Here is a 72,089-nt window from a genome sequence, read left to right on the forward strand (position 1 = left end):
CTTATGAAGCACCTTGGAGGACCACCCTAAACCCTAAATGAAACTCTATGGAGGACTGGATGGGATTAGTTATTGTGAAAAACAATAATTAGTCGCCTAGTAAGTATAAGAGCCACCCTTGGCTAGATATTACAAGCTTCTATTTATTTTTTTTTTAACAAACAATATTATCTAAACTAAGGAGGAAGGTTGAGCTTAGCTTCACAATAGGCTAGCATCTCTTCACCTCATAATTATTAATATCTCATAAGAAAGAATACTTTTAAGTTACTCATATCTGAGGGGAAAAAAATAGACTTTTCAATATAATAGTTTTCAAGAGAAATTGACACTGAAGTGCTAGACAAAATTTATTAGTTCTAAGAAAAAAAAAAAACAAGGCCACCTATACGTACTCATAAAGTGCTTGACAAAACGTTTTATTTAAAAAACAGAATTTTTTTTTCCGTGTCATGCGTTATAACCTTCTACAAAATTCTTGAATCATATGTACTTAAGACCCCACAAAGTTGGAATCCTAAATAGCCACTGTCTGTGACCATACCTTTCAAGTAAAGGTTTTCTCTCGCTTTTAATTAGTTCTCTCTCCCCATCTCTCCCCTTCCTTCAGAATCTCAGATACTTCATGTACATGCAGTTCTAGGCTTTTACCGTCGACCTCTAATGCTTTTCTCATAATCTTAGATACATGATGCAGTTCTAGGCTTTCCTTTCCTCAGAATCTCAGATACTTTATGGATTTATTAATATATTTCTCCCCAAATCATCGATCCACTAGTAGAAAAAAGCTCATCTATCACGGTTGATGCCCGTGGTAGATTGCAATTCACCACGGACATTGTGCCCGTTAGTAATCTGAATGTGATAGAAAGTCACAGATTCTACCACGGGTTATGCCCGTTGTCAATTGTAATATAACCACAGATTGTGCCCGTTGTAGATTAAGATCTAAAACCACGTGCATTATAACCGTTGTGGATTACAAATTGGCCATGGCTAATGACCGTTATAAAAAAAATTCTAAAAACAAAAACAAATAATAAAATATTGTTTAATAAATGTATTATATAATATTTATAAACAAAATTATACATTTACTATAATATAACAATTAAATAAAAAATCATAGATTCAAACAGTACAGTTGTACACTAAACTAAAGCTAACAACAAAATGATGAGATATACAAAGAAATACCAAACTATCCAAAGACCTTCAACAAACAAGGACATTGTCACTTGAAGACTTCACATTTCTTTGAACACCTCCAAACAAAGGACCTTGAGAGTGAACTACTTCCCCTAATACTTGAGCCTCAACAATTGTTACCTCTCTCTATCTGGATGGACATAAGCATACAAAAGAACATAAAAACACAAATTTCCATCAACATATTCCTGATTGAATCAATTTTTCGTAATGAGTGAGAAATAACGATACAAAATGGGCACAACCTAAGAGGACAACTGTATAAAGAGATTAAGAGCTGCACAGACAGAACTACCAACACAACTCTAATGCAAAACTTTCATACTCAATCATAAAAAAATAAGAGGAACCCATTACAACAATTCACAAACACAAGTCAAAATTCGACAAAAAAAAGAATCACATAGCGAGAAAGGATTTGCCTTTCAAGATCCATCTTCAGTGGAAACCCACTTTCGTAAGTGTACCACCCAGACTTATCGCACCAAGCTTAGAAATCAAAACTCATCACTCGAAGACATCATATACAAAAAACCAACCAAACTTATCACACTAAAATCTTCAGAATCTCGAATGTCCTGTAATTGATATAAGAACCGGTCCTTCTCTAACAAGGATGCACATGATGCAGATATTTCAACAAACATAATTATCAACCCAACCATATAAACCTTCAAACTTTACAAAGATATTCAAGCATTAGAGCTAGAGGTATCAATAATTCAATCCTTAGCAGAGCATCCACTAGATTTATGCATGCCTAATGCATTTTCTCTAAACAATAACAAAAAGTTGAGAACCCAAGCATGAAAAGCAGTTTCGTTTTCCTGAATATTTTCATGGTGAGTAATGGCAAGCTTTTCGAGCAGAAGTTCTTACAGTTTACGTGTGATCCTTACCTCAAAACAATCAGTACAACAATCAAACCATCTTACCTCAAAAGGCTTTTCAAGTCCTCAAAAAGCTTCAGGCCTTACATCTAAACCAAACATGGGACTATCTCAAACAAAATCAGAACGCAAAGTACAATCAAAATCCTTAAAATTAGTTTGCCCAACCCTAAATCTAATAATTTTAAGAAATACTATAGCACCAATTGAGAGAGAAATTGCGATAATACCTAAAGATCAGAGAGAGAGATGAAAGTAAGAGTGTTTCCTCTGTTGGTGGTTCCGAAAGAGAATTACAGGAAAAATTGATGGATATATGCATCAGAAACATGAATTAAAGATGACAATTAGAAGGGAACGAAAAAAAAACCTGAGGGCTTTCATCTTGACCAAGGTATAAAATATCGATGATATTGGAAATATCGGTAGTCCAAAAACACGGAAATTTCGATGGAAATATCGGGATATTATCGATATCAATAAAAATTGAATAAAAACCACGAAAATTGTAAGAAAAACTTGGAAATTTTTATTGAAACTTTGCAGGATGTTTATTTAGTCAATTATCTATTAGTTTATCGCAAAATATTGGAAGGAAATGCATTGCATGATAGATATAACTGATTTAAGTTGATTATATAGCGAGCTGGCAAACATTGTGAGTGTAAAAAATATGTAGTAATTAATGAAAGAAGTTTAAACACACCATAATCATTTATATATAATGAATTAGTACAATATTTTACACCTTATACATTGCATGGTAAGATACATGAGTGACTTAGCAATGTCTAAAATATTGATAATATCGGAAATATCGGTAGTCTAAAAACACGGAAATTTCGATGGAAATATCAGGATATTATGGATATTTTAGACCATGATCTTGACAACGGTTTCGATTTTCATTAGAAGGTCTATCTATTTGCAGCGAGGGAGAGGGAGAGGAGTGGACGAAACCGCTTAATTTTAAATTTTTTACCAACTCCTCTCGTCTATTTTCTAGGAGTGTGAAATTTGAAAGATTTCAAATTTTGGGAAAATTTCGAAAAAATTTTAATCCCGCCTTCTGATTTTTTTTTAAATAGTGTGCATAATTGCATCACATTTAATGTCCGTGGTAGATAAACCAATGCGGTGTAATTACTAATAATATTGACCACGGTTAATATCTGTGGTGGTTTAATATTTTCATAACGTGCTAATTAAGACCGTGGTAGTAAATTATTTTATTATGACGGGCCATTACTTGCCTGTTGTAAAACACTATTATCTACAACATGCTGACTAAGTCCGTGGTAAATGGTCACTTTTTATAACGGGCACATAATGTCCGTGGTAAAATTAATGTGGTAAATGAGTTATTTTCTTGTAGTGATCATATATTCAAAAGCCAGCTTTTCTAATAATATTTTCTTTCAAGTATTTCAATTATTACTATTTTCCTGCATGTTCCATTTAATCGAATGGCTTATACTCTTGTTTTAGTTATGCAAGCAGTATGTTGCGAAAATTTGATAAACAAAATTAAACTCATTAAGTATAGAAAATTGTTGCGAAAATTAGATAACCAAAATTAAACTCATTAAGTCTTGAATTTTAGTGCTCGTAAGTATACAAATCGGATGATTGTATAGCATATAAGCATGGATATCGTCCCACAGAGATCAAATTGATTCTAAAAGTCTTACTAATTAAATTGAAACAAATTATAGTTGAGAAGCTTTAACAAAAAAAAAAGAAAGATATGATTCGATTAAATTGAAATGAAATACAACTTAAAAATAAAATGCGTAAAATAATAAGATTAAAATATAAGAAAAGAAAACTTAGGGCACCCGAATTCACCATAACCAATTCTACTCAATTCCTTTAATATGTTATGCTCAAGTAGTTCCTCAATATTGACAATCAATTTTCCCTAAATTATTCAACGGCCATCAAAAGTATCCTTACTTGTTAACCATCTATGGCATCTAGATGAATTTAAACAAGTAAGAACCCATTAAGCTCTACATAAATCGTTGGAAAATCAAAAAAACCCTAATTGTATGACATCTACAAATAGGTGTTTATGGTATCAGTTGCAAGAAGTTAAACCCAAGTTAAGTATGACATCTACTCTAACTTGCATGAAATCAACCTAATTTAAACCTAGATGGTGATCAAGCATCTAAAAAAAAATCAAGCGCATTACAATTAAAAAAGATACTCAATAAAGATGAAAAACTTGATAATAACAATGTCAGAAGACAATTAAGTATTCATGATCAGGCTACATCGTAGCCCTAGCAAAGAAAAACTCCAATGTACTTCCTCTTTTCCCTTCCTTGCAGCAGCCCCCTGTGTAGAATTGTGCTTTTTTTATATTTTATTTTATTTTTTCTCTCTAGTTGTTGGCTGACTCTCCACAAGGAGAATGGATTTGCTTAATATAAAACCCACGGTAAGAAGGTATTAAAGGCTACTTGAAATCGAATTAAAACCCCACCAAACTCCTAAACATAATGGACTTTAAAACTTTATTAAAAAAATGAAAAATAAACGGAAATAATAAAAACTAGAAATTAAGTTCTCTTCTAAAGTTCATTGAATAGCATTCCCATGTCTATTTGATTCCAAAACCGCTCGATTTCATCTTCTTGTTGTAATGCACATGTCTTTGCACATCTAGTTAGCCTCGTGCTCCACTGAAATTACTGTAAACACTCGAAACTCCATTTTCCACTTCTTTTATCACTTAACTCCCATATTAAATGCTAAAAAATAAAGCAATATATAAATTAGTGCATTTAACCCATTCATTTATACAAAATCCAAAGGAAATATATGATAAAAATATATGAAAATATGCACCCATCACAGTATCTATTTGATTGCTAGATTTTCTTTTCATCGTCCTATATAACATGTGGATTTCTTAATCTCCTAACTAACGTGGAACTCTATTCATTTTCCTGCCCAGCATCATAGCATATGCTGTTCTATTCATTTTCATTTCTTTTTTTTGGTCTGATATTCATATTCGTTTCTAAGAAAACTGAAATTCACTTTCTGCTATAAATCAAGGAAGCTGAATTGTACGCATCATTTTTCACCTCATGCACATTCCCTGAGCCGCGGGTGCTTGTGGTGGGCGGTTCCGATTATTGGCCGACCAAGTAAATCAACTTCAATTTCCTGGTCATGCTAACAAAAAAGCGGATCTTGTACAAAAAAATAAAAATAAAAAAGAAAGGCAAATATCTCACCTCACTTATGAAGAATTAGTTGGAGCTGAGCTCTGAACTATGCTTTTTTTGAATGCTAAGTTGAACAAAACAAAAAAAAAATAATCAAAAACCGAAATTAAAATAGGTATACAAAAAGTAAAAATAAGTGTGCAGAAAATCACTCCCTACTCTAATTATCAAAAACCTTTACCAATATCTTTACCTTTATTCAAAAACAAAGGTTTAGCACTAAAGAGACGAGTGGTAGATTGCTCTATTTAATAAGACATTCTATTTGATCCACTATGTTCTAATTTAAAAAAAAAAAAAAACATAATTTATCTTTCTTTTTTTTTTTTTTTAAATAATCCTTTTCATCCGGCTCATCAATTTGGGGGCAGAAACCGACTTTTTTTTTTTTTTTTTTGGCAAACGCAGAAACCTACTTTGACTTTCTTCTTAATTATTTTTTTCAATTATAAAAAAAGAAGAAGAGATTTTTAGGGTTTTTCTGCATATACAATTGCCACTAACTTCATCACACCCAATAGCGTTGGACTTAGGTTATGACGGGACCCACCACCCTCCACCATCTATCCCCCCACCGTTAAATACTCATTGCATTCGAATCAAATTCTTACTTCGCCAACACATTACCCTCCAATTTTTAAACTTTATCATTTATGCTTGCAGAGACCAAAAAGAAGGCTCCGATCATAGCCACCAACCAACCTCACGTTCATGGCGACCAAGTTCTTGGCCCTATGCATACGCAACGAGAGCTGGGGTGACCTCTCACCCCGGCCCCACTACCCCTCCATGCCAAAGTACCCCAAAGGTGTGGCGGCTGAAGAGACCAGCCTGGCAGCCGGAGCTGAGGATAAGGCTTTGTTCTCTGTCACGGGCATGACGTGCTCCGCCTGCGCCGGGTCAGTCGAGAAGGCCGTCAAGAGGCTCCCGGGGATTCGCGAGGCTATTGTCGACGTCTTGAACAACCGGGCGCAAGTTATGTTCTTTCCCAATTACGTTAACGTAAGTCGCTTTACCTATCACGAGGATCTTTCATTTGTTTTTTCTTTTGATTACTGATGGTGTCACATTGAATGTAAAATTTTAATTTTGTTTTGTGTTGATTGTGGCCGGGATCTAAATAATTATCTTCATGTTTATATGTGATGTGTCTTGGAATTGCTTCTGCACTTTTGCACACCAAGAAATTGTCCTATTAATTTTACAAATAAGTTAATGAAAATTGGGATTTTCTAAGCTTCGATTCCAGACATAATCAATTCTATACCAAAAGAAAACTTAGTTGTGGCATTTGGATTGAGTTTGCACACTAAACTATTATTTTTAGCTTTTGAATTGAGTGAACCAAAGAAGAATTAAAAATAAAAAATGAACAATAAGTTGTTGAATGAAAAAACGAGTTTGTGGAAATCATTTCTCTAACAAAATTTTCTTTCCACGGAAAAAAGATGTACTTGGAGACCTAATCCAATGTCAACAAAAGAGATGTTATAAGTTCATATTCTGTTTATATATTTTTCTAGGTTGTAGGTATTGAGCTTAATATAAAGGATAATGATAGGGAGATCAAATTTTTTAAACCAAATTGCAAATCAAATTATGAGTCACCAATAAGAAACAATCACGTTAATCGACACTTAATTAATCATCCAAACATCTATAATCACATCATTTGATTTGTGAATTTGGTTTAAAAAAATTTGGTCTTCTTAGCATTACCTTAATATAAAGCCAGGTGCCTTGTAATTTGGTCATGAATCAAGTATCAAGACAATATATATATATATATATATATAAGTAGAGCATCTTATTTTACTCATAAACCTCTTAAGTCACGGCCTTAATTAACTGACAAAGAGTCTTAATCATAGTTCTAATCTTCGACTTAGCTACATAGTTTGTAGAGATTCACAAACCTATTTTTCTTTAATAAGAAAAAAAAAAGACTTCTCTTCCGCACCAAGTACAACCCAAACTACTGTCTATTAAAATATAAGCAAGCTTTAGCCTCTAGAATATGTATGTAAAAACGAAACTAATACTATATGACGCCTAACACTTTCACCAACGAGCTCAACATTTGTTTGAGTAGACCACTAACTTTTGTCAATTGGTTTTTGTTTACTTTATTTAATCCAACGGCAAGAAAATAAAGATTGGTGTGTGAGGAGAGAAAATGAAAGTGTAAAAATTATTTTCCTAATTTAATCCTATATATAGCAGATTTGCACCTTAATTCAGAAACTGTTCTGGTATGTTAGCCTATGTATATGTCTTCTATTAACAACGAGAGTACCCAGTTGAAATAAACAAACGATGAACAGTTTGAGGAAGATGCCATGATTTGAAGAAAATGAATTTTTCTGAAGAAGCTCGCAGGGGGAGTTGGGAAGTTCGATTTTTGTCTTTTAATTTTTTGAAAAAAAATGAATTTTTCTGTATTGGCAGTTGGACTTTTTTTATAGCTGTTGTCTTATCTCTTATCATAGGCGGAGACTATTCGCGAGACGATTGAAGATGTTGGATTCCAAGCCACTTTGATTAATGATGAGGAGGGAAATGAGAAGTCCACATTGATATGCAGAATTCTGATAAAGGGAATGACTTGCACTTCTTGCTCGACCACTGTTGAATCAGCTTTACAGGCAGTTGATGGTGTACAAAAAGCCCAAGTTGCCTTAGCAACTGAAGAAGCAGATGTTCACTATGATCCAAAGATTGTGAGCTACAACCAGCTGTTGCAAACCATTGAAGACACTGGATTCGAAGGCAAACTCATTACTGCAGGGGAACACATGAGCCGGATAGAGCTTGAAGTTGATGGTGTAAGGACCGATCGTTCAATGAGGATACTTGAACAGTCTCTTCAAGCACTCCCTGGTGTGCAAGCTGTAGACTTCGATTCTGAAATCAAGAAAATCTCTCTTTATTACAAATCAGATATTACAGGGCCAAGAAGTTTCATTAATGTGATTGAAACAACCGGGTCCAGGCGTTTCAAGGCAAGGATTTTTCCAGGAGGTGAAGCAGGAAGAGATAGTCATAGAAAGGAGGAAATTAAGCAGTATTTTAGAGTCTTTCTGTGGAGTTTGGTTTTCACTATTCCGGTGTTTTTAACCTCCATGGTCTTCATGTATATTCCTGGAATTAAGCATGGCCTAGAAACTAAAATTGTGAATAATCTCATGATTGGGGAGCTCATGAGATGGATTCTGGCCACCCCGGTGCAATTCATTATAGGCCAGAGGTTCTATACTGGGGCATACAAATCACTGCGCCATGGTTCCGCCAATATGGATGTGCTAATCGCATTAGGAACAAATGCAGCCTATTTTTATTCGGTCTACTCGGTAGTGAGAGCTGCTACCTCTCCAGATTTTATGGGGACTGATTTCTTCGAGACTAGTGCCATGCTTATTTCATTCATTCTCCTTGGAAAGTACCTAGAGGTATTAACTAAGGGGAAGACATCTGATGCCATTGCCAAATTGATGGACTTGGCACCTGAAACAGCGGCATTGTTGGCACTAGATGAAGTAGGAAATGTGATAAATGAACAGGAAATTGATAGTAGGTTGATACAAAAGAATGACATACTTAAAATTATTCCAGGGGCGAAAGTAGCTTCAGATGGTTATGTTACATGGGGGCAAAGCCATGTTAATGAGAGTATGATAACAGGAGAAGCACGACCAGTCGCAAAAAGAAAGGGTGACTCGGTCATTGGAGGTACTTTGAATGAGAATGGTGTCCTACATATCAAGGCAACTAGAGTTGGTTCAGAAAGTTCCCTTTCCCAGATTGTACGGCTGGTTGAGTCAGCTCAGATGGCCAAAGCTCCTGTACAGAAGTTTGCTGACCGCATTTCCAAATACTTTGTGCCACTGGTTATAATTATAACATGATTAATCACTTAAGTTCTGTATGGATTTCTTTTGGTTTAATTGAAAGGATACCAGAGGCTTTTTCTTAAGACGTGGCTCTAATTTGCAGGTGATCCTACTTTCATTCTTGACCTGGCTTTCCTGGTTTTTGGCTGGAAAATACCACAGCTACCCTGAATCTTGGATACCATCTTCCATGGATAGCTTTGAGCTTTCTCTTCAGTTTGGAATTTCTGTCATGGTTATAGCATGCCCTTGTGCTTTAGGCCTAGCAACTCCCACAGCTGTCATGGTTGGAACTGGAGTAGGCGCATTTCAAGGTGTATTGATCAAAGGAGGCCAAGCATTAGAAAGTGCACATAAGGTTAGAAAGCAGCATCCTTCTTGTAGATTGATATGTTCTTATTTTTCTGCCTTGGGACAGTATAAAAACAATAAATTATGCAATTTCACCCGTTAAGCGAAGTCTACGAATAGTGTAGTTTCATTTTAAATTTTAAAAAATTTAGGTATGTTCTTATTTTGTTCACAAAGTTATGGACCAAAATATAATTTGATTTTCCTTTAGTCAGTTGATGTAGTCTAACTATATTCTTCCTTAGTCTTACCCTGAGGTGTCCATCAGAATTTTCATATTTTCTTCTTATATATCTGATTAATGATGTTTTAGGTGAACTGCATTGTGTTCGACAAGACGGGGACTCTAACAATTGGAAAGCCAGTGGTTGTCAACACGCGACTTTTGAAAAATATGGTGCTTCAAGAATTCTATGAACTTGTTGCTGCAGCTGAGGTAGGTTTAAAGATTTGAAACACATATCCTCAGTATTTTCATTATTAGCCCCATTGATTTAAAACATTATGATTATGTATATGATTTATACATATCAGGTGAATAGCGAACACCCGTTGGCTAAGGCCATTGTTGAGTATGCCAAAAAGTTCAGAGAAGACGAAGAGAATCCTGCTTGGCCAGAAGCAAAACACTTTGAATCCATTACTGGGCATGGGGTGAAGGCCATTGTTAGGAACAAGGAAATAATTGTTGGCAACAAGAGCTTGATAGTGGAGCACAGCATTGCGGTTCCAATTGATGCAGAAGAGATACTTGCAAAAGCGGAAGGACTCGCTCAAACTGTAATTTTAATAGCTATAGATGGAGAAGTGGCTGGAGTTCTGTCCATATCTGATCCACTGAAACCAAGTGCTCGAGAAGTAATTTCCATACTCAAGTCTATGAAAGTTACAAGTATAATGGTGACAGGTGACAACTGGGGAACTGCAAATTCTATCGCTAAGGAAGTTGGAATTGAGACCATTATAGCAGAAGCCAAACCCGATCAGAAAGCAGAGAAAGTGAAGGATTTGCAGGTACATATGATATAATTTCGTTAATATGTTACAAACTACAAGAGTAAGTTCTTCACTTCATGCGCACCGCATACACATTACTTAATTTCATTATTCACAGGCTTCAGGCTACACTGTGGCAATGGTGGGAGACGGAATCAATGACTCACCGGCACTTGTGGCAGCAGATGTAGGAATGGCAATTGGTGCAGGAACAGACATTGCCATTGAGGCAGCTGACATTGTTCTAGTGAAGAGCAACTTGGAAGATGTGATAACTGCGATTCACCTTTCTAGGAAAACCTTCACCCGTATCCGTTTGAACTACATCTGGGCTTTGGGATATAACGTTCTTGGCATTCCAATAGCTGCAGGAGCCCTATTCCCACCTACTGGATTTCGTTTACCACCATGGATTGCTGGAGCTGCAATGGCAGCTTCTTCTGTCAGTGTTGTTTGCTGCTCTCTGCTGTTGAAGAATTATAAGAAGCCAAAGGTTCTGGACAACTTGGAGGTACGCGGAATAAGTATTGAGTGATCAATAAGGAGCTTTTTAATTCTGTTGTGTGCGTGCGTGTAGGACTCGAGTTTTAGTAATTTGGGTAGTGGTTTGGCTGAAGAAGCAAATATGTATATATGCGTGTACAAATGCAATCTTCATTAGAACATCAGATATATATGAATTTGCAGTGTTGTTACCTTACGTAATTGATGGATACTTAACCATCATACATCTAACAAATTAAATCATCCATGAAAAAGGAAGATCACCCATTAATTCGATTGCCATCTGAAAGTGAATTACTGGTAGTCTTGGAAGCCCGAAGAGGCTCTACAACATTGAAAGCCCCTTCAACTTAACAAATAACTCAAAAACGCTTTACGTGAAAACCTTCACTCTATGTGAAACCCTTCTCACATCTCTGAGCAATACATTAACTATTACAACCCTCCTGTCAACATATCTTCGGCTTGGATAAGTAAGCAGCATTGTGTTGGCACCTGGCGACATCTTATAACTAAGAAGCACCAAAGTCGTAGAACCAGGTGAACCAATAACACCTTCAGTTTGGATAAGTAAACAACATTGTTTTTGCTCAGTTGGTTATTTATCCATGTCTCGACATGCAAAGAGTATCTAATTCTTTCGCCTATATAGGTCATCTCATTAGCTTCTCGACGAAGTGAGGTGGTCATCTCATTAGCCTTTCGACGAAGTGAGGTGTTACCAGGTTACCTCGTGTTCGGCACATTGAAAGTTGAACCAGTTATTCAACTTTGTAGTGATACAGTAACCTTATCTTTAGGTTTTAGAACCTAAGGCTGAGACTTGTTCCTTCCTCCGCCGTATTCACTCAACACCACCCCATCTATTCTACTCACTGACCGAGTTCAGTAACGAGTTAGCACGCTCATATTCACAAGAAGGACATAGTTAGCTCATAGTTGTTCAGTCTACGCACTAGGTAGGTATTGTAATTTTTAGGGTCAACAATAGTATAAACATTAGTTCTAGATCGACCATCTGTTTCGTCTGTAAGTCTTGCCTCTTTGAAAACTCTTCCTTCCACAGCCACCTTAATCATGGGATATGATGACCGTGGAATCAAATCACTTTGAAATGTTCATGCCTTTTCGGGTTGATTGACTTTAATTATTACCTATTTGAATCTCCCATGTGCCATTCTCCTTTGGCACCCATTTCATCGATTAGTTCTCTTATTTTGTCTACCAATATTCTCTCCTTACATGATTTTATCCTTATAATTTATTCATTACATCATTAATAATAACTTGAGTAAGATAAGTGGACACATGTGAAATGAAACTTGAAAAAGTAACCGTTTTGGCTACCTAGCTAGAAGCATTTCCTTGTAAGCCATCTCCAATAGAGAGGGCTAAAGGTCTAAAAGTGTCAAAAAAAAAAAGGCCTGATTTGCGTAAAAGTTCATCTCCAACCGATGGTTGGACTATAATTTTATGGAGCCCATTGGGGCTCAACTCCTCAGTTGCAATAATTAATTCAAATTCAACGGCTAGATTTGAAACATCTAACAGTAGTTTAATTAAATTAACCAATGAATTTAAAGTATAAACTTAAAACTAATAAATTATTGAGGAGATTAGATTAAGCCCGTTCAGCTGGAGATGTTAATGAGTATTATATGACACTGTCCCTGTAAATATAATTTTTGTATGACTATAATTTTAAACGAGAACTATATTTGACTCTTTCGATTGGAAATGACCTTAGAAACTAATGAGAAACACCAAACTGAGAAGACGAAGAAAGTAATACGGACAAAAGGAGTTGCGAACTGGAAGAGAAAGACAAGTACCAACACCCACATCTTTTTTCTCTCACTCACCACTCCTAGCTAAGCAAATCCCACGTTATTTTCATCTCTCTTTCTAAATCTCTCAAACCTTGCTGCATTGTCATCCTCTTCCTCTCTCAGAACTTTGGAAAGAAAATGGCCAAAATCTGAATGCAGCTGTATTTAGCTCCAAAGGAGGTACGTAATCAAGGTACAAACTCTGAAAGTTTCCACACTCTTTAATATTATATGTTGGTATTAAAAAGCTTCTAGCTTTGTTAAATTCTACTTTTGCTTCTCTGCTTGTATTTTTTCATGTATTTTTATTTTGGTTTGTCAAAGTGCGTGTGTGTTGAGAAATTAAGTCAGAAAGTTTTACCTGCATTTTCAGTTTTAGGCCCCTTAATTCTATATTTTACTGTTCTGCTTCGGTGTGTAAGAAAAATGAGGACTTTACAACTCTCTTGAGAAATATTATGGGTTTTCTCAGTGGATTCTGTTTGGTTCCTGAGAAAGGGAAGGAAAATAGTTGAACCATATACCTCACGTCTTGCAAATATTTAATTATCTGGACTTACATTATAATGTTACATTTCCTGCATTTTCTTGATAACTTTTGATATTTTCTTGACATTTTTTAAGGACATATCTGTCGATTTGTCTCCTGAACTTGTATAGAGCTGTCAATTTTCTTCCTGAACTTAATTTAATTTTAGCCTATTCTCCCTGTTTGGTTCCTGACACTTTAAGGGAATATTTATTGATTTGTTTAATTTTGGCTAATTATAAAAGTTCAAGGGAGAAATCAGCTAAAATTAAAATTTAAGAGGAAATTGACACCTATCTACGACTTCATAGACAAACCGACAAATACCTCTTTTTTAAGTGGTGGAGATTCAGCGAAAAGCGTGTGTGTATTAAGCGAGCTTTTTGGATCTCATTAGGGTTGCTTTATTTTTTGTTCTTAATTTGTTTATTTAATTTGGGTTTAAAATCCTACTCCTGCACATGGTGTTATAAAAAGTTGCCGACTTTGTTTGCTTTCCCAATCCAATCCATATGACTTGTTTAATTTAAGTCCCCCTTTTTGTATTTTGCAAGTTAGCAAATGTTTGATAGTTTTGGGATTTGATTAAATCGTTTTAGCTTAATCTTTCTGGCAGTAATTAAAAATTTTAGTCTAGTAAAATATGCAGAAGTTAAAACTGTAAAGATATAGACAAGGAAGATCAATCCAATGGCCAAGAAGATGCCATCTGTCAAGAGATTAAGTGATATGGTTGTTAGGTTGTTAAGGATTTGTTACTTGCTGTACAAGTAGTGAAAAGTGTATAAATAGGAACCTTTTGTATTCATTCGTAAGGAAGTAAAAGCAATATAACAAACAGTGCAATTCTCTCTAATTCTCTTTGATCTCTCTCTTTCTACATTCTGTGTCTACAATCTTTCCCTCTCTAAACAACATTGATAACCTTTAAGCTCAAGATCGTCCTTTTCATAGGCACTGATACTATCACCACAGCTAGTGGCTCAGGTTTGGAAATATCTCATACTGGTTCTTCAACTTTAAGAGCTCCTAAATATGCTTTTTAGTTGAAAGAAATTTTACATGTTCCAAAACTGTCACAACATCTATTGTCCGTATATCAGCTCTGTAAAGTTAATCATTGCCGGTTTATATGTGTTGAGTTTTGTTTCTGGATACAGGACAAGATCACAGGGAGAATCCTTCTTCAAGGGCTGTGGAGAGCTAGATTGTACCCGATTCCTTTTCATATACCTCCATTCATACTCAAGCAAGCATATCAAGCATCTCACTTCCCTAAACAACAACACTGTCTCATTGGTCGTCAAGTCAACACATCTCTTTGGGATAACAGATTACGTCACCCTTCCAATCTTGTTGCTGCAAAAATGTTGGACCAATCTCAGGTTCTTTTTGCATTAGACCAATCTAGGCATGTGTGTATCTCTTGTTTAGAGGGCAAAATAACTAAATTGCCTTTCCCTTTTCCTGCAAATAAAACTGTACAACCTTTAGAAGTCATCCATAGTGATGTTTGGGGGCCATCTCCTACATTGTCAATAGAAGACTTCCGATTTTATGTTACTTTTGTTGATGAATGTACCAGGTATACCTGGATATTTCCATTAATGAATAAAAGTGAGGTGTTTCAAACGTTTGTGCAGTTTCATGCTTTTCTGTCTACTCAGTTTTCCAATGCACTCAAAATCTTTCAAAGTGATGGTGGTGGTGAATTTTCCAGTAACAAGTTTAAACAGTTTTTACTTGACAAAGGCATAATACATAAAAAATCCTGCCCATATACACCTGAACAAAATGGCCTTGCTGAGAGAAAGCATAGGCATATTGTTGAAACTGCCCTCACTCTTATGCATACCTCCAAATTACCTTCCCAGTTTTGGTTCCATGCCTGTGCTACTGTAGTTTATTTGATAAACAGAATGTCATGTCATACTTTGTCTATGAAATCTCCCTATTTTTGTCTATTTGGTACTTCTCCAATCTTAACCCATTTGAAAAGTTTTGGATGTAATTGTTTTCCTTTACTACGACCTTATAAAATACTACTAAACTTCAACCCAAAACTGCCCAATGTGTGTTTCTGGGTTATGCAGGGCAATATAAGGGCTACATTTGTTTTCAACCAAGTACAGGAAAATTGTATGTGTCTAGGCATGTCCTGTTTGATGAATATACTTTTCCTTACACAACTTTGGCATCTAAAACTCATCCTTTGTAGTGTGTTTCAAACTGTACTTCTTCCTCACTTATTCCACTTCTCACAGAAAACAACACAGTGATTTCTAGTCCACCATAACTATCACACACCAGTCATTCATCATCATCACCTGCATCATCTACATCCTTACCACCTCGAGCTTCAGAGTCATTCATTGAACCATCTAGTGCTTCAGAGTCTTTGAATGTACCCTCTTCAGCTTCAGAGTTGTTCACTACTATACCTATACCCAATACCTTATCCCAAGCTTCCACCTTATTCTCTCCAGCCTCTATCACAGCTACACAATCCCTAACCCTAATGATCCTGATTTTCAATCTGAAAATCTTACTGTTGTGCTTCCAGTTCCTTCAGTCAATCTTCATCCCATGCAAACTCGGTCTAAAAGTGGGATTGTTAAAAGGAAAGCATACTCCGCAACTGTTCCTTCATCTGAGATTTCTATTGTTAAGCCTACCACTAATAAAGCTGCTACTAAAATCCCAGAATGGCAAGCAGCTATGCAAGATGAGATCACTACTTTACATTTGCAACAAACCTGGGATCTTGTTCCCTTTCCAAGTGGTAAAAATCTTGTTGGCTGCAAGTGGGTTTATCGCCTTAAAAAACATCTTGATGGGTCCATTTCCAGGTACAAGGCACGATTAGTTGCCAAGGGTTATAGTCAAGAAGAGGGGATTGATTATAGTGAGACATTCATTCCCGTGGTCAAACCAAGTACAGTCCAATTAATTCTGGCTCTTGCTGCTCAGTTTCATTGGGATTTGCGCCAATTAGATGTCAAAAATTCGTTTTTGCATGGTGACTTACATGAAGAGGTATATATGGCTCAACCTCCTGGGTTTTTTAGTACTGATCATCCATCTCACTATGTTTGCAAGCTCAAGAAATCACTATACGGCTTAAAACAGGCTCATCGCGCTTGGAATTAGAAGTTTACAAGCTTTCTTCCAGGTTTGGGTTTTCAACCTTCTCTTGCAGATCCTTCTCTCTTTGTGAAATGTACTGAGCTTGGCATTGTTGTGTTATTACTATATGTTGATAATATCATTATCACTGGTAGTAGTTCAAGTGATATTTCCACGGTGATCTTGGCTCTTACTCAACAATTTGATATGAAGGACTTGGGATAGCTTAGTTATTTTCTTGGCTTACAAATACAGTATCAGTCCGATGGTTTATTTGTCTCCCAATCTAAATATATCAAGGATCTGTTGCATAAGGTTGATATGCAAAATGCCAAAGCATGTGATACTCCCTGTCTTCCTTCTCACATGCTTCTCAAGGAAGAAGGGCAGCCTTATCATAATCCTGAACAGTATCGTAGTGTCGTTGGTGCATTGCAATATCTGACATTCACCAGGCCCGACATTGCATTTGCTATAAATCAATGTTGTCAGTTTATGCATCGTCCTATGGATTCTTATGTTGTTGCAGTCAAACGGATTCTTAGATATCTCAATAGTACAATGACCTATGGTATACATTTTAAACCTGGAACATTGTTCTTACAAGCATTTAGTGATGCTGATTGGGCTGGGGATCTAAATGACCGTCGTTCGACTTCTGGTTATATTGTTTACCTTGGTACAAGTTCGATTTCTTGGGCATCTAGGAAACAACACACTGTTTATCAGTCATCTACTGAGGCAGAATATCGAGCTTTAGCCATAACTGCTGCTGAAATGGCTTGGATCCGACAGCTTCTATGTGATTTATAGGTTCCTTTATATGCTCCTCTAATGTTGTATTGTGATAATATTTATGCAATAGCACTGTCTTCTAATTCAGTTTTTCACTCTCGGGTGAAACATATTGAGATTGATTATCATTTTGTTCGCGAAAGAGTAGTTCGAGGAGACTTGGTTGTTCATCATATGTCTTCGAAGGAACAATTTGCCGATATCCTTACCAAGGGTCTGTCTATATCTTTGTTTCGTCATCATTGTGCCAATCTCATGCTTGGTTCCTCCACCCATGTGATTGAGGGGGGATGTAAAGATATAGATAAGGAAGATCAATCCAATGGCCAAGAAGATGCCATCTGTCAAGAGATTAAGTGATATGGTCGTTAGGTTGTTAAGGATTTGTTACTTGTTGTACAAGTAGTGAAAAGTATATAAATAGGAACCTTTTGTATTCATTCTATAAGGAAGTAAAAGCAATATAACAAACAGTGCAATTCTCTCTAATTCTCTTTGATCTCTCTCTTTCTACATTCTGTGTCTACAATCTTTCCCTCTCTAAATAACATTGATAACCTTTAAGCTCAAGATAGTTAATTCAACAAAAACAAGTTGTTCTACACTCTATCAGATTGTATTTTTGCTTAATTTTTTGCCATTGATTCTACCTTTGTACAGGTTGAGCACTTTAGTTCCGAAAACTTGATTATTTACATCTCCGTTTCTTAAATTTATTCGTGCAGTGCTTGCAATTGCACACCTATATCAGTGTCTAAACTTATATTGTTCCGTTCTCTGTAGGTACCAGTAGTTATTTTCGATTTTGTTCTCTTACTGTGATGAACAATCTTAAGCTCGGGGTAGATACGGTTAGCGCACACAATCTTTTGCCTAAAGATGGGGATATGGTTCATCCAATGCCTTTGTCGAGCTTTACTTTGACGGTCAGATGTTCCGCACCACTATCAAAGAAAAGGATCTAAACCCCGTTTGGAATGAGAGCTTCTATTTCAACATTTATGATCCTTCAAACAAGCATTATCTTACACTGGAGGCCTACGTCAACAATAATGTCTAAGCTACCTACTCCAGGTCATTCCTTGGAAAGATTAGCCTCACCAGGAACTCATTTGTCCCCTATTCCGATGATGTTGTCTTGCATTACCCTTTGGAAAAGTGCGGCATCTTTTCCCGTGTAAGATGAGAGCTTGGCCTCAAGGTGTATGTTACTGATGATCCATCAATCAGGTCTTCTAGTCCTGTCCCTAGTGCAGAATCCCTCATAAATTCAAATCTAAACACAGCTTATGGATATACCAAAGGAATTTCAAATCCTGTCATGAATGCTTTGCAAAATAAGAGACATGGAACAAGACACAGCTTTCATCATCTTCCTCATTCAAGTCATGACCAACAACAACAGGATTATGCTTCTTCTGCACCGAATGAGCATTATGTGCCCAAGTATGAAGCTGATCAAATGAAACAGGAACAACTACAGCCTGCAAAGCTGGTTCACATGCACTCTGCTGCATTATCACAACCGGTTGATTTTTCACTAAAAGAGACTAGCCCTTACCTTGGAGGTGGAAGAGTTGTTGGTGGCCACATTATTCATAGAAACAAGACTGCAAGCACCTATGACCTCGTGGAACGCATGTATTTTCTATATGTAAAGGTTGTCAAGGCTTGCGAGCTTCTTGCTATGGATGTCATAAGGAGTCTTGATCCGTTTGTTGAAGTCAGAATTGGAAACTACATAGGGATTACCAAGCACTTTGAGAAGTAACAAAATCTTGTATGGAATCAGGTTTTTGCTTTCTCAAAGGATCGAATGCAAGCATCTGTATTAGAATTTGTTATTAAGGACAATGATTTAATTAAAGATGATTTGGTGGGGCTTGTAAGATTCGACAATAATGAGGTGCCGATGAAAGTCCCACCAGATGGTCCTCTGGCTCCAGAATGGTACCTGCTAGAAAGGAAAAAAGATTAAAAGTGAGCTGATGCTCGCAGTCTGGATTGGAACGCAAGCAGATGAGGCTTTTTCTGATGCATGGCATTTCTGATGCAGCTACTCATGTTGATAGCACACTAGCTGCCTCCACATCAGTACGTTCAAAGGTCTATCATGCACTTAGGTTGTGGTATGTGCTTGTCAATTTTATCGAGGCACAAAGACACTTCAGGTTTTGAAAACAAAGACACTTCAGGCTCGAAATCTAAATACCCATTGAAATGAAGATATTTTGTTTGTCACTTCTGAACCTTTGAAGATCATTTTATCATTTCTGTTGAGGATTGTGTGGACCCTGGGAGAGATGAAATTATTCGGAGAGTCATATTACCACTAAACATTGTAGATAGGCATGCTGATGATCGTATGATCCATTCCTGATGGTTTAATCTAGAAAAGCCAATTGCTGTCGATATATATCAGTTGAAAATGGACAAGTTCTCAAGTCACCTTCATCTTCGAGTTTGTCTTGATGGAGGTTATCATGTTCTTGATGAGGCAACTCATTACAGCAGTGATTCAAGCCCTACGACAAAGCAACTTTAGGGGCCATCAGTTGGCTCAGAATCTTGAATGCATCAAGGTTTCACCCAATGAAAATGCGCAATGAAAAGGGCACATCAGACACATATTGTGTGGCAAAGTATGGTCATAAATGGGTCCGGACAAGAATCTTCGGTAACCACCTGAGTCCAAAATTCAATAAGCAGTACACTAGGGAAGTATTTGATCCTGCTACAATTCTTATTGTAGGTGTATTTGACAACATTCAGCTCGGGGATAAGGATTCCAATGGTCATAAGAACCTGAAGATTGGGAAGGTTCATGTTTGTATCCCAACACTTGAAGCAAGACATATATACACGCACTCTTATCCCCTGCTGGTTCTTCACCCAACTAGTGTTAAGAAGATGCGGGAGCTGCCTTGGCAATTCGGTTTTCATGTACATCCTTTGTAAATATGATATACATATACTCAAAACTGATGTTGCCAAAGATGCATTATGCAAGGCCCTTCAATGTTATGCAGTTTGACATGTTACGTCACCAGGCTGTCAACATAGTTATAGCTGTTAACTACATTGCAAAAGATGAAATTGGTACAAAGGAAGAGAAAGAATTGGTAGAGAGAAAACAAGAAAGATTGTATTGATTGATTAGAGAAAATGTATACAACTGAACTTAAGGAAATGATAACTATACAATCCCTTATATAGCCATATAACCCAATTACAATAATACCCCTCTAACTATACTAACAAACTCCACTACTAAAATAGTTTCATGGGGCATTTCTGTTATTACTAAAGATTTCTATTATTACTCCCCCCTCAAACTAAACTTGGTGTAGCCAATTGAAGTTTGAACTAGCTAGAGCTCTGAAACTGATCTGGAACTGCATGACATTTTGAATGCATGACAAAGGTTGTGGTGAAGCCTGGGATTTGGTAAGATGACCATGTGACTGAGAGATCCAAGTTTTCCAATAGGGACATGCTTAATGGTACATAAGTTGGAGAAAGATTTGATGAAGTAAGAGTTTAGAGAAGCCAATGAGTGAATGATCCAATTCTAAGCCAACAAAAGCCCTGAAATCACTTTTCAGAGATGAGAGATCATATTCTCCAACCGTGGGCTTTGGTAGATGTTGTAAGAAGCGAGGAAACCACTTCTTGAAAGCCATACATGCATGATTTTATCCTTAAGAGCTCAATTGATCAACCCATGAGGCTCGCTGAAATGTATGTTGCTGCTGAAAAATGCTCTGCACAATACAGTTTCTAATCCTAATATGTTGAAGTCTTTGTCATCTACAGAGGAGTTTGAGCAAAAAAATATTTTGAACTAACTAAAATTTACAGAAACTAGCACCAAATCAACTAAGAAGACTGACACTCCAAGAAACCAAATCAACAAAAGAGAATGACACTCCAAGAAACCAAATCAACCAAGGAGATTGACACTCCTGATAGCTTACTAAATCTTCCCAGATACTAACACCAAAATTAACCAAGGAGAATGACACTCCAAGATACACGCAGAAAGAATGACATTTCCTGCCTTTGCATTTACAAATCGTAATCTTTAACTAAGAAACTCAAATCCTAGAGAATGACACTCCAAGATATAGACAGAAAGAATGACGCTTTTTGATATCTACACATCAAAATTCTCAACCAAAACTCCCAAACACTACAGAATCATTAGCAGAGACGAATTCACCTGATTTTCAGCATGAACTTCCCAAAATCTTCAAACTGCGTGATTTCAGACAAACAACCCACTTTTCAGACCTTTGAACTTCCAACTCGAGCACCAAACAAGTCAACGGAAAGCATCTTCAGGATCGGAAATGGCGACGAACCAATTGACAATTCTCTAAAAAAGAAACTTCATAAATTTCTTCAACTACCAACATTTCTTGCAATCAGCCTTAATCATATACTCAAAACCCCGAAACATATCATATAGAATTCACACCAACACTGCATAAAATTTCATTGACCCAAAAACACAAACACCTTATGTGCAGAATTGAAGAACCAAAGAAATGTAATGATATGATTCCAACAGTGCCACCAGAAAAGATTACAGCAAGAGCACCAATCCAAGAACAATAACTAGACTTCAAGAACTTCAAGAACCATACCCAAATCCAGTGCAAATTCAGTGAAATATTATGAAAGGAAGAAATAGAGAATCATACCAAAATATGCAGATCCTGATTTTGCCAATGAAAGTGGCCATCAGCATGCAATTGCATATGTGATTGGAATCGGTGAAGCCGCCCTCTCAGTCTCACTCTTCGGACAACGACTCCATCATTTCATACAGTCTCTCTGGCTTTTTCGTGTGATAATGATTGAACAAATTCGAACCTCCTTTTTTATTTTTCTTTCCCTTTCAATTCTTCGGTCAATTAATTTCCCAAGCCAAGCAAAAAGTCATAATCTTTTTCACGATGCGGCAGTCGCAGAGAAGGAAAAGGAATAAGAAGAAAACCCATGTTCCTGCTGCTATTTTTTTTTCCTGAAATTTTCTCCAACTTTCGATCTGGAACGGGGAAACTCATGAATTTGATCGAAAAGATATCACCCTAGAAACAAATCAACCTAAAGAACGATCGCGGAAGCACCCAGAAACTTATCCTAACATCTAATGAAAATTTGGAAAGAAACTAAGCTTGAAACAAATGAAAAATAATAAGAAATGGAACCACCATAATCCATAGCGTGAGCCCGGTGGCTCTGATACCATGTTAACTACATTGCAAAAGATGAAATTGGTACAGAGGAAGAGAAAGAATTGGTAGAGAGAAAACAAGAAAGATTGTATTGATTGATTAGAGAAAATGTATACAACTGAACTTAAGGAAATGATAACTACACAATCCCTTATATAGCCATATAACCCAATTACAATAATACCCCTCTAACTATACTAACAAACTCCACTACTGAAATAGTGCCATGTGGCATTTTTGTTATTACTAAACATTTCTATTATTAGTAGCAAGGCTAGGCCGAACGAAGCCACCACTTAGGAAGGAAATGGTGGAATACATGTCTGACGTGGACTCGTATCCTTGGAGTATGGGATAGAGCAAAGTGAATTTCTTCAAGCTAATGACGGTTTTCTCAGGAGTATTTGCTGTAGGCAAATGGTTTACTGATATATGCATGTGGAAGAATCCCATCACAACAGTGCTTGTTCATGTTTTCTTCCTTATGCTTGTTTGCTTCCCGGAACTAATTCTGCCACAGGTTTTCTGTACATGTTTCTTATAGGGATATGGAACTTCTGTTATAGGTCTAGATATCTTCCCCACATGAACACAAAGATCTCACAAGCTGAGTTAGTGCACCCTGATGAGCTAGATGAGGAGTTCGACACATTCCCAACAAGTAGGAACTCAAAGCTGGCGAGTATAAGGTTGTTGACTTTTGTATTTTAGGTAAGATCCCTAATTGATATGTAATCCCGTGTATTCTCATGTAATCACTTGTAATTAGTTCTCTTTCCATTTATGTTAGGCTTGTACACCTTTAAATACCTCTTATTGAGAAGAATATATCACAATTCAAAGCATTCTCTTCTTGGCACCAAAGCCAGGTTGGTAAAAAAAACAAAAAAACCTTAGCTAGACAACACTGTCGCGGCTCAGCCATGTTCGGTTCGCCTTCCTTGATTAGCGAGCGATTATCGTCGTTGCTATCCCTTGATCAGTGAGCGATTATTGTCGTTGCTACCCTCTCTAAATTCGAAATAAACAGTGAGTGACGACGTCATTGCTAACTCGAATCTACTTAATCGATTCACTATGTAGTGTGACGAACCAGACTTGCTACCTCGTATCACTGCAGCCCGACCCAATATCGCATCAGACCACAACCCTACTGCAATTGTTGTCCCATCATGCCTATAATCCCCAAACTCAGTACGAATTTGTCGTTCCTACACTGATATGAAATAATCCAACACTCAAATTAAAACCCTATGATTGTAGTATATGTAAGTAGGGATTGTTCTAGGCCAGGGATTAGAAGAGATGCTAATCTACTCAATTTAAACTTTAAAACACTTAACTAGACTAAAAAACAGCAACTTAGACTCTTATGACTCAAAACTGACCAAATTGACTCAAAACAGCAAAACTAAGTTAAAAAGACTCAAAACAGACTCTAGGGAGTGATTTGGACGAATTTAAGACTCTGAAGACTCAAAACTCTAAATTAGACAGATTTGAACTCAATTAACTAAACTAAGACACCAAAGAGGAACTATGGGGGTTTTTGGACGAATTTGATAAAACTAAATAAATTGCAGCAAACAAAGTAAGTTAAAACGAAATTAAGGTGAATTCAAGGGTGAAAAGCTAGTTAGAGGGTCCTTCTCCACACATGAACATATGCAACATAATTCGATTTTCAGTATTGTTTTTTTAAACCATGAATGACAATACCCCAAATTAATCGTGAATGCACTAATTAACTCTCAGATTTCCCTAAATTCATTGAATTGAATGGACAACGCATCGCAATCAAATTATTCTTCTCAATTTCCCTATATGAATAGCATAATAGAGATACATTCAAAGATCATTAAGTTCTATGGAAATCATAAGCATTGACAAGGCTATCGTAACTATGAACTGCATGATACTCCAACCAAGAATCTACTTAACACGATTGTGACTAGCAATCTCCACTACTTTTAATTATAAGTTCCTAACGATTAGGTGAAATTCCCTTATAATTTAGCATCAGATTCATGTATGCAAACTAAGTATGCATCCTTAATCAACACACAAGAATAAGTTATCAATCAAATAGATAAGTAAATCACATTCATGTTTTACGAAACAATAACTGAAAGGAATCAATCAGTGGCGGAGCCACATGGAGACTAGGGTAGTCCATGGCTCATCCTGGAAATAAATTTATATCGACTATGTAGTAATTTTTGCAATAATGTCCATGTGGTGTGTTGGTATGTCAGGTATTAAAGTTTTCATTAGGTCCTGGGGTCGACGCCTGTTAACGGAAAGCTACTTTTTGGTATTTTTTTACCAATTACCATATATAACTACCCTTCTGCTAACATTCTGATTTCTTTTAAACCAATTATTTTTTTGTTAGTTCATATAAAACAAGGTATATATATTCGGGAGGAAGATTGAATGATATTAAAAAAAAGTATCGTAATAATAGCTTATTTTTTTGTTAGTTCATATAAAACAAGGTATATATATTCGGGAGGAAGATTGAATGATATTAAAAAAAAGTATCGTAATAATAGCTTATTTTTTTGTTAGTTCATATAAAACAAGGTATATATATTCGAGAGGAAGATTCAATAATATTAAAAGAAAAATATCGTAGTAATAGTTTGAGCTAGTCATAACGTTATTATCAATGTTGCGTTAGATGTCAACACAGGTTCTATTTACTATGACATCTCTCAATGCTAATTTTTTCATAAATATTTTAAAGCTCCATCACTCTTGTTTGATTCAAATTTTCCATGATATTACTAATTTTTTTTCTAATTTCTTTCATTAGTTTAAAGGCCCCTCCTGGCATTAATTTCTGGCTCCGCCAATGGAATCAATTCATATTAAGCATATGTCTATGGCTTTGAACTCACCTTTAACTAAGAGAACTTAGTTACACATGTTCATAGCAATTGTAAAACAAACTGAAATATATATTGAAACTAAAATGGGGGAAGAAAGAACTCTTAGAACTTCAATGGTTGCAGGTGGCTTGTGCACAAGGACCTCCTTCATCAATGGAAGGCACGGCAAGACTATCTTCCTCTCCAATGGTGTAGCAAATGATGTAGAATGGTGTATGTGTTGTGGCAGGATGTGTTTCTGAATGGTAGGGGGATGGTGGTTTGAATTGTGGCAGAAAATATGTATTTATAGGGAGAAAAGGCACAACAAAAAGGGTTGAATTAGGACTCCAAATCAGCAAAGAACAAGGACAATTCTCATCAGATTCCAAGGATGAAAATGAGTAGGAAATTCGTCAGATTTCTAGGGGGAAGAAGGATCAAGTTATTTGCATTATTTTAGGGCTTCTAGAATCAGATAATAGGCATTCTAATGTGATAAGGAGTCCCCCTTGCAGCTGGATTTAAGGCATGATAAGATTGGGATAGGATAAGATAAGATAATGTTAGTTTAGATAAGATAAGGTTGGATAAGGTTTTGGATAATGTTCCTTCTTTTGAGCTGATTCCTTATCTTCTTTGTCTTGAATTTAATATCTTCATCTCCTTATCAGATTCCTAGCCTTTTGAACTCCAAAAATGTCCATCCACCTTGGCCCATACATGTGCTATCCATTTAGTGCCCAAAACTGCTTTGAAATGTTTCAAAATGCACTTTCTTGCCAGCTTTGTCATTTCGACCTACAAACACACAAAAATAGCTTAAATCACTATAATAAACACAAACTAACTATGAAAATGCAAGAAAACAAGCTAACTAAGTCGCATAAATATGCTCCTATCATACACCAGATTTGACTTACTCGAATGCAACCTCAAGATTTGATTCGTACCCGTTTCAAATCATATTCTTTGACTGACTTCTGTCAGCTACGAAGAACCTACCAATATCGTTGCTACAACTCGCTTTGAACATTGTTGCTATTGTCATTGATGTCTTCTCTGTGTGAAGGCTTGAATCCCCCACACCACTACTGCTGTTTGAAGAAAAGAAAAAGATAAAAAGAGGAAAAAAAAGAAAAGTAAAAAAAAGGAAAAGAAAGGGAATCAAAAGTCCATGGGAGAGAAAAGAATTGGTTAATCATTAGGCTTTTTTTTTTCCTTCTTCGGCCATCCAGATTGCAGGCGAGCTTAGGCATGGTTTATTTGGGCTTGGGCTTTATTAATCAGTTACTCACGTTGCACCCATAGTAATGGTGGGCCGAACTTATGGGACCAATCGTGACCGGTTCAAGTCGCGTGCATTGGTTGCCGAAGTTAAGGTAGATTCTGACCATGCAGGTAATGATGGTAAGGCTTTAAAAGTTTCTGCATCTGTTATGAATAGTACATGGATAATTGATTCTGGTGCTACTAAATATACGACTTGTGATTCTAGACAGGTACAAACATTAAAACCATCCACCAATACTATAGTTAGTGTTGCCAATGGTAATGTTGTCCCCATTATTAGGGAAGGCGATATCTCATTCTCTGATACCCTGAATCTTGACTTCATACTTGTTATTCCTTCCATTGACTATAATTTATTATTTGTTGCTCAAATAACTATTGCCCTACATTGCCTTGTTATTTTTTTGCCTTCATTTTGTGTTTTTAAGGACATTTGGACTAGCAAGACGATTGGTTATGGTATTAGGAGGGGAAAACTCTACTACTTAGAGTTGACATCGAACAGTTCTCAAAATTTGACTCAAGCTCTTGCCGTGGAAGGATCACATGAGGAAAGGGATAAGGTTTCAAAGGTTTGGTTGTGGCATCGTCGACTTAGACATGCTTCTTTCGACTATTTATGAAGGTTATTGCCTAGCCTATTTTTTAAGCACAACGTTTCTAGCTTTAAATGTGGTGTTTGTGAAATGGCTAAAAGTCATTGTGCTTTATTTCCGTCCAGTATGAATAAAAGTTTAGTTCCATTTATGATAATTCATTCTGATGTTTGGGGGCCATCTAAAACTGCTACGTTTGGTGGTGCTCATTGGTTCGTTACTTTTATTGATGATTGCACACGTATGACTTGGGTCTGTTTGATGAAGTCCAAAAGTGGGTCTATTTGATGAAGTCCAAAACTGAAGTTCCTTCTGATATACCCTACCCTCAGTTATATGTACAATTTCATAATTTCCCTAAAGCTTAATGGAATTATCAATCTAGTCCATTATCTTTATTAAATTTGGACCCTTGATCTTGATTTCCAAACTCCTTCAAACTGCCATGTGGCAGCACCCCAACACTCCTCACGTTTCTCTCTCTCTCCCCCACCCCATAACTCATTTTCCTCTTTCTTTCAGCTCTTTTTCTCTGCTCTCTCCCTCTTTCAAAACCCTATCATCTCTCTTCCTCTCTTGTACCGTGACCACACACACAAAACTACACCACCTGCTCGAGTAGGACAGCACCACCATCCTCATCCCTCCTTCATCAATCTTTTCTCTCTCCCGTCACAGCGAGGATGATGAAACCCTGAAAACTCTCCAGCAGTTTTAGTTGTTTTTTCGGTTAGGTAAGTTCGAATTTTCCTCTCTTTTCATTCTAGTGTGAAGCTTGGAAGAGATTTATTGAGTTTTATGTCATTTTTATCAAGGTTTTAGAACAAGATCAGGTCGGGGGAAAACTCACCCATCTTCAGCAAGCTTGTGGTTGTTGAGGAATTTTTCGAACATCACCGGCCGTTTCATGGCAAACCAAAGGTATAAACTTACTCCTTTCACCTTGTGCTTCCTTTTGGTACTTAGATCGGAGCTTAGGGTTCATGTTTGCAATCAGCCGGAGCTAGGGAAGTTCATGTGTTCATCTCTGTTCAGTCAAGTCCTTTCCGGCCGTTTCAAAGACCCTCAGGCCTTAAGCCCGTTATGAGCCAGCCCAAAACCCTAACCTATTCCCTTTTTAATTTTATTTAAATTCCTAAAACCCAAAAGGCCTTAGGGCCGTGACACCTAAGCCCAAAACCCTTGGCTTTTAAGCCTTAGGGCCAGGAGGAACTCAGGCATCAAGCCCGTTAAGCCCATTTTCCTTTTTTTATTAAGTTAATTGTTTTTAAAAATCAAAAGGGCCCTTGGGCCGTTTCTATTGGGGGCTTTAAGCCCAAACCCTAAAGTCCTAAACCTAGTCCAACCCTAAGCCCAGACCTGTTTGACTCGGTCTGGCCGTTGACTTTGACTTTCAGGTTGACTTTTCCAGTTTTCGTCTGAGACCTCTCCTTGGCTAATTTCGACATCTTGGACCTATTTTTTAAGTCCATCTTCCCAAATTCCATCATTTGAGTAGAGTTTGACTAAATGTACCCCTTTATGTGAATAGGTGCAATTATTAGCGGCGATTCCGTTATTCCTTTTTTATACAGCTTTGCACCATCGGTGTATGGTGAGTGGACCCCTTCAAAAAATGCATGTTTTAATAGTAGAAATGCATACATGAAAAGCATGATTTGATGATTACGTTTTATGAAATGTTTTGTGAGAGATCATGCTTACTGAGGCTAGATTGAATTACTACTATTTTTCCTATAACCCGTGTTCTTATAGAATATATGATGGATGACGATATGATATTTAGACATGTTTAGAACACCTCTTTTATAGTATAGATGATAGATGACTTTATACTATGAACTTGCTTTTCAATATATGTATGTTCAATGGTTTTTGTACTTACCTAGTAGTCCTTATTCCGCTACTAGACGTAGGGATAGATTCTGGTCTGTCCCGGGCGAAGGTTTGGTGTTGGCATAGGGCCTAGAGTGTGTTTCCTCTGGCTATTTAGCATAAGGACGGGGAGCCGGGGAGCCGGCATGGGGCCTAGAGTGTATTTTCCTTTGACTGTCTGCTCAGAGACAGGGAGCCGGCATGAGGCATGGGGGTTATCGGACATTCACTAGTGATTATATATATAAGTTATGATTTCAGACATTACACGACATGCTAGGTTTCGGAAAACCTATGTTTATCATTATATATGTGTTTTCATAAAACCTGGGGGTTAGTACATTGACAACTGTTTTACTATGTATATATATATCAACTTGGTCCACCCATGTTTGTTTTACACCCCCTTCAGGACCTTATAACAAGGAATACGATCTGAGCTACGAGGAATTTCTCTACCAGTGATTCAGTGCTATATCTTCTCTGCTTCGGCACCTATTGTAATAACATTTCTCTATCTTAAATTTTCGCTTATATTCTGTATTAGATGTATGCTCTGAACATGTTATGCGTTATCCTAATTTTAATAGTTAGCAGTTGAACTTTAATATTGTGTTATTAGTTCTTATTGCATGTTTTAGCATATTTCTCAGCATTTGCTTAAATTAAATGGCTTTTGTCACCCTTCGAGTGTCGGCCAACACGTGACCATTCCGATGTCCCAAGGACATCGGGATCGGGGCGTGTCACCTTCTTTGTTTCAGTAGTTTTATAAAATGGCACAAGTACAATATAAGTCACACATACAAGTTCTCAAAAGTGATAATGACAATAATATGTTAACTCTGACCTTCTTGCCTTTCTTGATCATCATGGCATTGTTCATCAAACCATATACTATACTCCACAACAAAATGGGGTTGCAGAATGCAAGAACCGTTAACTTTTAGAGGTTGTTTGTGCTTCTTTGCTCGAGGCTCGTCTCTCGTTATCCTATTGGGGAGAATCCTTCCCCTCAGCTGCGTATCTCATTAATCTTGTTCCATCCCGATCCGTTGATTTTCAAACACCATTTTAGGCTCTCTCTTCACACTTTAATGCTCATGTGGTCCCTAATCTTCCACCTTATGTGTTTGGTTGTGTGGCCTTTGTTCATCTCCATAAACAGTAGAGGAGTAAGCTTGAACCTCAGGCCTTACGGTGTGTGTATGCAGGGTATGCCTCAAATAAAAAAGGATATCGTTGTTATCACCCTCTGACCAAAAAGTTGTTTGTCATTATGGATGTTTCCATTCATAAGAATAATATGTACTTTGCCAATCTCGAGTCTTCACTTCAGGGGGAGAGTCAAACAAAAGTTCAAACTCTTGATTATACTATTTCAAAGACAGATAATGTGAATGTTTTGGATTTAAGTGGTGATGTCTTGGAGTAAGTGGTGATCATTCACAAGAAAATAATAATGTGAATGAATTAGAAGTAAGTGGTAATGTCTTGGAGACAAGTGGTGATCATTCACATGGAAACAATGTTGAAAACTTTGAAAGTAATGAGTTGACTGCACCAGGTAACTCACACCCTTCCTCTACACTTGACAGCTCACTGCCAGTTTTCTCACCAGCAGACAACCTTGTGTCACCAACTACATCACAATCGATGTCACCGCCCATAAGCCTCAATAACCATAATCAATCGCCTTCGATCCCAGATGCACCACCGTCACGTCACCTCCCTGACCGTGTAAACCGATGTATTCCTAAACCTACTTATGAAGCTGACCCTAAATGCAAAACTAGGTATCCAATGAATAAGCCCAATCCTGAATCCAATGTGTTATACCCATTAACTAATTATGTGTCTACCAGTCACCTGTCAGAATCAAATAAGTCATATGTGTTTCAATTATCTACTGTATCTATTCCTAACAGTGTGCAAGAGGCTTTAGCTGATCCACGTTGGTAAGCAGCAATGAATGAAGAGTTGAAGTCTTTGACGAAAAATGCTACATGGGAGATTACAGACTTGCCATCAGATAAGAAACCTATGGGATGTAAATGGGTTTATACTGTGAAGTATAAAGCTAAGGGGACGGTGGATCGCTTCAAGGCAAGACTGGTAGCAAAATGATACACTCAAAAATATGGAATTGACTATACAAATACATTTGCTCATATGGCCAAGATCAACACAGTTCGTGTTTTGTTGTCCTTGGCTATAAATCTTGATTGGCCTTTACAACAGTTCGATGTGAAGAATGCCTTCTTACATGGAGATTTGACAGAAGAGATTTATATGGACCTTCCACCTGGATGTAATGCTCCAAATAAATACAAAAAAAAAAAAGTGTGCAAGTTTAAGAAATCCTTATATAGCTTGAAGCAGTCCGCTTGAGCATAGTTTGGAGGATTCACAAAATCTATGAAAGCATTTGGTTACAGACAAAGTAACTCTGATCATGCTTTTTTCCTGAAAAGACAGAATGGGAAGCTTACTGCACTTATTGTGTATGTAGATGATATGGTGGTAACAAGTCATGATCCAGAAGAACATGTGGCCTTGCAAAGATACATGTCTACAGAATTTGAAGTGAATGACCATGGATCCCTGAAATATTTTTTAGGGATTGAGGTATCGAGAAGCAGTTCTGGAATTTTCTTATCTCAGATAAAGTATATTATTGATTTGTTGTACGAAATTGGCATGTTAACTTGTCATCCAGTAGCTACACCATTAGAAGAAAGATTGATGCTTAGTGTTGATCCTAATCAAGTACCAGTTGACAAAGGAAGATACCAAAGGTTAGTAGGTCGTTTGATGTATTTGGCACACACAAGACCAGACCTTGCGTATGCCTTGAGTGTAGTGAGTCAATACATGCATGATCCTAGAGAACAACACATGAATGCCGTGATGAGAATATTGCAATATTGAATGGAAGTCCAGGCAAAGGAATTTTGTTTAAAAGGAATTACCTTAGTGTTGAAGGTTATACTGATGCAAACTAGGCAGGTTCGATTGACGATAGGCTCTCAACATCAGGTTACTTTACATTTGTTGGGGAAAACATGGTTACATGGAGAAGTAAGAAACAAAATGTGGTTGCCCGTTCCAGTGCAGAAGCTAAATACAGATGTATGGCTTTGGGGATTTGTGAAATTTTGTGGCTTAAGCTTCTGCCAAGCTGTGATGACCTGTATTTTCAAAACCTTTGCCTATTTTTTTTTAATGTATTATTTATATTTACTTACAGTTTTATTATTTGAGCAAGTAATATCTATAGTTATTTATTTATTTGAACCTACAACATTTTCTCACCTATCTTCACTGCCTGTATCGTATCTCATTTTTCCATCTCATAGCTTACACTTGTCAAGTTATTGCTTCTAACGTGGCATGACCATGTTCATAGTAATCTATAGTAATTTTAGAATTTCATTTTGAGGTGCTTGTAAGCATGCTTATTTACACCTCCTCCTTTGTTTCGATAACCAAGATAAGAGCCATCCTCTATGTCTATCTATAAATATGTATTCTATTAATATAGTTTACTTCTTGGTTAAGTTTTCTTGACCACTACGTTTGGGTAGCCGCCTCATACTCCTATAAATAGGAGCAAAGGCTCCATTCTTTTGAAACCACAGAAGCATGCAATGCATGCATTACGTAGGGGTGATGTACATATAGTATATATCTATGTATACATATATATGTACGTGTGTGTGTGTATATATTATATATGTATAGAGAGAGATAGCGAGCTAGGGTTAGAGAGTTTGAGGTGTGTGGAAATGTTAGTTGGGTTGTCTTGCCAAAGCTTGGATTATCAAGGTGAGTGGTTTATGTAATGTGTTTCAAAGTATTCTTATTTTCTAATAAATGAAAACCACGAACTATTGTGGGTTTTATCTATTTATAAATCTCTATCTATTTTAAGTCAAGCATGTTGGATTTGTTGAAATGATTTTGGAATTATTAATATGGTGATATGTGGATTAATTGGATATGTTCATGGAGCATGAGAACTTTAGTGTTGCATTAATCCGAGGGATAAATGTAAACTGCACATGGGGACTTTAGGGCAAAATGGCCAGTAAGGGTCACGTGGTGTGTTACAATTTTTGAAGGATGTAATGAACACATAAAGGGATGATGTGTTATGGAATGATGTGGCTAAAGCTTTGATATTATTATTCTATTTTATAGTGTGATTAAAATGGCAAGCTTGACTGGCATATTATATATTCTACTCACTGAGCGACGGTGGTTGTTGCTCACCCCTCACCTATTATTTTACAGTTGGGTTATTTGGCAAGACAGGTGTTGGAAGAGCTGAGGTTGTGATTGAGGAGAAGTTTAAGGATTTTTATTTATTATTTTTGTACACCCTGTAAGGATTTTGAAGTTATATTTAATAAGAGGAGTTTATATTTTCCAACCCGTGTCAATTTCTTTTTATTTATTTTTACTTTACTCGCGTTTCGGGCGCGGGGTCTTATTTTTCCCCTGACCCTGGGTCCAGGGCATGACACAAGCGATTTGGGTATACAACATGATAAGCCCATGAAATTATTTTGTGATAATAAAGCTGCTCGTGATATTGCACAGAATCCAGTACAACATAATAGAACAAAGCATGTTGAAGTTGACCGGTTCTTCATCAAAGAAAAATTGGAAGGAAAAATAATTGAATTACTGGCAATAAGAACAAAAGATCAGTTGGCATATCCTCACAAAAGCTGTTTCAAGTCACAAGTTTTCAAGTTTCTTGAACAAGTTGGGCATGAGCGACATATATGCACCAACTTGAGGGAGAGTGTTGACTTTTGTATTTTAGGTAGGATCCCTAATTGATATGTAATCGTGTGTATTCTCATGTAATCACTTGTAATTAATTCTCTTTCCATTTTGTTAGGGATGTACACCTTTAAATACCTCTTATTGAGAAGAATATATCACAATTCAAAGCATTCTCTTATGAGGTATGATCGCCTAAGGAGTGTAGCTGGTAGAATTCAGACTGTTGTTGGTGATATAGCTACCCAAGGGGAACGGTTTCAGGCATTGTCAAGCTGACGCGATCCACGCGCTTCAGCACTTTTTGTCACATTCTGCCTCATGCCGCCTTGGTGATGTACGTTACACCGTCCCAGGTAGTGGCAGCATTGGCCGGGTTCTTTATGATGAAGCATCCGAGGTTTCGCCATAGGCTACCATCCGCACCCATCAACTTCTTCCGCAGGCTGCCTTCAAGGACCGACAGTATGTTGTAAACTAAAGCTCAAATGTTTCTTGCTGCTGGGATCATTTTACTGACTTAATATTTGTTGACATTGTTGTTCTTCTTCCTGTTTCTTGCTTCCTTTGGGCCGCTAGTGGGATGATATAGGAACATGAATAAGTAAAATAATTTTTTCAAGAAAATTCTTGATTTCTCTATTATTTGTATGCTAAAAACTCACGATAATATAATTTTTCGATCACATTGTAAATCACATCTTTGAAAGAACTGAATTCACCATGATCGTTAGTTCTGCCTTTATAAAGGTTGTGTTCAATAAGTACAGTACATCTTCTTTATACCACATGCTAATATTATTTTTTATTACATTGTAAATCATATCTCTGAATGAGTTGAGTACACCGTCGTTGTTAGTTTATTATGAAATTAGCAACTTAAATTTTAAGCTACTAATTACACGTTTTAAATTCGCAAGTGCACAATACTAGACACATAGTATAGAAAGCAAGTAAGAGATCATTCCCACGAGGATTGCACTAATATGTATCTAGATTATGATTCCTAAAACAATTTAAATTAATTCTTTTACAAAAGTATAAAAACACAATATAAATAAAAGTAATTGGCAATAAGGGTTTTGAAAGATGTTTGAACGGCTAGGAAGCTTTTTTGCCTAAGTAATCGATACACAAGTTAGATGCTTAACGTTTGCCAACCTAAAGGCATGGTATCTACTTTTTAAGTTGTTGATTTCCCAAAAACAAATTAGGTATGGGTGTCTATTCTTAACTCTTTTTGTTCTCGAAGTATTTAGCATGGTATCTATTAAGTTACACTCTGAGAAAGCATAATACAATGGAAATCGACAAACACGTGAATCTGTCTATTCCGGTTATTCATGGTAGTTAATTCCAAGAACAGTAACTAGTTCTCTTGTTACTTAGCATAGGTACAAGACTTGTTCATCCAAATTTACCTATAGAACGAACTCAATTATAAAGTTATTCTATAGTGATCAAGCATAAAAATAACTCGATAAGGTTGGAATTAAAATAGAAATTAACCATTAAAGTATCAACAAATTGTCTTGTCACAAAATTGTATCAAAAATAAAAAGGAAAATAAGAAACTCTTTGATAACGAATTGCAGAATGGTGCTCTGGTCCTTCCTCTTCCTCCCTTGTGCCGTGGGTTGTACCTTCTCTGTTTTGGTGACTGCTGCTACCTTCCTTTATTTTTTTTCTTTCTAAATCTGTTTTTGCACGCTGCCTTGCTGCTGCGCTGATCAGGGATAAAGCCTACCTTTTCATTTGTCACAGCCCAAGGCTTGAATAGCCTATTTTAACCTTCTTTAATCTACCCCGTTGACACACATTTGTACAAAACTTTGTATTCGGGCATAGCCCAACCTTCATGTACTAAAACTGCCATAACTGCCTCTAGAAAAATAATATTCACGAACCGTGAAATTCTACGAAAAATAGACATCCATAGATTTCCAAGAATATGTGGCACATCTCTTTGTTCTTCTCGAGTCAATACAGTTTAATCCACGAACTTGACTGATCTGCAGAGGCTGTGCTGACGACATGGAATTGCAAACCCTTTTTAGTCTCAATACTTTCTTTTTAGCTCTTTTTCCACTCTTTACTTGTTACAACCTACAAAACATAAATAGAATGTAAAAACCTATATAAAAGAGTAAAATAAAAATGTAAACAAGAATAATTAATATGTATATAATAGCAAATTTACGAGCATAAAGTAGTCCCGCCCTTATGAAGGTTGTCTTCGATAAGTACGGTACATCTTTATACGTTGACATCACAGTTTGTTTCCCTATGCATGCAAGTAGATCTGTCGTTAGGTCATCTCCTAAACTTTTCTTGCAATATAATCATTGAGATTTATAGTCAAATGCAAACCTTAATATTTTATTTAATTAGGAAAAACAATGACAGATACAAAGAATTAAGTATTAGAAAACGAATCATTGCATTCCAACGTGCAATCAAATCAGAAGCTACTTCTCAAACGTGCTTCCATGATCAAAATTATTGAAAGAGCACAACCCAACCTTTCCCTTGCAAGAACTTAAAACCAGAGGCAGGGCAATGTGCACACAAGCTTTCTCAAAATGGTCGGTGCTTCCATGGCGAAAAGAAAACCCAAAGTCCCCAAGCAACCACCCCCGAAAGAATCCTGTAGCTGTTTCAATTTTCTGCTCAAATTCATCTATCGAGCCCCGGCTGCAGTTTTCTTTCTCTTTCTTATCTACCTCTGGTCTTCCTCCACCACCATTATCTCCGGCAACGTTGTCCACGTTTGTGTTTCCTCCCGGAAGCTCAATGACCATTACTGCCTTTCTGCTGGTAAAACCCAACCCAAGTTTGAAATCCCAATTCCTGTCATCAATCATAGTTCCATTTACCTCCACACTCTTGATAAGAGTTCAAACATCCCTCTTCCCTTATCGCTTCCTTTGTACCACGGCAATGGTTCCACTAGTCCTTCTCAACCGACTGTCAACGGCGAGAAGGTGAGAGAGACCGCTGAAGTTATCCGAGCTGAGTCTGATCCGATAATTATGAGGAATGGTGAGAACAAAGACCGAGAGGAGGAAGTTGTGAACGCAAAGAAGGAAGTTGAAGAACAGATGCAACTGCACAGATCATGGATTTCGGATAAGAAGCAAGCCGGGTGCGAAGGGAGGGGAGTTTATGTGTATAACTTACCATCCAAGTTTAATTTTGACTTGATTGGTCAGTGCAGAGACATGATTACATGGTTGGACTTCTGCAAGTACTTAAAAAATGAAGCCATGGGAGAACCGATTCCAAAATTTGGAAATGGTTGGTACCAAACACATCAGCACTCATTGGAGCCAATTTTTCATCAGAGGGTTATGAAGCATCCTTGCAGGGTTTACAATGAGGATGAAGCCAAGCTTTTCTACATTCCATTTTACGGCGGTTTGGATATTCTAAGATGGCATTTCAAGAACGTCTCCAGCGACGTGAAAGACACGTTGAGTTTGGAGCTCATTACATGGCTTCGGAAGCAAAGGTCATGGACTAAAAATTCTGGCAAGGATCATGTCATTGTGTTGGGAAAAATTTCATGGGATTTTCGGAGAAAGGACCGCTCTTGGGGAACTAGATTCTTGGAGATTGATCAAATGAAAAACCCTGTCAAGCTTTTGATTGAGAGGCAGCCATGGCAGCCAAATGACATAGGAATTCCACACCCAACATACTTCCATCCAAGCTCAGATGAGGACATCATGGCATGGCAATGGAAGATCATAAGCTCACACCGAAAACAGTTAGTGAGCTTTGCTGGTGCAGCAAGGCCTGGTCAAGCTAAGAGCATAAGGTCTATATTAATTAAACAGTGCAGTTCTTCTTCCGAATATGGAAACCAATGCCGGTTTGTTGACTGTAGTTTGGGCGGATGTGATCAGCCAGAGCCAGTCATTGAGCTCTTCATGGAGTCTGAGTTCTGCCTGCAGCCTCCAGGGGACAGCCCTACTAGAAAATCCTTATTTGACTCATTGATTTCGGGCTGCATTCCAGTGCTTTTCGATCCCTTTACCGCTTATTACCAGTATTCATGGCATTTGCCGGAGGATCACGGAAAGTATTCTGTATTTGTGGACCAAGAGGAAGTGAGGGGGATGAAGGTGAATGTGTTTGATACGCTGAAGAAGATTTCAAAGGAGAAGAGAGATGATATGAGGAGGTTTATAGTGTATGAGTTGTTGCCGGGTTTGGTGTATGGGGATTCAAATGCAAAATTTGAAATCTTTGAGGATGCATTTTCCATCACAATGACTAATCTCATGGAGAGGGTGACCAAATTGAAATCAAATGTGTAGTTTGAGGATACATATTTTATTTAATTTTTTGTCTGTTCTTTCTTTCTTCCTTTTTTTTTCTATTTGGTCTCACCTTTGAATTTGTAAACAATGCATTGTGGGGAGGGAAATGAAAATTTGAGGAGCACAAAAACAGTTCATATTGTTTTATTTAACTTTGTAATTATTGGCACATACATTTTTTTTTTAATGAAAACGCATTTCATTAGAAGTAATTACAATAGGGTTTACTTTTAATAATTAATACTTACTTAGTTACTTGTATATTGACACAACACTTTTTAAACATTTCAATGAGAGACAAAAGTTAATACATGTGAAAGATGACAACATTGACTTTTTTTTCCTCTGAAGTGTAAGTTACAAAATTACCCTTTCTAGTGGAAAAGTCATTTTCACACTTCTATCTCTTCATATGTTGCTCCCTTCTCTCTCCTTCTCTCTTCAATAAATATTGGTTTCATTTAATTATTCCAATGAATGAATGAAGTTGTGGATCTACGACCTCTACCCAACTTACCATCCCATTCTCAAGTCATAAACGGCAAGTGTTGCGGTTTTGATGTTTGTTTGTAGTAGAGATAAAGTTCCACTCTGGCCTGTAATTTTAATTGCCACAATTTTAGTCTGGAAGTTTACTACATGTTGAAATTTAAGTAAAAGGGGCTTGGATTCATCAAAGATTTTTCTTTTGAGGACATAAGTGGAAGATGGAGTTTGTGGAATTGTACAACATCTCCCACATTGCATTCACGGTACTATTTTAATTGGGCAAAAAATTCAAGGAAACAAGCCATTGTTCTTGAATTGCAATAGCTAATAGTCTACAAAGTTAAATTACGACAATTGAAAGTATACCACCTAAAGTCAAATTTTACCAAACTACAGGGACTAAAACTATAATTTGGCCCTTTTCTTTTTCTCGTGACATATTAAGATTATGGTTCATATTAAAGAAAATGACTTACATGGGATAGTTACTGTCATTGTAGGGTCTCGGGCCAAAATATCATGTCATATATAAGTTTTTCTCCATATGACATGAAATTATTAAACCGAAACGCTACATCGCGGTAAGCTTGGTCCGTAGAAATTGTTCTCCATGTATCTTATGTTTGATAGAATCATAACGGGAAGAAATGAACCCTTTCCCTAACATTGTTCCCTCTCCAAAATCATGTCGATATTATGTTGTTATAAACTAATTCTACTAAAAATATACAAACTGGTAGTACTAAAAAAAGTATACAAACCTGATTCTGGATGTATTCGAAACTAATTATGAAAAAATGCTCGAAAACGGGTTGAATTGATTCTGAAAAATGGTCGAAGACTGATTGAACTGATTGTAGAAAAATGGTCGATGACAAGTTGAATTGATTCTAGTAATAAATGATACAAACTAATTCTACTTATAGTTTCAAAACTGATTCTACAGAAATAGTCGAGGATGGGTTGAGCTTATGGCACATATTAATTTTGTTTAAATTGTGAGGGTTGTGTTCTATTGAGGGCTTTAAAGCCTTAGGGGTATAGTTGGTATTTTAAAAAATTGTTTCTATGTTTTTTGACTGAGCTTTAGTTGTTTTTATGTTTTTGTCTCTCCTTAACATATTTAAAAACTAGTGCAGTACCTTGATATATAATGAAAGTTTTTATCTCTATATATAAAGCTCATTTTCATTTAACAACTTAAAAGGGCCCAAATACAAATAAGAAAAAGAAAGATATACCAATTCAAAACCAAGTTTGAAGTCCAAAATACATGAAGCTCTAACATCAAACCCTACACCGACACAAATGTCGTCGTTGCCACTATTGCTGTAAAAAAAAACAACGCCGTCATCGTTGAAACAAGTCAGAAGAAACAGAAAAAGTGATTATATAAAAATGGGGACATAGTCACGCATATAATCAGTCGACAAGTGGATACAATACTATTTAGGATCCCAAATCCGTCAAGCAATGAATTTGCAGCACACCAAGAAATGTCTAAGATAGCTATAAGGAAGAGAGGGCGCGAGGTGGAAAGATCTGTAGCAAAAGGAAGTTTTGACATACAAGAGAGTGATTGAGCATGAGATTTGGGGCAAGACAGGAGTGCAAAATTAGATATGATAGCAGGATGGTGAGTATGGGTGAGCGCAAGCCAGAGCTAGTTGGGGATGGAGGGTTCGTCCGAGTCTGTGACATCTTGTGCTGCCAAAGTGAAGAGATTGTCCGAGTCTGTAACATCTTGTGCAGCCAAAGTGAACTCGACTTCCTCTAGTGCTTGTGCTTTGATAGAAGTCTTGAGGCAGTAAATGGTTTCATGTTGTCCTAACTCAATGGTCCACTTGGTAACTCTGGATGATGCATCACGGTTGTGCAAGATGGATTGAAGTAGGTACTCCGTCATGTAGATTTCTCTGAACGATTGGAAGTATGGTCGAAGCTTTATGGCCAGAGTCACTAGTGCAAGGATGAATTTTTCCATTTTCTTGGTATCTTGTCTCTGGTTCGAGAAGAGCTTTTAACATGTAGTACACAGGTTTCTGCTCCCTAGAGTCTTCTCGAATAAGAGTCGCGCTCACTGCGCAGTCTAATACTGCCAGGTATAGGTACAAATCTTCTCCACAGGGTTTGGATAGGTACTTGTTTAGCTTTGTAAAGGCATCTTCACACTCATTTGTCCAAAGAGGCCTTTACTCTTTTCTATCGCGGTGAAGAATGGTTTGCACTTATCGATGGATCTTGAGAAGAACCTGATGTGGGTCGTGTTTTTCGACAAAGGTGTCTCGACTGTGGATCGAGTTTCAAAGTTCGAATCCTTAGCAAGATTCGTCTGGAATCTTATCTTTCCATGATGAAAACGTTTCCTCGAAGATGAAAGATGACTTGTAGGTCGTCAGAGGAAGTTGATGAGTCATCAGGGAGCTCGGTGGCGCAGCTCCAGTGTGAGCTGCATGCTCAAGCGCTGGATCTTAAATCAAGACATAGCCTACAATTTTCATGTTGCAAGGCCCATCACAACTCCCCTTTTTTCTATGTTTTTTCTTTCCTTTTTTGTCTGTTTATTCACACATATTCAATTTACACAATTTACATGGTATACAACCACTTAGTTCCACCACCTAGTGATATTTCTCTTCACTTGTAAGTAAGAGGTCTTAGGTCTGATTCTCGTCAAAGTTGAATTAGAACCACATTATTGCTAGTCTATTATGAAGTTTAACCTACTCCCCCACTCCTTATTGTAGATAATATTAGTTGTTAAAAAAACAAATTACATAATATACAATTTATGCTATGATTAAAAGAAAACACAACTTTAGCATAATTAGAAATAATGATTCAACTAAACAAAACAAGTAAATGAGAAAATTCAAGATAAAATAAATGATTGAAGAAAAATAAAGGGGTTTCTCCATTTTAATCCTTGATAAAGATTGAAATTCAATTAAAACCTTATGTTAGATTATATATTCATTATAGTCCTTTGACTAAATTTCCATGTTAGCATAAATATTAAAATTTATATTTTCTTGTTTTTAAATATTTAATGCGTTTTTTTGGTTCCTATAATGCCCCTATTAAATATTTGATTTTAATTTGCTCCATATTTTTTGGCATTGATTATTGTCTGACTTTCTAAAATGATAAACATAATTCAAAAAAATATTAGTGATACGTTACAAGAATTAACAAATACCTAATTCAAATTATTCATTATCACCATTCAAAGCATAGAGGAAATATAAATAGCCAAATCATATATTTTACATAATCGAATGCACTTAAACCATGTCCTAATGTGCTTAAATCATATAACCTAGTCGAATACACATAAATCATAGTACCAAGTCAAATGCACCTAAACCATGGTACTTATATGAATGTACCTAAACCATGGTACCTATATGAATGCACCTAAATCATGGTACCTATATGAATGCACCTAAATCATAGTACCTATATGAATGCACCTTAATCATTTAGGTACTATCAATTAGGTCTTATCCATTCGGTATGGTCGGTTAGGTACTATATAGTGTATGTCCGATTAATTTGGTACGGTCAATTAAGTTGTGATTTCACATTCTATTTTCTCAATTTGTATTTTTTTTTCATTTATCTCTAGATTCACCGTCAATTTGGCATCTAAAAGCCCATTTTTTCTTCTTTCTTCCGAATACAACGAGATTTTTGGTTTGTAAGTTTTATGGCTTTTTTTGTTTGATCATGGTTTCTGAGTTTTCTGGGTTCTTTGATTGGAATAACACATGGAGATTTATATTATAACAAACATGTTAATTATTGATCTAGTTAATTAAGCATTCTTGAAAATTAATTATATATTTGTTTCTCTAATTGGTTTTAAGAGAGTAATAAGGGTAAATAGGAAAACTAAAAATGCAATAAATTCATTAAAAAATGATTAAATGTGACATGGAATACTATAATCTGACATGGAGGACTATTTTTAGTTTTTAATCTTACATACGGTATTATTGAAAAAGCAATCTTATTTAGGGATTAAAATGAAGTTTTCTAAAAAATTAAATTGACAATATGCTAGAGTTCGACCTTTACCAACAACACTCCTACGTAACTCTTCCAACTGCTTAAGTAATCGAAAACACATATACTTTGAAGGTTGGATTTTCCTTTTGTATGTTTTACTTGTGACATTCAAGCTAAAACGCATACCACTACATGCAACTTATCCATGACATTTGGATTAAATATAAACATGAGTGATTCATTAATCTTGGTGAAAATCCTTTTGTCAAACCATGTAATCCCTAAGAGCATGATATTTACCTTAGGAGAGTACAATCCTCCATCACAAGAAGCCCAACCAATTTTAACGTGACATTCGTTCAAAATTGCATCCGATAACTTTTCTAAGCATCCTAATGGTACATAGATAGTTTAATTCAGTAATTGAAAATATCAAAGCAAGCATATAACAACACTTAAGCAATTGAAAGATAAATCTACGTATTTATGTTGCGGCTCATGGCCTCACTCTAGCAAAAGGAAATTAGTTACACATAATTATTTGAATACATAAGAAATTATCCATGAATAATCAAAGAAAGAGACAACCCTTTTTTTACAAAGAAGCTATCTGCCCTTCTCCTCCTTCCATGTGGAGCTGCGACATCCCTTCTGCTTTCTGCTATGTTGCTCGCTGCCACCTCTCCAACGCTGCAACCTTCTCCTCTATTTTTCTGCCGTGCTCCTCTCTATTTCTTTTCTTTCTCCGTGTCTTTCTCACTCTGCCTTTGTTTCTGGCCTGTTTTTTTCCCTTTTCTTTTCTGCCGTGCTCCCCCCTGTCTTCCCTCCTGTTTTTCGTTATGTTATTGCCTTTAACCAAAGGCAATAATTGCCAAAACCAACTAAAACTACAAGTGGAAGACCAACCAAACTCCACTTCATAGTGGGTACCCCATGTTCACCTATTTTCTACCATCTTTTCATTCCCACTTCCGTGTGTTCCCTCCTCCCTTCTTTCCCACTTCTCTCTTCTTTTGTTTGTTTTTATAATTTCCTTTTCTCCTTTTGTGCTTGAAATTGATCCTAAAGCAAATTTAACTGCACACTAACACAAGGTAGGGTAAAATGCAACCATTTTAACACAAAAACATCACAAAGACTTTAGAAATTGATGGTATAAATGCATGAAATATATTAGTGATCAATAATTTACATAGTATACAATCACTTAGTTCCACGACCTAGTGATATTTCTCTTCACTTGTAAGTAAGAGGTCTTAGGTCTGATTCTCGTCAAAGTTGAATTTGAACCACATTATTGCTAGTCTATTATGAGGTTCAGCCTACTCCCCCACTCCTTATTGTAGATAATATTAGTTGTTAAAAAAACAAATTACATAATATACAATTTATGCTATGAATAAAAGAAAACACAACTTTAGCATAATCTATAATTCGTAACGTGAAAAATTGGGTTCATGCATTATGTAATGGTTTTTGCAATCAGGCTAAAAAAATATCAACAATCAAGACTCGTGTTTTAGAAGAACCTAGCTTGAGATGATAAATTGTGAAGGGATTTGTAGAAGTTCTTCCTTCAATTTTGGATTTCCATTTTCAGAGTGTTATATCCTGCTCAACACACACATACACAAAAAAAAAAAAAAATAAATAAATCAATTGAAGCATATGAATTCAATAAAATAAAAAAGTTTAATCGTAATAATAATGATTGAAACAGAATATCCCCTGATTAAAGATGAACAACTTCTCTTTAGTACAGTGTCAAAAGCGTGATGATAACGTTTTGTGACCTATTTTAAGAAGGGATACTTTGGATGTGGTCCTTAATCCTTAACATTCTTTGACTAAAACTTTAATGATATTCAAAGTTTGATTAAAGTCCCTTGACTTTGTACACCTCATTATATTACAATTAATATTTATATTTTTATAGTTTTGACATTAATTGTTTGATATTTTATGAGATCTATAATCCTATAAATTTAAAATCCCTCATTATAATACTATTAGAAATGGTTACAATAAAAAAATTCAAACATTTTGATTGAATAAATGGATAAAAATAATGTAAAAATAAGAAATAATAAATGGCAAAAGAATGTATCCATAGTGTTAAAAAAATTGGTACATTTTACAAAAAAATTGGTACATTCACATATAACAAAGTGGTACATTAATAAAGAAGAATGGGTACATTGTAAATAAATTAGGGTACATATAAAAGATAAAAAATTATGAGAACAAATGAATTTTTAAAAAATAGAGGCGCTAAAAGAAATTAATACATGGGTACAAAATAAAACTAAAAAGAAAATACTACAAATTTAAAAAAATGTTGCAAATTAAAAGTGGGTACAAACTAAAAATATAAATATATGATACAAAGTTTAGGCATTAAACATAAATATATCATATGTAATTTTTCTATTATTGATTAAATATACAATGTGACGTAACGGTATACATATGAGTACAAACACAAATAAAATTTAAAAAATATGGGCACAAAAAGAAACTAATATATGGGTACAAATTAAAAATGAAAAAAAAATTGGAACAAATTAAAAATAGGTACAAACTAAAAATAAAAATATATGATAAAAAATTTAGCCATAAATATAAATATAAATATACTAATTGTAACACTTTTAACACCAAAGGAATATATTTAAAAATAAAAATATTTTATTATTCAAATAATTAATGATATTATTAATACCCAAGGACCTTGATCAAAAATTGAAAATGAATAGGATTTTAATTAATGGAGTATAAAAAAGAAGGATGTGAACCTAATTTCTCCTTTTAAGAATTTATGTGTGTTATTCTTCAAACCTTGTGCCTTTATTGTAATAACTAATAAGATGGAGATAAAACCTACTTTTCAAGTAATTCAAAGTGTAATAAGAAAGATCTTCTAGAACACAATTACACTATGTTAAATATAATTACGTTCACACTATTCACACCCCTTTTTTATAAAAACAAAAAATTCGTGTTCGCATTATTCACACCTTCCACCACACATCTCGTTTGGCTTAAGGAAACTTTATTTTAACTTATAACTTCTTTTTACACCCAACTTACTCTCTACACCCATATTAGTTCTATTAAAGAAAAAATCTCTCTTTAAACCCAAATTTACTACCTAAACAACCCCATCAAACCCAATTCAATATGTAAATTCATTCTTAAAGAATCAATCTCTCTTTAAGCCTATTGTTTTATTTGTCATGGCAACCAATTGTTATAGATGGATTGATCAGTAGTTTCAATTTGTTTTACAACTTTTTCAACGTTGTCGGTTTATAGTGCAAGGCTGCTAGGAAATGATCTTTGCCAAGCTCTTAATAGAGTAGTCCAGGTAGCTAATCTGAATGTGATTCGTGAAACTGAGTGATGCATTTCTAATTCAAGATTAAACAGTTTAGTAGCAGCTAGGCAAGCAGTTGAACTGGTGCTTTTGGAATTTGAATCATGTAAAATTATGTGGACACCTTAGTGAAAGTAAATTTCAGTAGAATTTCTCATCACATTTTCTTGAAGGATCATGGCAGTAATTTTATTGGAGTGATATGTGTTGCTTTTATAGGCATACCTAGTTGAATTGGAATCAAAACTTAACCACTTACGAGATGAGTTCCTTAAGCAAGCGCTGGTAATGACATGAAACACATTTCGATGTGCTGAAAGCTTTCTACTCTTTTTGTTTCTTGTGGTGATATGGTTTGTAATTATTGTTCTTGTTGATCGAGTTAACATGAAACTAGAGAGGAAACAAAAGCAATCGAGTTTGATTATTGGGTGATGGTAGGGTTTTATGATTGCTTTTAGAATTTAAGTCAGAATGAACGTAAGATAAAAATTGTGTGATGGTAGAGTTTGATTATTGAATGAATTTTAAATTTATTGTTAATTTCATTTTGTATTTTATGGTAATTATGTAATATGGTAAAATAGACAATTCAAATATAAAATTTAATTTTGGGTATAGAAAAAGATTAGAAATGATCAAACAAAATTTGTCCAACCATCAACCCGTCCATTTTCCCCACTTCCAAGACAAGACAGAGAGTTTGTCATTACACTTCCACGTGTGGGATTACGAAAGCACCTACGTGTCAACCTAGTATCCCTCCACGTGTGGGCCCGTAAACCATCACATTCCACTCCTTTAGATAATAAGGAACTTTAACAAAAAGCACTAGGTATTGTTCACTTTAACGAAAAACTACATTTTTATACTAAAAGGTCAATCTTGGTACTATTCGCTTTACCCTTTATTTTGTTCTTATCATTAAAACTCAAATGTTCTGTGCTACTACTCGCTTTCTCTTCCGACGAAATCTCACCGTCATCACTTCATCTGCTTCTCAGCTTCTGCAAAAGCACTTCTCGGCCGATTCCCGGCAGATCCTTTTGTGGTCGTCGCAGATTTCGCTGCTTTCGCCGTCGATCAAGATAGAGTTTTCGAGCCCGGTTTCGTCAACGTTCGGATTGAATCGTACAATGGCTAGCCAGTCCGAGAGTAAATCCCTCCACGACTTCACCGTCAAGGTTGGCTTTTCACGAATTTTGATTATTTTCATTTTTCAATTGGGATTGGGGATTTTTGTTTGGTTAGAAGCTGGGTTTTTGCGTATAGTTCTCCATTAAATGTTGAAAATGAAAATGCTAGGACATCAAATTTATAAATTAAATTTTGTAAAATAAATAACATAAATGTTGATGATTAGATTATTACGTAAGTGTTTATTAACGTTGTTATATCCTCTGGGTGGTGACACGCATTATTTAGTTTGTAAATTTGGATGTGGATTATAACAAGGATTGATTAACGTACTTGTATTAGTGACATACCATTTGATTTGCAAATTTGATTTAAAATTTTAGTTTTCCGGCATTACCGTTTCGAAAATAGTGTTGTTAAAAAGAAAAACTGATGTCAGGAGTGCTTAGGTTTTCCCCAGTTTGTTAGAATTTGGGTAGTTTATGATAATAGCCCTTGTCGGCCTTCCTCTTCAATCAACTGCGTCCCATGATCAAACCATCCCCACCCTCTCTTAGTGTAGTTTATTGTAGAATACGCTTTTAATAATAAAACCAAACAGAAAAGAATTTGAGCTCTAATTATCTTCCTTATAATTGAAATTTTAGTAGTTTTGGATTGACCCTTTGGAGCCAACCACTGTAGCTTATTTCAGTTTTGATCCCAAAAAATTGGTGGGTTTAATTTGCAAGGTGATGTGGTATAGGGGCAGCAGGTTAGCAAATCTAAACCAAACTTCATCCCGAATCCAATAAGTGCATGCATATAATGTGTCCGTTTACTCACAGGATGCCAAGGGTAACGATGTTGATCTTAGCACCTACAAAGGGAAGGTCCTGATGATCGTCAACGTCGCATCGCAGTGGTACACAATGTCTTCTATTTTCTTTCGAGTTTTTACGTGCATTCCATACAAAAATACCAAAAGAAAGAAAATCTGATAAAGATGGTTATATTCTCATAAAATGGGATGCATTATCAGCCGACGTTGTTTGTCTTTGTCTGAAGTGTGAGCTTATTATAGTTTGCTATTTAATTTTGATGCAGTGGCTTGACTAATTCAAACTACACAGAGCTAGCTCAGTTGTATGAAAAATACAAAACTCAAGGTCTGCTTTTGTGAATCTTTTATTACGTATGCATGTTTATACTTCACCCCATGGCTGTTTTCGTAGAAACTCCCTATCGTTCGGTTGCCTTGTAGGCTTGTAGCTCACACTTGCTTCTGTTGCCTTGCAGGATTGGAAATCTTGGCATTCGCGTGCAATCAGTTTGGAGCTCAGGAGCCGGGGACAAATGATGAGATTGTAGAGTTTGCTTGCACTCGCTTTAAGGCCGAGTATCCCATCTTTGATAAGGTAAGAGTTTCTTAGGATGTCATTTCCAATATGAACAAACAGCGAAAGCGTCTTCTTTTCATAGAGTTGTATTATTTTCTAGAGCTGGAGATTTACATACTACCAATTTTAGGTGGATGTGAATGGTGAGAAAGCTGCTCTGATTTACAAGTACTTGAAGTCGAGCAAGGGTGAACTCTTTGGCCACAACATCAAGTGGAACTTCTCCAAGTTCCTGGTTGACAAAGAAGGGAAAGTCGTTGACCGTTATGCTCCTACAACTTCTCCTCTTAGCATTGACGTAAGAAATCATACATTCATGACAGTTGCATTCAACTGAAAAAGTGAATTAGGATAACGAAATTGCGGTTTGTTGTCTCCCTTTTGTTTTGCAGAAGGATGTAAAGAAACTGTTGGGGGTCGCATGAACAGGCAGCTCTCTATGAAGAAATGAGAGGGAGTAAATTAGTTGAGGAATAAAAGGCACTTGCTGTAATAAGAATGCATCTCTTTGTATTGTTCGATATTTTGTAAGGGTTGCACTCTGTTGATGTTTTGAGGAAGTGTTACTTTCAAAAAACGGTCGGAATTCAGACCGGTTGAGGGTCTGTCTTTTCAAGATTTGAGGTTAGGCTAGTCAAATCAAGCACTATATATATTAGAAATCTTTGACAGTACAAGGGTAATTTTATTGATATAAAAAACCAAGTTACTCATAATACAAGAAAAAATGATAAAAAAAAAAAAAGGAGTTTTAACGAAAAGTTTGCGGTATTGTTCATTTTAACGAAAAATCATATTTTTACACTAAAAAGTCAATTCTGGTACTATTCACTTTACCTTTTATTTTGTCATTCTCGTTAAAACTCAGAGTTTTTAAATCTTTTTCATTAGTTTTCCTTAAAAAAAAAATGAAAAAGAAGAGACATAAATCTTACATTTCTAGAAACGAAAACAATAAGATACAAGAAATGAAGGGGGACATGAAATCTAACCCCTCTAATGGCAAACATAAAAGTCTAAACTTACAAAACAACACTAGTAGAAAAAACAGCTTGTGCGAGGAACAATATTTTGTCGCATAAGACGTACTTGAGCGACGAAAATAGAAACGATAAGAGAAAAAAAAATTCGCGACGAAGAGTTTCGTCACGCAAGAACACTTTAGCACGACGAATAATTGTTGGCATCGCATAAAGTCAACAAGAAAACGTGGGGTAATTTTGTTTGGCGCGAAAAACTTGCGTGACAAAAAGGGCGTTTGCACAACCAATAATTCGTCGCTCAAGTTCTTGTCAATTTTGACCATTTACTGCAGGTGAATCCAAGGAATTAATATCGCATTTAATACAGGTGTTTGCACGACAAAGGCTTCGTAGTGCAAAGGTCCTAACCTACCTATAAATATGCGTTTCTGCTATCCTGACTCTTCACAATTCTATTATCCTTATTCTTCAAAATTTTGTTCGTGCTAGGATGGCAGCTAAGAACAAGGATGAGAGTGTGCGCGATGCCAACCCGCATGATTTAAGGGATAATTTTGAGTTTGCGCATGCGATCGCTGTAGCAATGGGGAATAATCGTTCCACTGCTGAGTGGTATTATTGGGAAGATGTGCCCAGGAATGTGATGGATGAAATATTAGTAAGTATATTATTGTTGATGGATTAATAATTAAGTTTGTGAAATATTTAGTTATATGTTGGAATTAATTATTTGCATATATATGTAACAGTGTAAGTATACTCTTCATGATGATATGAACGAACAATTGATGAATTTGATGGATAATGCGTTGGAGGGAGGTTACAATGGATGACGTTATGAAGTCTTGCGGAATGGACCAGGATCATCCAAATAGTAGTTTTAAATTTATGTTTTGTATGACAATATTTAAATTTAAGGTGTTTTTTTATAAGTTATGTATTCAGACTTAATTACAATTCAATTATGTATTTGGACTTAATTAGGTTTCAATTCCTGTTGGGTTTTTTTATTGAAACCTAATGTAAGCACCCTATCCTCAGTTTATGTGTTTAAAATCTTCAATGAATATCGTACTTATGCTTAAAATAATTGTATGGATTAAGTCCTTAATTATATATAGAATAAATATTTAAGGCATTAATTATTTATAGAATAATATTTCAGGTATTAATTATTTATAGAATAAATAATTAATATTTTATTCGTTGCGCAATATATTGAGTGACACTAACTTCGTCGTGCGAGACATCTTTGTGCAACAAGTCTATGTGCTTGTTGCGCAAAGCACGGTCAGTCTATGTTCAAACCTTCCAATTAATTGCACATTGATGATGCATTTTGTGCGACGAATATGTTCATCGCGCAAAGGTGTCCTAGTGCTATATAAACACAGTTTCAGAGCCCTAGTTTAAAAAAAAAAAAAAATTGTTTAAAAAAGAATGGCTGATTTTGGAGAAGATTCTAGCAAAAAAAAAACACTTGTAGTGTGATTAGAAATGTATTGACAAAAGCAAGTGCCGTACTTTGAAGACAAAAATTTGGTTGAGGCATACGCCGAATTTAAGTATGACATTGGGAATTTGGTGCGGAGAGATTGTTCTACAAAGCTTGAGTCTTGGAAAAATGTCCCTGGGGAGTTGAAAAAATCCATGCTGGGAGAGTTATTGATAAGTTTGTGGTAAATAATGAACAATTATTTTTGTTAAAACGTAATTTTTTTAAATTACTAATTTATTGTTACTGACATTAATGTAGGTTCATTGGGATGTTGATAAAACCGAAGAGAAGCAACGAATTTATGTGGATGGGCTTTTCAAGCAAAGTTTTCGGATGTGTTGCGGGCGAATGATTGAAGTTGATGAGGGTTGTTTTTTTTTTTTTTAATAAGATTTTGTGGACTTTATATTTAATTTAATGAATAAATATGTGTTATGTGGATGAGTATTAATATTTGCATTAATTATAATTTCTATTTGGGATGGTAAATTAGTTTTGTTAATTAATTTAATGTTTAACTAGATTTGAGTTTTTGATTTATAATAAAATAAAAATTTACAATACATACAAATAAAAAACAAAAATAGAAATAAAATAAAATAAATATGCATTGCGCTATGATACATTCCTTCATCACACAATGTGTTGAAAATAATAAATTGTAAAGTAAAGGACATAAAATAAAAAAATGGTAAACTTGTGCAACGAATGCTTATTTTTTCGTCACGCAAAATCGTTCGTCCAAAAGTGAACTTTTTAATCTGGATTCAACCATGTGCAGAGGCAAACTGCAAAAAAAATTGCAGATTATGCCTCTGCACTCATCCCTTAGATTTTGCTTAATACGGCATCTGTCATTTCCATTTTCTCTCAATTTCATAATCTAATACTCCCTCCATCTTCTTCTCTAGGTTGATCGAGCTATCTCGGTGTGTTTGGTAAGCGTTTTTTATCGTTAGGGTAAAAGTATTAATGTAAATTTATACTAACGCCATTAATTTCGTTATCTATATGGATATTGTGTGTGATTAGCGATTGGTAGAGAACAATTGAGAATGACTTTTCTTCCTTTTATTTTTTTAAACATATAAAATTAATTAAATTATGTTGAACTTAATTTGTTATGTTTATATTGTGTTGTGAAATTATATTTATATTATGTTGTTAAATTTGTAATGACGTAAAAATATGTGTTGTAATGTACGGAGTTAATTGAAATTAACTTCGTACTTGGTTTTTATTTTTAGTAAAACTTAGTTTCCCGTTCGAGGATTAGTTGGATTTCGCGCATGGATGCGAAAGCATGACTGCGGTCCAATTAATTCTTGAATTATCCCATTATTTGGACAATTTGGGAATGCACAATTATGACGCGTAGTTTATGGTTGAAAGATTAGGTTTCGGTACGTTATTCAGGTCATACACCTGAAGAACTGTATCGAGATGCTGTCAAAATTCATCCACGTCGAAATCTAATCTAATGTAGCCGTAAATTACATGATATGACTACGCATTCCCAAATGGGATAGGGCCCTTACCGGAGGCATAAGGTGACATTATCATTTTGTATGAAGTTGTTGTGATTGTTGTACTGTTACTGTGGTGTTCCAGGAATTATGGACAGGACGTGGATACATAACCCGAATAGATGCGCGGACAAATATTTGGATGGAATCGAGGATTTTATTGACTTTGCACATACACACAACCCGGGTGCAACTAGAATCCAGTGTCCTTGTAGGAGGTGTAACAACATGTTAAGGGAGACAATTGAAAATGTTCAATTTCATTTAGTAAGGAATGGAATGATTGAGACATATAATACTTGGAACCATCATGGGGAACAATTAGACAATACTTTGTCTTCAAGTGCCACAAGAGTGGACAATGTTAAATCTCTTGTGGATCCTAATGAACAAGTCATGGATATTATAAATGATGTTTTTCCATTTGCATCAACAAACACCAATCAAGAAGGGGAAGATGACGTGCCTACACCAATGGACAGTGTAGAGTGTAGAGTTTGAACAATATGAAAAACTATTAAAAAATGCCAACCAAAAGTTATACCCGGGGTGCGAGAGCTTTTCCGTTCTCACGGCCATTGTGGAATTAATGCACGGAAAAATAAAGTATTGTATGTCGAACCAGTGTTTCGATTACTTTTTGAGGGTTTTCAACAGAATGCTTCTAAAGGACAATTGTTTGTTGAAAGACCATAGACATGCGCAAAAGGTATTGAATGGTCTTGGATTGGATTATGAAAAAAAATTCATGCTTGCAAAAATAATTGTATTTTATTCTACAAAGAGAATAAAGCATTGGATATTTTGTATGCAATGAGTCGAGGTTCAAAATGACATCTCATAATAGAATGACTAAGATCCCACAAAAAGTCATGCGTTACCTGTAACGACCAGAAATTTCTAATTCGGAAGCTAATTACTAAGATAGTCCCCAAATTCATTTTCTTAGCAAATATAACTAAAAGATTAATCTCAGGTATTTTATTATGGCTGCATCTAACCTTCTCGTTAGACTACCTACGTACCTTACTAAGGGATCAAGCCATTCATAGTTCACATTACGCTTCTAGAACAACATGCTAAAATTTCATTTTGATCCAACGGTCGAATCTGTCGACGTTTTAATTTACTAACTTGCAAATCCAATTCAGGAATATTTGTACATGTGACTCCCGATCCGTAAGTTCCTAAGGTCCTCAAATATTATGTATTACAATGTCTCAAAGTTTGGTGACAATCCAACGGTTGAATGGTTGTCAATTATGAAAAATCATTCGGCGGTACAATTATCCGAAAAATTTAAATATTCGAATCATCGTATCAAATTTCAACGAACGGACTTTGGATATGGGCTTAAGATATCAAGGATGTCCTGCTGTCCAAAATCCATGTAAACAGATTCTCCCCCACACGCCACCACGTGTGGTGATTTCCGGCGACCAGAAACCTACTTTTTCGTCTAACTCCAAATTCTACCAAAATTTACAGGAAGATATAGCTCAACAAGAGGAACAAGTTTTATACCTGCCAAGAAGTCCAAAAGTGGACGGAAGAGGGTCAATTCCGCTGATAAAACTGGCAGGTGCCTAAAGCTTCCCAGTGTCGATTCATCGCCCACGGTGGTCCAACGGGATCAAAGCTGGGGGTTTTTCTAGGTTATTTAGGCCTCATCACCAGGCTTCCCGAAGTGGAAACTTTCTAATTTCAGGCTGACTAATTATAGACTCCCTACTAATAGTAAGTCCACATGTTTAAAAAGTCTCACTACTTCCAAGGCTCATAACTTCTCCGTTCTAACTCAGAATTAGGATCCGTTTGCATCGACGCACTCGTATGGTCGTCCTCTATTCAAATATATTTAGAAATATGATAAAGTATATGAGGATAAAATACATCCTCATCAAAATTACATTTAGTCAATGAGAAACATTTTCATCTTTTCACTTTCCGATAAAAAAATTCCATATAATCATATATTTAAAAATTTTCAGGATATTACATTCGACCCCTATTAAAATAAATCTCGTCCCCAAGATTTCTACCCTCAAATAACTAAAAAGGAATTAGAGCTAATTCCACCATTCCATTTATAGTGAATAAAATCATAATCTCAGTCTACGATTTTATTCAAGCCCTAGAAATAAATACTTTCACGAAGTAATCATTTATACTCAGGTTTCCTACCACTCTCATTGGTAGAATAAATATCGGAAATTCTATCCATACACATTGACAAAATAAATATTACATCAAGCCATAATTCACATTGGCAAAATAAATATCACAATCATTGGTAAACTACTTACCATCATTAGCTATATGCAGCCGTTACCATGATTCTTCCTTGAAATTTCTAGCCACAATCACTGGCGATATCAACAACAGAAAATTTTGCCATTTTCATTCTTGACAAACAAATATCATAAATTCAAACCATAGCCCTCATCGGCCAAATAATTATCACAATACCAAGCCATAATCATCAGTAACTAAATGCATATCCCAATTTCAAACCAAACCACTCAAATTGGCAAATCAAATATAAGAAATTCCCACCAAATCATTGGAATTTCAAATCACAATCACTGGTAAAATCACTTACCATTATTGGCTATACACAGCCATCACCACGATTCACATTCAGAATTTGTGTGCCAACATAATCCAACCTGATGACCGGTCCCGCGGGTGATTACCTTCACTTCAATCTGACCACAACAGCACGAAGTAGGGTAACGCGAGTGTCCATTTAATCATATACCTTATAACCAAGTACCCTCCCCACAGGATATGGTACAAGTCTGACCGTGTAGGCCTCTAGAGGTTTAGGGGATCGAAACCCAAGGTAGCATACGGTGCCCCTCACTCCTAGTAACTCTCAATCTAGGAGTGTTCATTTCCAACGGCCATACCACAGACTATCCCGCAAGAGCAGCCCGTATAACACCCTCTAAAGGTTTAGGGGATCGAAACCCAGGGGAACCTCACAGTCCCTTTCACTCTTAAGTCATCAAAATCATCCTGGGAACCTACATTTACAATCCACAGGAACCTATGCTTGCAACAACACACGTGAGTAATCCATAATACATATTTGTAACTCACATATTCATAGAAATTATGAAATATGCAACCACAATGCAATCATAATTTCCACCAACTGAACTCCATAATTACAATGGAGTCACACCATATATATATATATGCCAACTCATTCACCAAAATTGTGAAATAATGCATTCACCATGCATATCACATGAAAGCCACTTCATACACAAATTTTTTGAAATAATGTGTTTGTACCATACTTGACCAATCCTGAAACTATTGAGCATCGGTCAACGTTATACTGTCAATGACCCAGAAGAGTTTCCCTCCAACCAGAAGGCCAATCATAGCGCAACACATGTTGACATCAGAATCCGATCATTGCGCAACACGTGTCAACATCAGAAGTCAATCACAGCACGACACGTGTCAATGTCAAAATGAAAAACTAGAAACTCTGTTCTATAAATAGAGATCATTCTCTCACAATATTTCTGAATGTCATTTGTACTAAATCATTCACTAGTACTCACTAAAGGAGAGCTTGAACCTATATACTTGTGTAAACCCTTCACAATTAATGAGAACTCCTCTACTCCGTTGACGTAGCCAATTTGGGTAAACCACGTACATCTTGTGTTTGCTTCCCTGTCCCTATCCATTTACATACTTATCCACACTACTGACCGGAGCAATCTAGCGAAGGTCACAAACTTCACACTTTCTGTTGTACCAAAGTCCTCACTGATTTTGTGCATCAACATTTGGCGCCGTCTATGGGAATGACACTTATTCCCACTCTCTTCAGCTTTGTTGAGCTGGTTTCCACCATTCGTACACTCTCTTTTGACCAGGCGTCCATTTCCAACATGAGGAACGAAGGAAGCCACAACACACAAAATGACACCCCTCTTGCACCTGGTGTGAAGCAACGAAAGAAGGAACAAAAGAAGTTTGCTCTTCAGGCTAAAGTCGATGAGCTGGAGGCTCAGAACAATAAGATAGCGATGAAGAATGAGATCCTCCAAGAGCAGTATGAGAAGGTTTTTGAGATGCTCCACGAGGCTAGATATACTAAAACACACGAGCTCATCATCCCTGTGGAAGTCAACCATCAACTGGGTGCCCCCCAACACGGAGGGTCATTTGCCCTCGACAAAGGTATTCCCATTGAGGAGCGAGCTACTCATCGAAATGGCGACCAATACGAGACTTCTCTCAACCCAGCTGCTTCGACCCGAAACAGGAAGAGTGAAGGAAGGCACCTCCTTACAGAATGAGTGGAAGGATCGAAAGCTGTCTTTCACGACTGTCAAGACTTCCTAAAGCAACTTTGAGACAATCTCATCCAGGTAAGCTCAAAGATCAATGACCCAAGGGCCTCTAAAAGACTCAGTCCCCTCCCATGTCCTAGGCCGACTACTAATTTGGGGAAAGGGCAATAAGTCCTAGAGAAACACGAAGGTATAGGGGACTCAGAGATGTTCCGACAGACATACCTTGGAAGTCAGTACGGCGAGTCCAGGGAAAAATCACATGCTCTTGATCAAACCTTCCTACTTCCAAGAGGATATGGAGATTTACGAAAGAAAGCTCCAGTGGTACATGACTCCACTCAAGACCCTCTTATCCTAAAACTCCTTAAGGAAGTAAATAAGTTGAAGGCCGAACGACAAGCTGCGATACCTGATTTGAACCAACCTAGGCCTAGCCCTCTTACAAGGAGGATCCTTGACACCCTTCTCCAAGCAAAGACAAAGCAGAAGCTTAGCTTACAACTCTATACTGGAAAAGAGGACCTGATTGAACACCTTAACCTCTTTGAGTCCACCATGGCATACCCGATGCACACTGACAAAGAGCGATGTCTTTTCTTCCCCTCCACCCTCTCTGGCGGAGCTCTAAACTGGTATTGTCGTCTTCTACCTGACACGGTAGACTCATTTGAGGAATTAAGGAAACTGTTTATTTCTCAACACATTTTCCAAACCAATCGCTTGCACTCTACGGATGACTTGTACACTATTCATCAGAAGCCAGACGAGTCATTACGTATGTATGCTGGCCGCTTCAGCTATGAGTATTCCCGTTGTACCGAGGCAGACATTAAGACTACCCTCAAAGCCTTCACGGCAGGACTACGTGACTGTTTCTTTAAGTACATGATCAATGTCAACACTTGGAAGACTTACTCTGAGATGATGGCACAAGCTTACAACCACGCCTCTGCCAAGGCAAGGACATATCAAGGGAAACCCCCTACGGCCACCCCTTATCAGCAAGTAGGGAGTGGAAGCTAGATCCAACCAAATCAGAAGACCTCGACCTTCCAAACAGCAGCGGTGCCTCCCCTTGCCTTACTTAATACTTCGCCAAGTCAACAAACATATCAACATCAGGGCAAAAGGAAAGATTTCCATCCTCACCAGTCTCATTTTAGTAAACTTTCGTGATAACCAAGGGTATTGCCATGATAATGCCCGCCCCCAGGCAGTCAACACAATGGGCCAAGCACGTGTCAGGACAGGCCATATTCTGAGGTATGAGACATACACACTTTTGAACACCACATGCATGGCCATTTACCCTAGCATAGCACACCTAATACGAAAGCCAATGCCGAGGCAGTCGGGTTACAAGCGCACGAAGAACACGAGCACGTTGTGCTACTACCACGAACATAACGACCATGACGGCAAGAAGTGTATCACCCTTCGTGATCATATTGAAGCTTTGGCGCGTGAAGGAAAAATTGATCAATTCCTCCTTCATCCTTTAAGGGATAACCATATCCAACGCCAAGTGAATGTGATTTATTCCATAAGCGATGGCACACCCATATCTGAATCTTCCAGCAGAGCCATGAAAAACAGCGAACGAGCTTTAAGGCCTGGTCACCAAGTGTTTCACGTGGAAGACATCAGGGGAGGCAAGTATCAAAAACCTAATTGGGATCCAATATGTTTCTACCCTGAGGAAGAAAGAGGTATCATTTACCCTCACAATGACCCACTGATCGTGGAAGCTCACATAGCCAACTTTGAAGTACGACGAATCTTGGTAGACACGGGGGCTTCGGTCATATCATGTTTGCTGAAGCTTTCAAGGCACTTAATGTAGCTGAACACTTGCTCGATCGCTCGATTTCTCCTCTGATAAGCTTCTTCGGTGATATCATGCAACTTTTAGGAGCATACATTTACCTTTCACCATTGGTACAAGCCCTTACACAGCTACCATTACCACTAACTTCTTGGTGGTTGATTGCCCAACGGCATACAATGTCATCTTTGGACGCACATGTTGGAAATGTGCACTAAAACCAATCATATGATGATACTTTATGGACATTTCACATGTTAAACTAATCTAGTTTAATATCAAGGGCAAAGATTATTGTTTGAGCCGTCTCATATAAATGTTATACGCTTAAACGATAAGTCCAAGGAATATGTGATTGGGAGAATGCGATCTAAAGAAGTTAGATTCATGAGACCATTCTTTCGTAGACACATCCTAAACATTCCTGATCATAGGATTGCCAATTGGGCATTGACAGTCCGTTAAGATCAATACATGCTATGTCTTCTCTTAGTGAGAGTGACTAGTCTCGAGTCATTGGTGTGTTACATCAAGACAAGCATGTAGGTGCTCAATAATGAATGAGTCCACTGAACACGATCAACGAGGAGTTCTCATACTCATGTCACATGAGAACTCATGGTTGGGATAATGCAAAGTAGTCATTTGACCTGAGGCATCATAGTTGTCTTGTGGTTAAGTCCTTGATCTTTGATTATGTCAAAGTCACTCCATCAGAAGGGTGTCCACGGCATCGTCGGGGTTAAGCCACTTAGCCATGGAGGCAAGTGAATGCGCAACAAGGGTGAAGGATTTATTTTGAAAAACTTGTTCATTTGAGCAACATCATATAGCATGCAATTAACAATTAAAGGCGGAATCATGCTTGTATGCACTCAAAAACAAAACATTACCATGAAATTCAAAGCCTAGTAGATTGGTGAACCAATAATCAACTCAAAACAAAGTGAGTTGAAATTAATACCTTTGTAGATTCCTCTTTGCATAAGCAAAGGCTAATCACCCAAAGAGATAGGGCCTTCATTCCTTGCTTCTTAGATCCATGGATTTGGATGGAAGAATAGGTTCTCCAAGTTCCCAAAATTGAGAACCTCTAAGTCTCTTCACCAAGGTTAGATTGTAGAAGAAATGAGTGACCTTGGAGTAGTAGGATTGCTAGATGTACCCTCCAAGGTGTTGGCCTCTTTAGAGAGAAAATGGAGAGACAATTCTCACCAATTTTCCCCCAAAATAAACCCTTAATCACATTAATGAATATTTGGCTATAAAGTCATTTATATAGTCACTTCTTTAAGTGACCTAAACAACCAAAAAACCCTAATTCATCTTCATGGCCGGCCATATAGAGAGATTTGGGCTTTTGGGCCTTAATGAATCTTTATTCATTAATTGTCATACAACTTAAGTTAATTGGCTTGACGTTCGAAGCCCATTGGGCCTTAAGGTCCAAAACTATCCCGAAGTCTTTAACGAACTTATTCGTTTGATTAATTAACATATTAATTAATCCTTGCCATAAATAAATGATTAAACCATTTAATCATTCTTACTCATTTCCGTTTAATCTCCAATCTCTACCTTTTATGGTGTGCGATCCATTAGGTTCCTTTTAGCGAGGCAGTGGGCGATTAAAACCATTTTACATCGATTGTGAATTGAAACAATTTTCAATTCTCCCTTTAGTGGTTATACACGTATAGGGCTTCCACAAACCATGGTTGACGCCTAGCAGCATGTCATGGTTACCCAAGCTAATCAGAAGAGGATAGAGAACCTATTCAGTTCGGGATTACAAATGCAATACGGTCTTTCTCTAATCTAATACTCTTGACCACATTGTTTGGTATGATAGTTTATTTGTTCATGTCTACTATCCAATGTGAATCGTTTGCTTATATGATTTCCTTGAATGTGATTTGGAACACATTCCACAATCTCATTCATACTCTGGCCAGAGATTCCAAATCATATCATAGAGTATTCTCCCTCAACTGTTTGAAGGTTAGAGATCCCTTGTTGCGCATTCACTTGTCTCCATGACTAAGTGGCTTAACCCCAACGATGCCGTGACACCCCGAGGGGGTGAATTAGACATAATCAAAGATTAAGGACTTAACCACAAGACAACTGTGATGCCTCAGGTCAAAGGACTACTTTGCATTATCCCAACCATGAGTTCTCATGTGACATGGAATATAAGAACTCTTCGTTGATCACGTTCAGTGAACTCATTCGCTATTGAGCACCTACGTACTTGTCTTGATGTCACACACACCAATGACTCGAGACTAGTCACTCTCCCTGAGAGAAGACACAGTACGTACTGATCTTAACGGACTGTCAATGCCCAATTGGCAATCCTATGATCAGGAACATTTAGGATGTGTCTACGAAAGAATGGTCTCATTAATCTAACTTCATTAGATTGCATTCTCCCAATCACATATTCCTTGGACTTTATCGTTTAAGCATATAACATTTATATGAGACGGCTCAAACAATAATCTTTGCCCTTTATATGTAAACTAGATTAGTTTAACATGTGAAATGTCCGTAAAGTATCATCATATGATTGGCTTTAGAGCACATTTCCAACAATCTCCCACTTGCACTAGAGCCAATCAGCTTGGTCATCAGTATGATACCTCTTCTGTAGTCATTTCATAAATGGCTGAATAGTAGGCCTAGACAGTGGATATCTATATGTGTTATCCACAGAAGCAACCTTGAGAATAACGACGTCACCATTATACATGATTCTCAATCATGTGGTTCAGTCTCTCATTTGTGTTCGGATCTTGATGAGACCTTGATTCCCAGGCTTGAGCTATCGCCCCATTAGTGTCATACACTTTCTGGTTGGAATCGAATAGAGAGTTCATAAATGAACTTTCCCATCCAAACAACATTGTTGTAAACTTCTATATGGCAATATATCTTGCATTCATAATGGAACACACTAAAGTCATTACTTTAATGTTTCCATCCAAATATCTCTTTAGTCATAATAAAGAGATATTTGTTTATCTCTTCATTCATAATGAAGAAACATCCAATGATGGATCAGATTCATAATCTAATACATTTACGCTTCCATTACGTTACTCTAATTCTTCCTCATTCTTTGAGGAATCTATCCTTAAGTATTTCTTAAATACTTAAGGACTCACTTGACAGTTGCCACGGTTCTGATCCTGGGCTTGCACTGATATCGTCTTGTACCGTTCTAGGTACAACTCATATCAATGTTTTTCATACAATATGAAATACATAAATCATCTTTCTGCTTATGCATAAAGGATTCAATTTACGCATTATTTCTATGGGAGTCAAAGGGTACGTTCCCTTTGAGAAGGGCAACTTGCTAGTCTCACTAGAATCGTCCTTCTTATTGAAGTTTATCATCATATGAGAAACTTCCTAGCATCCATTGTCTATTATTAGGGATTGATATAATCCAATTATATCATGAAATATATCATTATAGATTTCCATCCCATGTATATAGACTATATCTCCCATATACATTCTATCTTCATATAATGTATTAAAGTCATAACTTTAACGAAGAAGTATTCTTTTCATTTCCAAAATTAATATATCATATATACTTAAATTTTAGGAACATGATTAACTCCCACTAATCTTTTGTAAAACTCGTAAACAAAAGATTCATTTACATCTTGATGAGAAATCAAACGATTTGATCCTTTTTCCTCATAAAATGCAAATAGCTCCCACTAACTTGCTAAGATCCATGATGGATGGATCTCTACAACTTACATGTCTTGTGATTTATAGTTTTGGACATATATTATCAAGACTATCTTAATAATGGTTTCGGAAACCCATATTATGTCAAAACATTGAATCACCATTTTAGTTGTAGCTAGCAATCTTCGAATTAATTGAAACCAAGCCTATCTCAAAGATGGTTTCTTCAAAGTCAACCATTCTCTTTGATTGTAGTTACCTTAAGCTACCAATTAGCTATGAAGGTTTCATTATTTCGAGTCAAATGGTACTTTACCATTTCCTTGAGTATATATCGTATATGCACTCAATGTAGTCATAAGGATTTTCATTCTTATCGACTACCTTGGAGCTTGTGGTATAGGAACTAGGTTGTTATATTTGTTGATTACTATCTTGTCTCTCAAAGAACCCATTCTTTGAGTTCTATCTCTCGTTCATTTGCTTTTAGGCAAATCACATTGTAGAATTACAATGAACTACCCAACAAAACAACATTTGTTAGTTGGTTTATAGAAGCGATATCCAAAAGTTATTTTAAGGATATCCTACAAGATTGTTATCAAACAAATATTGCTTATTAGCACACAACCCCAAATCTTTAACATGCTTAAGATTTGTCTTTCTTTTCCAACTACATCTTATGGAGTCATGAAAATATTGGAAGATCTTCTCATCGACAATCATATTGTTTTAGAAGTATATATCCTATATATGGGTAATAGATAACATTTAACGAACTAAATCTTATTCAAGTTCGTTCTTCTCCTAATGGAGAAATACATTATCTTATGATGCTATTTTCCTTGATATCTTTCAAGGAAACTCATCTAAAGTGTTACCTTTCCTTGGATCAAATCTAAGGAGGTAAATACTTTAGATATCTTACTCATCTATTTACATTTCTTGAATTCTTTGAAACCTTTTGCAAAGTATTCGGACTTGTGTTTATTCAAAATAAACTATAGTCCAACCGAGAGTGATCTTCGGTGAATGCCATATAACATGAGTAGTATTATGTTGTGGACAAGTGCCACTAACATCTAAGTGAATTAACCTCAACAACTTTGTGATTCTTTCTTCTTTCCAAAAGAATAAAGATTCGAACATTTCGCCTCTATACAATTTTAACAAGAAGGTATTGGATCCGGATCTAACGATCCAAAACATCCTTGTTTCACCAACTCGTAACTTATGTTTTAGAGGTATCACAATTTAGTTGGGATTAGTCACTACCTTGCAACCTTTTGGGTTTTAAGCATCATTATATTCTAAACAGTTAACACTACCATATCATCTCTACTATAGAGACAATCAATTAGATTACTATAATCCAATTTCTTTGGTAGTTCATATGAGGAAGTAAGTACTATCTGCTTTCGCAGAGATCTATATCTTATTCACGTTCCGTATGTGAAGCACCTTTTCTTCTCTCATATATCTTCTACTTCTTATTAGTCACACTTTTACAACGATTTGTAAAACATAGTTACTAATATGGAATCATACATTCAAGTAGAAGAACCAACTGTTTTGAACTATTCAAGAACATTTTACAACACCTTCGAAAGGTGTGTTCTTGACACTTGCAAGACATTTCTTGCAAATACCCCTTCCAATGTCCATCCTTTCATAAAGAAAGTTTGTTCCCTTGGAGTTATTTATCTTCTTTATTTGACTTTCACCTTTGACTACATTAGTCATGGTCCCTAAACTCCCACTATCTCTCTTGAAACCTTTTTCAATTGTGTTATACACATCAAACAATTTGGAGAGTATGTGGTTATTGTTCATTACATAGTTTACCATAAACTTAGTGAACCATTAGGATAGGGAAACAAAGGTGAAGTCCTTGCCTAGTTTCCGTCTCGTTAAGTGGTTTAACACTTCAACACTTAATGATTCAAAATCATCATAAGTCCATGTTAATGGACTATTTTTGTCAACCAACCATTATGTTCTAAACATAATTACAAACTTTCAAGAGTTGTACAAGGCAACTCTCATTTCTTCATACAACAATTTGTAAGTGAAGAATCATGGCACATAAAGTGTCCATGCCCTTGTGCTTACTTCTCAAGTTCTTTGTTCAATTAACAAAGAAATAAGCACTAAGTGTTTGTATTGACTAAGGGTTGTTCAAAGCAACTCTTATTTCTTCATACAACAATTTGTAATTGAAGAATTATGACATTAAAAGTGTTGTCCTCTCTATGATAGACCTTTTCTAACATATTCTTCTAATGATACATTATCAATAGGAAGATTGTGAGGATGAGACTACTTAGGTACATTTACAAGCCATTAAAGACAATCTATGGTTTTGTAGTACCAAGTCCGTAAACTAAACGTTCGGCTTTTATTTGTCAAGTGTTGGATAGCGTTTGCAAATATATTGGTAAACAAATACATAACGAATATAAATTGATTGATTTTAAGCCATTTGATTCGGGTCTTTAAATCAAATAGCACCACCCACTATTTTTGGCAAATTCCATATCCCTCATAGGAATTCGAGAGTTTTGGATGAAACTCTTAGTAGGTTATGGGAGGCTCACTACTACCAAGCCCACCTCACAATGATATGATATTGGCTAGCATTAATAGTAATGAGAGAGTACGATTACTCATTTGCAACAACCTCTTGCAAGTACCCATCTTATTTGGCCTCTAGAGAATGTAACCTCACAATGATATGATATTGGTTCCATTGCACTTAGTTAAGTTCTTCCCACCATGCTTAGTGCGTGAAGGGGTTCAAGAATAGCCTCACGATGATACGATATATAGCTATCCTCGTTGCCTACACTCACCTCATCATATGTATATAGACTCCTCCTGAGTATAAGCATGCACTTTGTACTTCCCCATGATAGGGTGAAGCCGGTGTACAAGTCATAAACGATTGGAACTACCATGGTGGAAGGCCACGAAAGAATGTTCTAAGCACTCTCACGCTTTCAACTTAATATTGGTTTGGTTGAGGGTTTTAGGTCTCATCACATATCAATATACATTTTAATCTCTATTAAAACAATTTTGGTCCTATTACAACTATTGGTCCATATGATTGTTTTAGTTGTAAATAATACTCCCACTATGCTTTTAAAACGGTTTTTAAAGCAAGAGTATATGTTACTACTAACATAAGGTTTGCATTCATTTGATGGACTATATAGTTGCCTTAGGGCCTTAGGATGACTATGAACCTTTGTTTAGATTCAACACGAGCCTTGTGTTGAATCTCGGTCTAGGGATGGAGATTGATTTTAGTTACGCGTTTAATCACATTAAGGCGTGTTGTCTTAGGGGCGTTGGACCCAATTACTTCATTTTCATGCATATCATATAAAGCAAGAAAGAAATACTTCAAAGTAAAGGATGAGCTTATGCTCATTACAACATTTGCATAAAACAAATTACCTTAAAGTAAAGAAGGACTTATGCCCTTTTACAACATTTGATCAAATCAAATTACAACCAAAATCTAATCTACACATTCCCATGGTTCAAACAAATTTGAAACGCCTTTCACATAGCTCAATTATATTAGGCTTAGGTTCATAATCATCCTTTAATTAATTAACGCTTTAACTAATTAATTGAATGCAACATTTTCATTTGGTTTTTGTATCCATAAAATTGATTTAAGTGGAGCTAAACAAAATGAAAATCCAATTCTCATTTAAAGAGACAAAACAATTTTGTTCTCATCCTATTTGGGCCATCATGCAATAACCACAACTTTTTGGGCCATATTGCGAAAACATAAACTTTTGGGGTCACTTTGTAAAAACACAAAAGTCACTACTTCATGTAAATACAACTAGAACCCAAAATTTAAATAAATTCAAAAACTTCATTAAAGGAGCAAAACAATTTGTCCTTTAGCGTTTTTAGGCCTTAACGTCAAAACGTAAACTTTCGGGTCAAAGTACAAATACACAAAAGTATCAAAACTTTATGTAATTGCATAAAAGCCCCAAAAATACCCTATTTTATTAGGGTGGCCGGTTTTTAGGGATAAAAAGGAGTGGTGGATGTTTTGATTTATTAGTTTTGTCAAAAACAATCAAGTAGTGCTTTCACCTTTCATAAAAAATAATATATGTTTTGATGATTGATATTTCTTTCATCATTTATACAAATATTTAACACTTTAAATACTTTCATAAAAATAATATATGTTTTGATGATTGATGTTTCCATCATCATTTATACAAATATTTAACACTTTAAATACATGATAAATCATTTGAAAAACATATATCATAAACTTTATGAAATAAATCAAAACTTTGAATCAAAACACCAAACCTTTTTGTTCTTGGCAAGAACATCAAGAACAATGAAGAACATCCATGAAAAACCCAAATTTTTCCATGAACTTTTTTCACCCAAAAACATTCCAAAACCATTCTTACTTAAGGGAAATAACATCTAACCAAACTAGGGTACTTAGGGATTCCAAAGAACACATTAAAACACTTTTAACAAGTCAAACAAGAACCCAAAATTCCACCCTTTGGATTTGGCCGAATTTTCCCAAAAGCATGGCACCAAATTTTAGCTCCAATATTCATCCTCATATGAACTACATCTACAACATTTGAGATGGCAAATTTTCAAACAAAATTTACATTCAAAGAAGCAAGAATAAAGCTTGTAACAATTACAACTTTTAAATCATAAACTTATGAACTACAAAACCCAAAAGGATTCACCAACTACTAGACCTAGGCTCTTGATACCACTTGAAGGATTTATTTTGAAAAACATGTTCATTTGAGCAACATCATATAGCATGCAATTAACAATTAAAGGCGGAATCATGCTTGTATGCACTCAAAAACAAAACATTACCATGAAATTCAAAGCCTAGTAGATTGGTGAACCAATAATCAACTCAAAACAAAGTGAGTTGAAATTAATACCTTTGTAGATTCCTCTTTGCATAAGCAAAGGCTAATCACCCAAAGAGATAGGGCCTTCATTCCTTGCTTCTTAGATCCATGGATTTGGATGGAAGAATAGGTTCTCCAAGTTCCCAAAATTGAGAACCTCTAAGTCTCTTCACCAAGGTTAGATTGTAGAAGAAATGAGTGACCTTGGAGTAGTAGGATTGCTAGATGTACCCTCCAAGGTGTTGGCCTCTTTAGAGAGAAAATGGAGAGACAATTCTCACCAATTTTCCCCCAAAATAAACCCTTAATCACATTAATGAATATTTGGCTATAAAGTCATTTATATAGTCACTTCTTTAAGTGACCTAAACAACCAAAAAACCCTAATTCATCTTCATGGCCGGCCATATAGAGAGATTTGGGCTTTTGGGCCTTAATGAATCTTTATTCATTAATTGTCATACAACTTAAGTTAATGGGCTTGACGTTCGAAGCCCATTGGGCCTTAAGGTCCAAAACTATCCCGAAGTCTTTAACGAACTTATTCGTTTGATTAATTAACATATTAATTAATCCTTGCCATAAATAAATGATTAAACCATTTAATCATTCTTACTCATTTCCGTTTAATCTCCAATCTCTACCTTTTATGGTGTGCGATCCATTAGGTTCCTTTTAGCGAGGCAGTGGGCGATTAAAACCATTTTACATCGATTGTGAATTGAAACAATTTTCAATTCTCCCTTTAGTGGTTATACACGTATAGGGCTTCCACAAACCATGGTTGACGCCTAGCAGCATGTCATGGTTACCCAAGCTAATCAGAAGAGGATAGAGAACCTATTCAGTTCGGGATTACAAATGCAATACGGTCTTTCTCTAATCTAATACTCTTGACCACATTGTTTGGTATGATAGTTTATTTGTTCATGTCTACTATCCAATGTGAATCGTTTGCTTATATGATTTCCTTGAATGTGATTTGGAACACATTCCACAATCTCATTCATACTCTGGCCAGAGATTCCAAATCATATCATAGAGTATTCTCCCTCAACTGTTTGAAGGTTAGAGATCCCTTGTTGCGCATTCACTTGTCTCCATGACTAAGTGGCTTAACCCCAACGATGCCGTGACACCCCGAGGGGGTGAATTAGACATAATCAAAGATTAAGGACTTAACCACAAGACAACTGTGATGCCTCAGGTCAAAGGACTACTTTGCATTATCCCAACCATGAGTTCTCATGTGACATGGAATATAAGAACTCTTCGTTGATCACGTTCAGTGAACTCATTCGCTATTGAGCACCTACGTACTTGTCTTGATGTCACACACACCAATGACTCGAGACTAGTCACTCTCCCTGAGAGAAGACACAGTACGTACTGATCTTAACGAACTGTCAATGCCCAATTGGCAATCCTATGATCAGGAACATTTAGGATGTGTCTACGAAAGAATGGTCTCATTAATCTAACTTCATTAGATTGCATTCTCCCAATCACATATTCCTTGGACTTTATCGTTTAAGCATATAACATTTATATGAGACGGCTCAAACAATAATCTTTGCCCTTTATATGTAAACTAGATTAGTTTAACATGTGAAATGTCCGTAAAGTATCATCATATGATTGGCTTTAGAGCACATTTCCAACAAAGGGATCTCTAACCTTGAAACCGTTTGGGGGAGAATACTCTATGATATGATTAAGAATCTTTGGCCAAAGTATGAATGAGATTTAGGAAGTCGTTCCAAATCACATTCAAGGTAATCATATAAGCACACGAATCACATTGGATAGTATACATGAATAAACTATCAAACCAAACAATGTGCTCAAGAGTATTGTATTAGAGAAAAACCGTATTGCATTTGTAATCCTAAACTGAATAGGTTCTCCACCTCTTCTGATTAGCTTGGGTAACCATGATATGCTGCTAGGTGTCACTTATGGTTTGTGGAAGCCCTAAACGTGTATAATCACTAAAGGGAGAATTGAAAGTAAGCTTCAATTCACAATCGATTTGAAATGGTTTTAATCGCCCACTGCCTCGCTAAAAGGAACCTAATGGATTGTACACCGTGTAAGGTGGAGATTGAAGAAACAATGGAGATGAGTAAGAATAATTAAATGGTTTAATTATTTATGGCAAGGATTAATTAATATGTTAATTAATAAAATGAATAAGTTCGTTGAAGACCTCGGGATAGTTTTGGACCTTAAGGCCCAATGGGCTTCGAACGTCAAGCCCATTGACTTAAGTTGTATGACAACTTAATGACAAATAATTCACAAAGGCCTTAAAAGCCCAATGAAACCCTATGGCCGGCCATTTTGTTAAAGGAGTGGGTTTTGGACTTAATTACAAGTTTACCACTCCAATGAATAAAGGTATAAATATGACTTTATAGCCAAAATTCATTTAGGGTTTCTTTTAGAGAATTGGAGAGAACATATCTCTCTCTTTTCTCTCTAAGAGGCCGGCCCCCTTGGAGGGATTAGCTAGTAATCTTTCTCCTCCAAGGTCACTCATCTCTTCTTCACATCTTACCTTGGTGTGGAGACTTAGAGGTTCTCTATTTTGAGAACTTGGAGAAACATATTCTTCCATCCAAATCCATGGATCTAAGAAGTAAGGAATGAAGGCCCTCTCCTTGGGTGATTAGCCTTTGCTTATGCAAAGAGGAATCTACAAAGGTATAAATTTCTCAACTCACTTTGATTTGAGTTGAGTCTTGGTTCACCCAACTACTAGGCTTTGAATTTCATGGTTAATGTTTTGTTTTTAAGTGCATACAAGCATGATTCCGCCTTTAACTTGTTAATTGCATGCTATAGATGTTGCTTAAATGAACATGTTTTTCACAAAATTTCCTTCAAGTGGTATCAGAGCCTAGGTCTAGTAGTTGGTGAATCCTTTTGGGTTTTGTAGTTCATAGTCTTTGATTTAAATGTTGTAATTGTTACAAGCTTTATTCTTGCTTCTTTGAATGTAAATTTTGTTAGAAAATTTGCCATCTCAAATGTTGTAGATGTAGTTCATATGAGCATGAATATTGGAGCTAAAATTTGGTGCCATGTTTTTGGGAAAATTCGGCCAAATCCAAAGGGTTGATTTTTGGGTTCATGTTTGACTTGTTAAAAGTGTTTTCAAGTAACTTTTGGAACCCCTATGTACCCTAGTTTGGTTATATGTTATTTCCCTTAAGTTTGAATGGTTTTGGGATGTTTTTGGGTGCAAAATGTTCATGAAATGTTTTTGAGTTTTTCATGAGTGTTCTTCATTGTTCTTGACATTTTTGCCAAGAACAAAAAGTTTGGTGTTTTGATTCAAAGTTTTGATTTATTTCATAAAGTTTATGTTTTATATTTTTCAAATGTTTAAATGTGTTAGATATTTATTTAGAAAGGTGTAAGAAATATTGGTGGGTGTGTAAGGATTAATTCCCTTTCACACACACCACTTGCATGCTTTATGTCTAAAACTACAAATCAACACACACATCACTCCCTTCTCTCTAAAACCGGCCACCCTATTAAAATAGGGTACTTTTGGGGCTTTTATGCAATTACATAAAGTTTTGATACTTTTGTGTATTTGCACTTTGGCCCAAAAGTTTACGTTTTTACATTTAGGTCCAAAAACGCTAAAGGACAAATTGTTTTGCTCCTTTAATGAAGTTTTTGCATTTGTTGAAATTTTTGGGTTCTAGTTGTAATTACATGAAGTAGTGGACTTTTGTGTTTTTACAAAGTGACCCCAAAAGTTTATGTTTTTGCAATATAGCCCAAAAGTTGAGGTTATTGCATTTTGGCCCAAATTAAGTTGAGAACAAAATTGTTTTGTCTCTTTAAATGAGAATTGGATTTTCATTTCATTTAGCTCCATTTAAATCAATTCTATGGATACAAAAACCAAATGAAAATGTTGCATTCTATTTAATTAGTTAAAGTGTTAATTAATTAAAGGGTGATTATGAACCTAAGCCTACGATAATTGAGCTATGTGAAATGCCGTTTCAAATTTGTTTGAACCATGGGAATGTGTAGATTAGATTTTGGTTGTAATTTGATTTGATCAAATGTTGTAAAAGAGCGTAAGCTCTTCTTTACTTTAAAGTAATTTGTTTTATTCAAATGTTGTAAAGAGCATAAGCTCATCTTTACTTTGAAGTACTCCTTTCTTGTATTATTTGATATGCATGAAAATGGAGTAGAGGGTCCAACGCCCATAAGACAACACGCCTTAATGTGATTAAACGCGTAACTAAAATCAATCACCATCCCTAGACCGAGATTCAACACTAGGCTCGTGTTGAATCTAAACAAAGGTTCATAGTCATCCTAAGGCCCTAAGGCAACTATATAGTCCATCAAATGAATGGAAAGTTTATGTTAGTAGTATCATATACTCTTACTTTAAAAACCGTTTTATAAGCATAGTGGGAGTATTATATACAACTAAATTCAATCAAATGGACCAATAGTTGTAATAGGACCAAAATTGTTTTAAT

At 36.1% G+C, this 72,089-nt stretch overlaps 3 protein-coding genes, 1 long non-coding RNA gene and 1 pseudogene across 4 annotated transcripts; all 5 read left to right on the forward strand.

Annotated features, from left to right (window-relative positions):
- Nucleotides 1-5,964: 5,964 nt before the first annotated feature.
- On the forward strand, nt 5,965-11,278 carry LOC126598537 (probable copper-transporting ATPase HMA5). The gene is made up of 6 exons (XM_050264905.1): nt 5,965-6,343; nt 7,831-9,228; nt 9,335-9,589; nt 9,896-10,018; nt 10,117-10,596; nt 10,697-11,278. Exons 1-6 carry the CDS (start codon nt 6,053-6,055, stop codon nt 11,111-11,113), a joined length of 2,964 nt encoding a protein of 987 aa, XP_050120862.1. The 5' UTR covers nt 5,965-6,052; the 3' UTR covers nt 11,114-11,278.
- Nucleotides 11,279-18,182: 6,904 nt separating this feature from the next.
- LOC126598868 (FT-interacting protein 4-like) lies at nt 18,183-34,511 on the forward strand (annotated as a pseudogene).
- LOC126598869 (uncharacterized) lies at nt 32,893-33,676 on the forward strand. Its single transcript, XR_007615002.1, has 2 exons — nt 32,893-33,069; nt 33,538-33,676. It is a non-coding gene; the product is annotated as an uncharacterized LOC126598869 (long non-coding RNA).
- A 2,099-nt stretch (nt 34,512-36,610) lies between the features above and the next one.
- Nucleotides 36,611-38,551, forward strand: LOC126600364 (xyloglucan-specific galacturonosyltransferase 1-like). Its single transcript, XM_050266950.1, has one exon. It carries the CDS (start codon nt 36,618-36,620, stop codon nt 38,355-38,357), a length of 1,740 nt encoding a protein of 579 aa, XP_050122907.1. The 5' UTR covers nt 36,611-36,617; the 3' UTR covers nt 38,358-38,551.
- Nucleotides 38,552-47,138: 8,587 nt separating this feature from the next.
- LOC126598546 (probable phospholipid hydroperoxide glutathione peroxidase) lies at nt 47,139-49,357 on the forward strand. The gene is made up of 6 exons (XM_050264917.1): nt 47,139-47,420; nt 48,201-48,277; nt 48,460-48,521; nt 48,652-48,770; nt 48,883-49,050; nt 49,145-49,357. The coding sequence occupies exons 1-6, from the start codon at nt 47,172-47,174 to the stop codon at nt 49,175-49,177; spliced, it is 708 nt and encodes a 235-aa protein (XP_050120874.1). The 5' UTR covers nt 47,139-47,171; the 3' UTR covers nt 49,178-49,357.
- Nucleotides 49,358-72,089: the final 22,732 nt, after the last annotated feature.

Source organism: Malus sylvestris, chromosome 14 (assembly GCF_916048215.2).
Source record: "Malus sylvestris chromosome 14, drMalSylv7.2, whole genome shotgun sequence".
Lineage (NCBI taxonomy): Eukaryota > Viridiplantae > Streptophyta > Magnoliopsida > Rosales > Rosaceae > Malus > Malus sylvestris.

Bases quoted from the DNA above. Each gene is read 5' to 3' on its own strand.
- LOC126598537 (XM_050264905.1), top strand. From the start codon at position 6,053: ATGGCGACCAAGTTCTTGGCCCTATGCATACGCAACGAGAGCTGGGGT. The intron at 9,590-9,895 runs GTTAGAAAGCAG...ATGATGTTTTAG, and splicing joins CATTAGAAAGTGCACATAAG to GTGAACTGCATTGTGTTCGA. The intron at 10,019-10,116 runs GTAGGTTTAAAG...TATACATATCAG, and splicing joins AACTTGTTGCTGCAGCTGAG to GTGAATAGCGAACACCCGTT.
- LOC126600364 (XM_050266950.1), top strand. From the start codon at position 36,618: ATGGTCGGTGCTTCCATGGCGAAAAGAAAACCCAAAGTCCCCAAGCAA.
- LOC126598546 (XM_050264917.1), top strand. From the start codon at position 47,172: ATGTTCTGTGCTACTACTCGCTTTCTCTTCCGACGAAATCTCACCGTC. The intron at 48,278-48,459 runs GTACACAATGTC...ATTTTGATGCAG, and splicing joins GTCAACGTCGCATCGCAGTG to TGGCTTGACTAATTCAAACT. The intron at 48,522-48,651 runs GTCTGCTTTTGT...GTTGCCTTGCAG, and splicing joins TGAAAAATACAAAACTCAAG to GATTGGAAATCTTGGCATTC.